Genomic DNA, 72,089 nt, shown 5'->3' on the forward strand with positions numbered 1-72,089 from the left:
TTTAATACTTCAAAAATTTCCTTTTGATTGGCATCCATTGCTAGGGATCTAGTGTGATCCTTTGGGGTTGTCTAAGGATCCTGTTTGCTATATTGCCAGTGTTCTTTTGCTGGCTTCTTCTAACCTGGAATCTCTTCTCTCAAATCAAACAGATAGCTTTGCTGGTCACACATTCTCCATTGCTGGGAACTCTGCTGCTGTAGAAATATATTCATTTGGGAGAAGGGTGGATACACTGTGAGCCTGGAACAGGCGGGGTGAGTTTCTCTTGATGATTATCAAAGGAAAGCAGTGGTCTCCCAAGGCTGCCGTGGTTCAATTAGGGGCGTGGGAGTTTCAACTGTGGACCCAGTGATGTATAGACTTAGGGGCTGATATTTCTGAGTTGGAGCCACCATGTCAAAGGCTTGTACTTGGGAGCAGAAGCAACTTTGTCTGCAGCATTGGGTGGCTGGATGGGGGGCACAAGATAACTTATGTTTCTGTCTCCACATCCCTTCCTTTGATCTGATGCTGCTTCTCCTCTGGGATGAGAATACTCTCCCAGCCTACAGTCTCCTTTCTGTACTTGTGTCTCCACTGAAAGGGGTGTAGACAACTTTGGATCATGAGCCAGGTTCTCTATGCTGTAGGAGAGTACTCTCTTTGCCCTCCTATACCTTCAAAAGCATTCATAGCACTTGCCAGTCCCCTCGGGGCAGCCAACACTATGGATCAGAACCCCAGGAATACTGCTACATTCCTGCATCTCCCCATTCTCCTGTGGTTGTCACAGTCCAGGCAGGTTCTAGGGGGTATTTCTAAGCCTGGCTGGTTCCCAAGCTGCTGATGGAAACTTGAGCAGGTTCAGAGTAGGCCCTCCCAGTGGGGGGCTGGGAGACTTTGCTCCTACCTGGGTCCCCAGCAGTAGCTGCAGCAGCAGGGCAGACCTCCTTAGCAGTGGGTGCACAGGTTGTGGGCTGTGGGGCTTTTTCCCAGTCGGGTCCTCCTGCAGTAGCAGCAGTGACAGCAGGGGTAGGTAGCTGTAGGAGCTCACTCTTTTCTGGGTCCTGTGGAAGCAGCAGCAGCAGTAACAACATCACTGTGTCAGTTGTCCCCAGGGTGTGTGAGAGCATCTGGGCTCTCCAATCCCTCTCTGGCCCAGCAATGAGAAAGAGATAGTGGCAGTGCTGGTCTGCTGGCTGATTTAGTGCTCTAGCTCTGGGTTTTGGAATGGCACTGGGCTCAGAAGCCCACAGGACCCTGTTTTTCCACCCCCCCTTCTGAGAAATGCCATTGCCAAATCTCTAGGCAGCCTCCTGTGTTAGTCTGGAGGCATGCAAAGATGGAGGGGCCCTCTTGTAGCAAGGACTACAAAACCCATGGTGGGAGTGCGGAGCCCTGGGGAACTCTATCTCTTCCCTACATGTGGGTACCTCTCCTGGCTACCGCTAATCTGGCTGAATGGACCTCATTACTTCCCTCTTTTTTGCCTTCAGGGCCTCCCATTGCTTCACCATTGAATCCTAGAACTCTCCTCCAAATGATGCATCCAAAAGTGAATCTTTACTCCCTACTTTCGATCCTCTCTGTGGAATCAGTGTACTCCAGCTTCTTCTAGTCCTCCATCTTGGTCCCTCCTCTATTGGAGTTGCATTTTTAATTTCCTTCAACAACTTTTCCTTTGCATTCAGAGCTTGGTTAACTGTTTGGTACCAGAAGCTTACATTTTGGTCTATTTTGGCTTTTCTCACTAAGATTAATCATTTCTAGCTTTTGATTCTAGCTTTGGAGATAACAGTACTTTTACTTTCACTTGAACAGTGAGAGGCCATTATAGGATTGCTACTTTGCCTAGTTTGAATATTGTTGTATCTCAGGGAATAGGGAGGCATAAGGAGAGGGTCAGAGATGAGGGAATAGCTGGTTGGTGGAGCCATCAGAACATACACTTTTATTGATTAAGTTCACCATCTTACATGGGCATGTTTTGTGATGTCTCAAAACAATTACAGCAATAACATCAAAGATCACTGATCACAGATCACTATAAAAGTTATAATAATAATGAAAAGCTTGAAATATTGTGAGAATTACTTAAATGTGACACAAAGACATGAAGTGAGTACATGCTGTTAGAAAAAATGATGTAATAGATTTGCTTGACACAGAGTGGCCACAAACCTTCAATTTTTAAAAAACACAGTATCTGAAATACACAATGTAGTGCAATAAAACAGGTTATCCATGTAGTAAAGCAAGTGTTTGAGTCTAAAAACTCTAATAAGTCATGTCAAGGAGTCTCTCTTTAATGCCCTTACATTTTCATATCATTTTGGCTGCACTGATTCATTTAAACAAAAACACATCAAATTCATAAAAACAATAAATATTGAAGATATAAAAGTTATTAAAATGGTATAACCCAATTATTTTAGACAAATGAACTGATATTAAGAGATTTATCTTTTTTCAGTCAGCTAATGTACTAGCAAAACTAGGACTAGATTATAGAACTCCTGATACCTGAGTTAGCACTTTTGGATGAGCATATATTAGCTAATTAATACTATCATGTTAGCAGTTTCTGGGGAGCTTGAATTTATGACAGAGGGATGAATTTTATTAGTGCATTATTTAAAATAGAGCATGCAATAAGATACCCAGACATTCTCTAAATCTCAATATTCTTTCTCTGGTGCATAGTGTTTCCATTTTTTATTTCCTCTTACACAATTTATTTCTTAGCCAGTATAGGTATCTGGTATATAGATGTAGCTCAAAATATTTATAAAAGGAATTTTAAAAAATTAAATAGTGATTTTCAGTCAGCTGTGGTGCAACATATTTTATGGAGGGGCTCCAAGAAGACATAGAAAGCACAGCACACTAATGAGGATCTATGACATCCATGTGATTTCTTTGCTGAGTATAGACATCACACAATCTATAACAGGAGGAGAATCCTTGAATAAAAAAAGAATAGGTTTAATGAATGTTGTCTATGTGTGTCTCTGTTTTTGAGCAAGCCTACAAACAAGCGTGTTTCCATCTGGGCTCTGCACTATCTAGGTCCTAATAGTCTCCACTTTTCCCCACATCTCCCCCAACTTATTGGAAAAAATGAAGCAGCTGGATGAGAGTGGTCTATAGTCCTTTCTAGCTGTTGTATTCCCTATAATTCTCATATGTTATACTTCTAATTAAACTCCTTGATGCTAATTAAAAATGAGAATAGAACAAATGCCACTGGCTGAATCCTGACTCCCTTCTGTTAAACTTAGTGAGCTCTTCAGAGTTGGGCTTTCGGATTTCTTTTCCCTAATTAGGATTTCTTTGGTACTCACACCCTGTCATGTGTACTTTAACATCAGTTTCATAAAAATAATTCCAGATAGTAGATCATAACATACCTATCTTCTCTAAAGTACTCATAATCATAAGTCTTTTTTTCTGCAGTGCTGCAGCATTCTTAGAAACTGTGGTTTGGCAGATGGTGAGATGCAGCGTGTAATTTGGCATGCTAGGTCTATCAGCCTGTGGTAACCCTCAGGCATTTTATTTTTGCAGGAAGCAATGATGATGGCAAGGATAACATGTGGTGACCCACAGGAACATAATCATGTTAACTCCTGACTCTGCAAAAAGTGAACACGTGGCATTGTTATTAGCATAGTCTCAGAAACCAGCATTTATTAAACAGACATTTGTTTGACTGTGTTAGATTGCTTCTGGTTGGTTTATTCTTTCTTCCATTAAATTTACCAGATAATTTACTGTAGCAGTGTGAAATTGGAGGTCTGTCAACTGATCAACATCACCTTTGCTTCATGCACTAATAACTTCAACTCATATTTGCTAGTTTTCCTACTTTCCCATGCAATTAAAGCACCTTCATTGTTAATATTTTCTGTCAATGCAATATGACATTATACTTTATTTCAAATAAGATAAGAAGTGTAAATATGGCAAAATGGCAAGGCTTACATTTGTGGCAAGAATGATGTATGCAATAGAAGTACAAATGTATATATCTGTATTTCTATTACATATATTATTTCCTGAATAAGGAAATATTTTTTTTTAATTTTTTGAGAAGAAAGAGAAGTTTATTAATTTGCTGGCAAATGAGGAGGTTGGTAGACGCTCATCTCAAAGTAGCAATGTCCTCCCTCTGAGCAGAATTACAGAGCTTTTAAAGGTTCTGATTATTCCCATAATATCATCTTTGGCTAAGACAATCTTGTGACCTCCACCTGGGCAAATTCCCTTGAGCCATCTCTTGCTGCATAAAGAACAAAGGACATAAATCTTCCCCTCATGACCACTAGCCTGAGGCAGAGATGTACGCTTTAGTTCTTACAAAGGGTGGAGGGGGGAGGGTTGAAGAGACAAAAACATTTTAACCCCTTTTCAGGCCATTTTCTATTTTCTCAGTTACGTATTTCCCACTTTCAATTTTACCTTTCCACATCTATGGGAAGAGGTGTGGTGTAGTCATCAAGCTACTTCTTGCTGAATTGGGCTGGTGTTTTAAATGGAAGGTACAGATTATTAGGTGAAAAGAGGCATAAATAGCAACTACAATAGTGAGGATTGACAAGGTAAAATGGACTGTCAACTTGCACACAGTGTCCAATACAGTGCTGGGATAGAAAAGAAACATGGGACCTCTGGGTGCAGAGCTATCAGTTGTACCCTGTAGGTGATCCAAGAGACCAGCTTCTGCAAATTCAGGAATCATGTACAGAAATACTTGTACCAAATGAGATTTAGAAAACACACCCAGCAGCAAGACAGATCAGATCAACAGAAGATGGGAAATCCTCACTAAGGAGTTGTCTCTCTGTCTTTGGTATGGCAGACCCAAAGTTTCATTTCTGACAATTTTAACAAGGTGTGAGTTGTTAGAAGCACTTCATAGAGTTCTTTCCACTTCTCTGCTTTCAACTGGGGCAGGGACCTGAAACAGACAAACTTATGTATAGTGGTTAGGGTCTGACCTGCTCATTTGACACATTCCTTTATCCTATTTTCTTTTACTTGTGGTTATATTACTATACTTACCTCAGGGTGTTAGGAAGGGTCTCTCATAAAGTATTTTTATGGGGGTGTAACTTAAGCCTGCTTCTAAAGGGCTACCCTTATCAAGAAAAGGGCAAGTGGTAATACCCTATCTCACTTTAGATGATTTTCATGTAATTTGTATTCTAGATGTAGGGTTTTGTTTACTTGCTAGATTACTTCTACTACAAAGGAGGGTCCATTATCACTCTATATAGAGAAAAGGAGCCTGTGAACATTTTGATGACCTGTGGGATCATTGAGTCTACCGTATCCAGATTTTTGGAGAAACAGTTCACCAGTTTCCCACTGGGGGTCCACTCAAAGAAGTTTATGAGTGACTACAGGGCATTGTGCAGTAGATCCAGGTATAGACAGAGGAAAGCAAAGATTTCCCCAATGGGCACTGCCATGGAGCAGCCAAACACAGTGATACATTGAACTGTTAAGCTGTCTCTGTAGCTGTCTGTCCATAGCTTCCATAACCAGCTTGTTACTCTCCATTTGCTTGGTCTCTTTCCCTTGACTGTTGATGTCCATCATCCAGTCATTCTCTGAGGCCTGTTCTTATTCTGTGCTGGCATGTGTGTGCAGGAACTTGGTGAAGGCCCTGTCTCAGGCCAGCAGATCCTGGTAGGAGCCCATCTCGGAACCTCAGACATTCTCTCCTTTTGGGTAGGACAAGCCTTTATCCAGCCTGAAAAGATTATCTACCAATACAAGCCTAGGCATCCGAGTGAAACTGTCAATCATCCAAACGGTGGACATGACCTATTGGGTTCCCAGTGTATTGGGTCACCTTTCTGTCCTTGGACTGCTCCAAACACACAAACAGTTAATTGTAAATGAGGTCTTCTCAAACGAGGTCCCACCAAATCCATTAAGGTATCATGCTCCCAATGTGTGTATTCATGTAGGTGCCTGATAATAGACCAAACCAAAGCTTTAGATAGAAGATGAGTCTATGCAATACTGCCTCCTTTTAGCTATACCATCCCAAATGTCAGGCCCCAGTCTTTAGTTACAAAAGGGAATATAAATCTAGCCAAGGTATCAAGGTCCAGAGGAACAGATCAGCTCCAGTGGCCTCCTTAGCATCCAGACTCACTGGTATGGGAAATTTAAATTTTCTGTGTATGTCCCAGGGTCCCATGAACCTTTATGGCCTTACTTTTGGTAGCTTACTTCATGTCAGTACTGTAATGATATGCAGGCTTGCTGAGGCCCAAACTCCAAAGTGCAATGGCAGTCTCCTGTATACTTCCCCAGGCCCTACTGTTCATCCAGCAGGAGCTTGGCAGCACACCCCCCAGAGGTGGGCTTCTGTCACTTCTTAAACAACCCCTGGTGCTCCTGCTGCTCACTCAGGTCTGCCTCCTGGGCATGCTGTGACTAGTTTCCCAGATACCATTTGACTGCCTCATTGTCATCTAACCCTTCCCTCACCACCTCTTGACTGGCTGGTAGGGCACCAGGCACGGCTAGTGCTGAGAATTGGGGTGGCAGCTGGGAGAGTGGACCCCAGACCACTTATTTTCACTCAGCTAGTGACAATCAAATCCCCACTGTCAAGTTTTCCCAGGGCTCCTGTGGGGATATTTGGAGGCAGGGTGCTCCAGCCCCCTTCCTTTGCCATCTGAATCATGGACTTAAATAACAACTACTTACTCTCTTGGAGGCTTCCTGCCACCTGCAGCCCATTATAATTTTGCATATTGTTCCTTTCAAGGTCCTTCTTCTTTACAAAAAGTCAGTCTGGGGTGGCTTTTTCACCCATTCTTTTTGATTGTCTCAAAGGACCCTTTGGCTGTTCTTGCACATTCAAAGTCCCCTATTTGGTATCTATGGGTTCACTCTGGCCTAAATTGAGTTTGTTGCTGGGAGAGACCATTCTGAACCCCATGTCATAATTTACTGGGTGTGGAACTGAAGAGTTAGTTCAGGTGGCACCTTCCCTGGCCCTTCCTATGGTGCCAAGATAGTGGTGGCAAATGTTCCTTGCTGTGTGCCACTTGGCAATGGGTGGCTTGTGCTGGTCCTCCCTTCTGCTGGGCCACCCCTGGGCTTTGGTCTCACCCTGTGTCTCACCCTGGCTGAATGCAAGGGTTCCCATGGGGACAGAAGGACCTCATTTCTCAAAATCTTATGAGCACAGACCATTTTGTATACCATAAACAATGAGTTTATCTCAAGGAGAGAGCTTGAGACTCAACGTTTTAACTCTATAGTGGCAGATCAACCATTTAAGTTCTGAATTTTCCTTGATATAATTTGCCCTTCAGTAAAAACCTGTGCACAAGAAGTGGCCATCCTAGAACATCTAGCCTGACTTTGAATCTTCCCATTTATACAAATAATTGTAAGTAGAGACAGCATAAACCAACTGGGGTTCCTGAAGGGAGTTGTTCTCCTTATCTTTATTTCTTTTTTTTTTAAGAATTTATTTCCCATATTTCTTTGAAAGCTCATTTATATATAAATGAGACAGTTTGGTTTTCTTGTTCCCAAAAGCACAGAAAGGACAATTGAGATTAATTCTGGGACAAAGAGGCAATGTAGAAGATCCTTTAGAGTGCACCTCCAAATCAAAATTAGGATCCAAACAACAAATTCCTGTGAACCAACAGCTCAGATATAGGTTACTAGTTGACCATTCAGAAATTTCTCCCATGGGACTTTCAGATGGAACAGAAATGGAGCCTCTCCTGTTAGGACAAAACTCACAAATAATCAAACACAAACAATACAGGGAATTCCCAACACAAGCAATCTAAAATGCAACAGCCTATCAATCAAATAGGAATTTTCATTTGACCGCCATTTCTCCTCACACTCCAGCATATACATTGGATTGTAATAAAACCATTCTCTTTAGACATAGGTTCACAGCTATAAATTGACCAGCCAAAATTTTTCCCAAGGTAATTTTAGATAGAATTTTCTTTGTTCCTTTGTAAGAGAACTTTATAAGCAAATAAACACAGATAATACATGGAATCTCCAACACAAAATGCCAAGGCTGACCAAGTTGGAATCACAAAATGAGAACTGAGATTCTTTTCTCATTTTGAGAATTGAGAAGCAGCATTTTCTAATAGAAAAGGGTACAAACTGAGGACCAAATTATCTTAGACAAAAGAACTAACGTCTCATAATCCCCCCTGGTTCCCTGGGAACTGCAAATGAGCTCAATTCAAATCAGGTTCTCTAGTTCACAGTCTCTTCACTTCCAACCCCAAATCAGCACCTCAAAACAAATCCAACAGGGAGTTTTGAGCCCTGCCCCCCAAATACTGGTGGAAATAGGGTCTTGAAATGTCAGGGAACTTTACTTAAAAATGGCCATGGCTGTCGAGATGCTTCCCAAATCAGTTTCCTTATCCTCAACTCAGTTTAGGTTGTGGGAAGTTGATCTAATTAGGGGAGACAAAGATGGGTGTTTCCCAGAGTTAAAACATGCTCCAGCAGCTGCTGGGACTGCCCCATACTCTCTCACCATGAAAGAAGCCTCTCCTCCCGTGAAGACACACAGCTTGTCCCAGGGCTGCTCCCTGCTTCCTCCGACAGTCGTAGGGTGCCATTCTACTGCGGTGCCAGTGAGCCCACTCAGATGCCAAATTCTTTTAATGAAAGTTCAGCACTTTTCCCTGAAACTGCATCAGAAGAATGAAAAAAGTGGTTTGATTAGAAAAGAGGAGTTTATTAATTTGCTGGCAAATGAGAAGGTCGATAGACTCATGTCTTGAAGTACCAAGATCTGCTTAATTATTTTCTATTTTGAAAAATGAGCAATAATTTAAGGCGATTCAAACTTAGATTTATAAAAAAAATGAGTCTTATATTTAATAAGATATAATTTAACATTGTTATTGCCTCTTTTTAAAACAGAAAATAACATATAATCACCCTTCTTTCACAGGAGAAAGATTTGTATAGTGAAAGATCAACTATTAATTTTAAGACTTTTAAATAAAAGACAGAAAAAGAACAGCACATAACAAACTTTGTGTGTTTTCTTGTCTTCCCGTGAGACCATTATTAATTTTTCTTTCTCACTATGGCAATATTTAGAGTAATGTCTTAGAAAGGAAGCAATTTCAAAGTGTTTTTCTTTGCATATGATTCTAGTGCAAAAATTAAAGTCTGAATAAATCAATTAAAACAATTTTTATTACTTGAGCTGATCTTTGTTCAATTCAAGAAACAGGTGAACTTGCTTTAATCTGCAGTAAAATTTCCTGCCCTTTTTAAGTCCGTAGGTGAAGGGAAGGATTCTAAATTTGAAGCTCTGGAGAGTGATGGTAAAGGCTTGCCATTGTCCTCACAGTGGGAGATTTTGTCCTTCAGTACAAACTAAGTATGATAGGTATAAGATGATATCTCATTATGGTTTCAATTTGTATTTCCCTGATGATTAGTGATGCTGAGCATTTTTGTTCTTACCTGTTGGCCACTCTTATGTCCTTCTGAGGAATGAATATTTAGTTCATTATATATATATAATTTCAGCATATTATGGGGGTACAAATGTTTAGATTATATATATTGCCTTTTTCCCACCCAGTCAGAGCTTCAAGCATTTCCATCCCCTAGACAGTGTGCACTGCACCTATTATATGTAAATATACCCATCCCCTCCTCCCCTCTCCCAAGTGCCCGACACCCGATGAATGTTACTATTATATGTGCACTTAAGTGCTGGTGAGTTAAGTCAGTTAATACCAATTTGATGGTGAGTACATGTGGGCTTGTTTTTCCATTCTTGTGATACTTCACTTATTAGAATGGGCTCCAGCTCTATCCAGGATAATACAAGAGGGGCTAGGTCACCACTGTTTTCTATGGCTGGGTAGAACTGCATAATATACATGTACCACATTTTATTAGTCCACTCATGTATTGATGGGCACTTGGGTTGTTTCTACATCTTTGAGATCATGTATTATGCTACTATAACATTCTAGTGCAGGTGTCTTTTTGTTCCTTTGCGTGGATGCCCAGTAATGGGATTGCTGGATCAAATGGTCAGAGACGGTTGCTATCAGTGAGCAGTGAGACTCTTGCAAACAGGGTACTACGCTCCCAGCTCCCTTGGGGCACCTCCCACCCCACAGAATTGAGCCCTACGGCAGGCGCCATATTGCTTCATTCCTTTATTTAGTTCTTTTGCCCATTTTTAAACTGGGTTATTTGTTTTCTTGCTGTTGAATTGAGTTACGTATACATTTTGAATATTAATCCCATTTCGTAGGTTGTTTCTTCATTCTGCTGATTGTTTTCTTTGCTGTTCAGAAGCTTTTAGTCTGGTGTAGTTCCACTTATCTAATTTGCTTTTGTTGCCTGTGCTTTTGAAGTTTTATTCAAAAACTATTTTCCCCTTGTTTTCTTTCAGTAGTTTTGTAGTTTTGAGTCTCACATACATTTAAGTCTTTAATTGATTTTGATTTTTTTTTTTTTTGGTATATGGTATGTGATGAAAGTCTAATTTTATTCCAATGCATATTGTTATCTAATTTCTCCAGAACCATTTATTGAAGAGAATGTCCAATCTCCATTGTGTGCTCTTGGTACCTTTGTCAAAAATCAGTGTACTGTAAATGCAAAAAGTGAACACATGGCATTGTTATTGGCATTTTCTAAGAAACCAGCATCTATTAAACAGACAGGGCCTTTTATTCTGTTCCACTGATCTATGTTTCTGCTTTTATGCCAGTACTATTCTTTTTTGATTACAATAGCTTTGTAGTATATTTTGAAGTCAGGTAGTATGATGCCTTTGCTTTTGTTCTTTTTGCTCAAGGTTGCTTTGTCCATTCAGTCTTTTGTGATTCCATAAGAATTTTAGGATTTTGTTTCCTTTTCTATAAAATATGTGATTGGAATTTGAGTAGGGATTGCATTGAATCTGTAGATCATGTTGGGTACTATGAAAATTTTCACTTAATTCTTCCAATTCATAAAAACAAATATGTTTAAATGTATTTGTGTCTTCTTCAATTTTTTCATTATTATATATAAATGGAAACCATTGCACACTGTCAGTGTGAATGTAAATTAGCATAGCCATTATGGAAAACAGCATGGAAGTTCCTCAAAAAATTAAAAATAGAGTAGGGGGAAGGGAAGGATACAGACTGGTTGGTTAACAGATATAAAGTTACAATAGATGAGAAGAATAAATTCTAGTATTCTATAGCACTATGGTTAACAATAATTTGGTGTATGTTTTCAAAAAGCTAGAAGAGAAGATTTTGAATGTTCACAACACAAACAAATGATAAATGTTCAATGTGATAAATATGCTAATTACCCAGATTAGTGCATTACAGATTATGCACATGTATTGAATTGTCACTCTGAATCCCATAAACATCTATAATTGTTAAATATTAACTGAAAATAAAAGGAAAAAATTAAAATAGAACTCTCACACATTTCAGTAACTCCATCTGCATCCCATAGGAAATGCAATCAGTACATCAGAAAGATATCTGCTCTCTCTTGCTCTTTGCAGCACTATCCAAAAAATGAAGTCATCTTGTGTCCATAAACACATTAATGAAGTAAATGTGGTATATATACACAATGGAGTACTATTTAGCCTCAAGAAAGAAAATCTGGTCATTAGTGACAACATGGAGATGTTGGTCAAAGGATACAAAACTTTATTTAGATAGGAGGAATAAGTTCAAAAGATTTACTTTATAATACGGCAACTATGGTTAATAACAATGTACTACATTTTTGGAAATCTCCAAAAGGGTACACTTTAAATGATATTACCACAAAAATGATAACTTTGTGAGGAAATGAATATGTTAATTAACTTAATTTAGCCATTTCACAATGGGTATATATATATATTTTTAAAACATCCTATTATACATGATAAATATATATAATTTTTGTTTGTCAATTAAAACTTTTTAAATTTAGAAAGTCAATAAGTCTAATAATCTGTATAATTTATATGGAAGTATAATGTATTTTCATAATAAAAAGCTCCTTAAAACTTGAAAATATTTATAAATAATATCAGCAAATAAATATATTGCTAAATAAAGCATAAAATAAATTTCATAAAAATGTTTGTTTTTAAATAACCAAGCTTTATGAAATGTAAGAATAGTTTTAAAAGGTAACATTTTTGAATATCTATTACCATTCTACTTTATTCTTACCAGTCTATGCCTTATTCTTCAAGATATAGAATTAGAATATATAGAATGCATGTGTATATAAATATAATACATTTTATATATTTAATATACAAAATATATAGGACAGGGAAAAATATCCTTTCACACTACCTCCTATCAGCTAGAGTTTGGGCACAATTACACTAGTAGTGGCTTTGGTTAAATATTTAAGTTATGAAAACTTGAAGTGTTTTTCAAAAGTCTAAGAAGTAAGACATGGGCCTCTTCTAACCTTTATTAATTTCATCATTGACTTTTATTTCTACACCATGATGGTCACTTGCTGTGGAAAACTGAAAAGTTTAATGTAGATTCTAGTCTTAATTAGTTTTTATTCTGAACTCGAGGTTAAAAAATGTGTGCTCCTCAGTCTTATTCACAAGACACCTAGTTGCACAAGAATCTCCTTCTGAGATGTCTTAGAAGGAGCTTTAGCTTGAGAGCCATATGTTTTTCAAAAAATTCCTATTTTGTTTCTTTGCTCTCTTGTATGTAATAATCCCTTCTTCACTTTGTATTATTTTCCTTACTGTATCTTGTCAGTAGAAGAATTTTGGGAGTGCAAACCATGAACAGAGAAGTTCAGAGTTACCTTCTGAGCATGTATGGAAAATTAAGAGTTGGCTTTTATATGAGGTCTCTCATGTGACATAAGCATAGCCAAGCATAGGCTCCCACTCAAGATATTATATTTTTGGAGACTACTGAAAAAGCAGAGAGCCTTTAAAAATTATTTGTGTTGACTGAAGTGATTTGGAGTCCCAAGGAATGGCAGAGAGAGTCTAATGATGACAATGAAAGGGGATGTAGAAGTTCCAGGGTCAGTGACAACATCTTGAGAAACCTATGGCTTTGCCTGGCTCCCCTGGGGCACTTCCCACCAAGGCCATCTTCTTTAATATTCTGTGATCTTCTTGATGTCCTTTCAATATATTCCTTTTTCTGGTTAAGTTAATCATAGAATCTTTCTTTGATTTGCAATCAGGAATCTCGATGAGTAGAGTTGATGTGAAACAACCTTAAATAGATCAATAGAAGCAAATCGTCAGAAATTTATTTATGAAATTTCCCAAAGTTGGTTTGTTGTAGCCAGAATGGGATAGTGAAAAGACATGTTCTGTAGCTCAGCAAAGAGGAGTAAGTAAAGTGTCAAAATAAGAGACTCATCATTGATATGTTTAGGAAAGGACTTTTTGTAACATCTATGAATCCACAAGATCTACAAAAGAGATCTTTAGTCAGTGTCTTCTCTATGTCAAGGAGAGAGCTTGATGGAAAAATGATGCTGTATATTTAATATCAGATTTTAGTTATATTTCTGTCAGATATTTTCTGAATAATTTGGGGAGCAAACTCTAACTAATAAAGTAGAAATGATTTTAAAACTGACCCACCAACCTCACAGGGATTAAATAGATTAAAAAATCTTTAACTTTTTCTTGCTGATTTTCATGAGTTCTAAGTAGATTCTAGTTATCATCCCCTTATCAGATGTGTAGGATGTAAAAATTTATTCCTATTCTGTAGGTTGTCTGTTTACTTTCATGACTATTTCTTTGTGCAGAACCTTTTTAGTTTGATCATGTCCCATTTATTTTTGTTGCTGCTGTGATTGCCTTTGGGGTCTTCTTCATAAATTCTTTGCCTCGGCTGATGTCTAGGAGAGTGTTTCCAAAATTTTCCTCTAGAATTCTAATAGTTTCATACTTTAGGTTTAAGTCTGTTATCCAGCATGAGTTGATTTTTGTGAGAGGTGAAAGGTGTGGGTCCTGCTTCAGCCTTCTACAAGTGGCTATCCAGTTTTCCCACAATCCCATTACTGGGCATCTACCCAAAAGATCAAATGACACTCTACAAAAAAGACACTGGCACTTGAATGTTTAAAGAATCACAATTCACAATTGCAAAGCTGTGGAAACAACCCAAGTGCCCATCAATTCATGAGTGGATTAATAAAAATGTGGTATATGTATACCATGGAATACTTTTCAGCTCTAAGAAACAATGGTGATATAGCACATCTTGTATTTTCCTGAATAGAGCTGGAACCCATAGTACTAAGTGAAGTATCTCAAGAATGGAAAAACAAGCACCACATATACTCACCAGCAAACTGGTATTAACTGAGCAGCACCTATGTGGACACATAGGAGCTACAGTAATAGGGTATTGGGCAGGTGGGAGAGGGGAGGAGGGGGCGGGTATATACATACATAATGAGTGAGTTGTGCACCGTCTGGGGGATGGTCACTCTTGAAGCTCAGACTTGTGGACAATGACATTATTTGAAACCTTAAAATTTGTACCCCCATAATATGCTGTAACAAAAAAAAAATCTTTAACTATAAAGCTTCCTGCTTGCATGAGACTTTTTTTCATTTTGCTGTTCTCGTATATTTGTTTTATTACATTAGGAGGACGAAAGCAGAGTGTCCACTCTTAAGAAGCTTAAGTAGCCAAAGCAAAACACTTTGGAAACCAGTATACGAGGCATAAAATGTAAAGTGACAGAAATTAAAACCAAACCATCATAGGAAAATGAATATTCATAGTCAGGAGATTCATAGAAGATCTGGAATAAGTCTTTAAAACTGACAGAATTTAAACTTTTTGCCCCCAGGAATAAGGATTGTTTGTGCTCTGCTTGTGGTTTCCACATCCATTTTAGGTAGCATTACACTATCATATTGCTCAAGAACAATCCAATAGGTCAGATACGTTGGATTAAAAAACTGCTAAAGATTTGTTTATTTCACATTTCTTTAATTTGCAATATATGAAAAAAAATGATATCCTGGATAACTGAACTGAAAACAGAGTTCGATACCATAAAATGTAGGATTCATGTAATATCAGATAATTCAAAATAATGAATTAGCAAATTCTCTCTTTTTTTTTATTCGGCATATGATGGGGGTACAGATTTTAAGGTTTCAATAAATGCCCTTTCCCCCCTCCCCCAACAAGTCTGAGTCTCCATCATGACCACCCCCCAGGCGGTGCACATCTCACCCACTATGTATGTATATACCCACCCCTTGCCCCCTGCCCAATACCCTATTACTTTAGTACCTATGTGTCCACTTAGGTGCTGCTCAGTTAATACCAGTTTGCTTGTGAGTACATGTGGTGCTTGTTTTTCCATTCTTGGGATACTTCACTTAGTAGTATGGGTTCCAGCTCTAACCAGGAAAATATAAGATGTGCTATATCACCATTGTTTCTTAGAGCTGAATAGTACTCCATGGTATACATATACCACATTTTATTAATCCATTCTTGGATTGATGGGCACTTGGGCTGCTTCCACAGCCTTGCAATTATGAATTGTGCTGCTATAAACATTCGAGTGCAGGTGTCTTTTTTGTAGAGTGCCATTGGATCTTTTGGATAGATGCCCAGTAATGGGATTACTGGATCAAATGGTAGATTCACTTGTATTGCTTTAAAATATCTCCAAATTGCTTTCCATAGAGGTTGAACTAGTTTGCAATCCCACCAGCAGTGTAGGAGTGTTCCTCTCTCTCCGCATCCATGCCAGCATTTGTTGTTCGGGGTCTTTTTGATAAAGGCCATTCTCACTGGAGTTAAGTGATATCTCATTGTGGTTTTGATTTGCATTTCCCTGATGATTAGAGATGTTGAGCATTTTTTCATATGTTTGTTGGCCATTCTTCTGTCTTCTTTAGAAAAGTTTCTGTTCAAGTCCTATGCCCATTTTTTATAGGGTTATTTGATTTTTTTCTTGCTGATTTTCGTGAGTTCTAAGTATATTCTAGTTATCAACCCCTTATTGGATGTGTAGGATGCAAAAATTTTCTCCCACTCTGTAGGTTGTCTGTTTACTCTCATGACTATTTCTTTGGCTGTGCAGAAGCTTTTTAGTTTGATCATGTCCCATTCATTTGTTTTTGTTGCTGCTGTGATTGCCTTTGGGGACTTCTTCATAAACTAGGCCGATGTCTAGGAGAGTGTTTCCAACTTTTTCCTCTAGAATTCTAATAGTTTCGTATATTAGGTTTAAGTCTGTTATCCAGTGTGAGTTGATTTTTGTGAGAGGGGAAAGATGTGGGTCCTGCTTTAGCCTTCTACAAGTGGCTATCCAGTTTTCCCAGCACCATTTATTGAAAAGGGATTCTTTTCCCCAGCATATGTTTTTGTCTGCTTTGTCAAAGATTAGATGGCTATATGAGGATGGTTTTATATCAGGATTCTCAGTTCTGTTCCATTGGTCAATATTCCTATTTTTATGCCAATACCAGATTGTTTTAATTACTACAGCTTTGTAGTATAGTTTGATATCTGGCATATTAATGCCTCCCATTTTGTTTTTGTTGCCTAGAATTGCTTTTGATATTCTGGGTCTTCCTTGGTTCCATACAAAGCATAAAATTATTTTTTCTATATCTGTGAAGAATGCTGATGGGATTTTAATAGGTATTGCATTGAATCTGTAGATCAGTTTGGGTAATATAGACATTTTAATGATGTTGAGTCTGCCGATCCACAAGCATGGAATGGATTTCCATCTGTTTACATCCTCTGCTATTTCCTTCCTTAGTGTTTCATAGTTCTTCCTGTAGAGGTCTTTTACCTCCTTGGTTAAGTATATTCTTTAGGTACTTTAATTTCTTTGTTGCTATTGTGAAGGGAATTGAGTCTTTGATTTGGTTCTCAATTTGATTGTTGTTGGCGTATATGAATGCCTCTGATTTCTGTGTATTGATTTGTAGCCTGAGACTTTACTAAATTCATTGATCAGTTCCAGGAGTTTCTTGGTTGAATCTTTAGGATTTTCTAAATATAATATCATATCATCAGCAAACAGTGAAAGTTTGATCTCTTCTGCCCCTATTTGGATACCTTTAATTCCACTTTCCTGTCTGATTGCTGTAGCCAGGACTTCCAACGCTATGTTGAATAGAAGTGGAGATAGTGGGCAGCCTTGTTTGGTTCCAGTTCTAAGTGGGAATGATTTCAATTTTTCCCCATTCAGTATGATGTTGGCTATGGGTCTGTCATATATGGCTTGTATCAGTTTTAGGTATGTTCCTTCTATGCCTTATTTTCTTAAGTGTTCGTATCATGAAAGGGTGTTGAATTTTGTCAAAAGCTTTTTCTGCATCTATTGAAAGAATCATGTGGTCTTTGTTTTTGCTTCTGTTTCTGTGGTGCATTGCATTTATAGATTTACGTATGCTGAACCATCCCTGCCTCCCTGGGATGAAGCCCACTTGGTCGTGATGGATTAATTTTTTGATAAGCGTCTGGATTCAGTTATGCAACAAAAAAAGAAAACTATAGACCAATATCCCTAATGAATATAGATGCAAAAATTTTCAGCAAATACTTTTATGCTTACTATAAGCAAGCATGGATTTCACCTTGCCCATTGTAAAATAAATGTCTAAACATTAAGTTAAAAACCAAATAAGTCATCAGTAGAAGAAAATCACTTATGTTGTTTTTATAATAATTCTTAAAGTCAATATCTTATTGAAATTCTCAGAAAGCTTAATTTTCAAATTTATCAAAATTCTGGCTTTGGTTTTTTGGTTTTTTAAAGTTTCATTTTGTCTATTTAACAATGCTTTGAGGCTCTAGTTCTGCAGCGACATCTTATGGAGTTGGTTAGCTTGCACATTCATTTAATAATGTCTGGCAGAAGTGATCATTTTTCTAACACATTTGATGCAAATAGGATCCCTGCTTGTGCTTTGAATGTGGAAGTAATTAAATTGATGCTACAAGGACTTTTATTTTCTTCTCTGTTGTTGCTTATCTAAAATTTCCTTATCATAGCAACTGTATAATTTTTAAGACATTCTAAAATATATACTGAGATCTGAAATTCTCACTACATATTTCCAAGCTAGAATAGAAAGGGAGAGGGAAGCTATTTAATAGTGAAATGAGACAGCAGTAAAAGATCACAGTACAGCTGTTGTTTGCTGGCAAGAGTTTCCACTTCAAAATCTGCAGAAGTGCAAATGCCTCTATTATTATTGGCACTTTTCACTGATCATGATCACCAGGAGTGAAAAAAAAAAAAAAAACAGAAAAAGAAAGAATGAAAATTGAAATCTTTAGAACTCAGAGAAATAAACTGTGAGAGTCCCTTTAGAGCATAAATTTAGCCATTTCTTCTTCTAAGTGTGTTCTTTTGACAGAACACATTGAATTACATTCTTTAAAGGGAAAATGATTCTGTTTTCATATTTTTATGATTGGAGTCACATTCTCAAGATCACCTTTTCACAATACTAGGAGAAATATACTTCATGATTCTTCAATGAGCTCTAAAATAATAATGCTCTAATTTACTTTGTTTTATATTTACTAGTATGGGACATGCTAATGAGAGAAAATTTACTTGGAGGTAAAAGCTTGGCACTTGTTAGGATTTCACTCAGCATTGTTTAATATATGTAAAAAAGTCAAATTCTTTAAGACATAAACTACTGCTATGTAATTGCTATGTGGAAACAGAAAGGCCATAGTAAAGAGGAAAAATTATCAAATATATGGCACTGACAATCCTATTAAATCTTGATCAGCCAGTGAATGAAGCACTAATTGTACCAAACATCATATTCTACCTGAACAAGAAGAGGAAATTGTGTTATGTTTTTCTGAGCACATGGCAGCTTTTCTATGTATGCCATTATGATCACTGGTGAGTAACGATCATGGTGAATCATTATGTAATAGCTTGTGATCTCACATATAAAAATTGCTAGGTGCACTTGATTATGATTACATCATAAAGACTCTAGGCATTTTCATGTGTACCATAAAGACAAGGACTCTTTGAAAATAATTGAACTTCTTAAGGACTATATGTTCGGTGACAACATAAATTTCAGATTGTACATTCCAGAGATCCTCTAGAGAATAAAGATTGCATGTCTTAATTTTTCAGTCCCATCAATTAAAAAAATCTGACCTTATGACATAAAATTACATACTGCATGATAAGAGAAATAGATTAAATAAAGTTTTTGAAAGAATAGTTTGTTCCTTAAACATGCACAATAAGGTTGAATGATTTTAATGGAATATTGGTAGACTTACTAGAAATGGAAAAGTTAGAAGTTGAATTGTGTTTCTTAGTGGTTGGGAATGTGCATATGATGACTTTGATTTAAGTTATGTGATCTGGAGGTAGCAACCATGCAAATAAACAATTATAAAAAGCAGTTAACAATGTGGAACTGGATTTGGGGGAAATGTAAGACAACAGTTATATAAATTTGAGAATACTCCAAAGAGGAGTATTAGATGAAATGTAGTTGGTAAATTCTTGAAGAATATATTATAGAAAAAGATGTCTACAACACCCATAGCCCAAATAGTGGACTATTCCAGACATGGTATATTTGTGTCCCAATGCCTCATGTATCTCCTTTGTAAAGATACCACATCACTAGTTCATTAGTTTGAGGATAAGCTTTTTCAAACTTGAGTAAGATTAAATACTTTGAGCTTTAAGAAACAACGGTGATATAGCACCTCTTGTATATTCCTGGATAAAGCTGGAACCCATTCTACTAAGTGAAGTGTCTCAAGAATGGAAAAACAAGCACCACATGTACACACCAGCAAATTGATATTAACAGCTCAACACCTAAGTGGACATATAGGAGTAACATTTATTGGGTGTTGGCAGGGTGGGAGGGGGGAGGAGAGGATGGGTGTATACAACCACAACGAGTAAGATGTGCAACGTTTGGGGGATGGACATGCTTGAAGCTCTTACTCAAGTGGGGAGGGGGGCATGGGCAATATAAGTAACCTTAGCACTTATACCCCCATAATATGCTAAAATAAAAAAAAATAAATTAAAAAAATGAAAATAAAAATAAATAAATATAAACATCCAAAAAAATACTTTGTTATGAGAAAAACTGACCCAATCCTGAAATATAAAGGTAACTAGTGACCTAGTGGTAGGAATAGAAGCTCATAAATACTTCACAAAGTAATTTCTCAGTATTCAGAAAAATGGAGCAACTCTACACATGGATGGTAACTGATAGCAGCATGATTGAATGATAGCAAATGGGCATATGTCACCAATATTATTTAATATGAGGATATAGATCTTAAAGTTCTGTAGGTGTTTAAATTTGGGATTTTAAGTTATAAAGCAATTTATTCAATTTACATATATAATTGTGGATGACTAGAATTTTATTACCTACCATTATAAAAATTGTAAGGAAAAATAAATTTGCTAAAGATAGTAGACAGGAAATACACCACTTGAAGAAAAGCAAGGCTTTACTGCTACCTTCCTTTTTAGGATATAAGTAGACCAGGATATTTAGCTTTAACTATATTTTGAGAATTAATATAAAATTGAATCAGCTGGAGGAAAATGACAGCATTTTCTATGCCAAGATATTTTTTAAAGCAAATAGGAAGACAACTGGAAGCAACACACATCAACTGATGGGTTCCAACATTCTGTTTCTAATTGGCTAATTTCATATTATCAGTTTTACATCTTTTCTTCTGATGTGAATCATCATGGGGGAAGAAAACAAGGCAAATGATTTCCTGGCTGAGAAAAACATCTTTGCTTCATTACATAATTTTAATTTGCTCTGGTTTCTATTCTGAACACTGAGAACTCAATAGAGAAAATGCTGCTTTTTAACACATAACTATGTGCATTTACATAACTATGTACACTCAAAATGTTAAAAAGCCAACTTCCACCCCATCCCATTTGTCAGATTCATCTTCTCCAAGCCTTTCAAAATTAAAGTCTGTGATGCTTGTCAAATGCAGATTCAGTCCTATCAATTATTGAGATAGTCTTTTCCAGCGATTCATAATTTACCAGTAAGCACAGCCTCACTTCAACAGGGCCTGGAGATCGTCTTGCAGCCAGCGTCAGAGTATTTATCTAATTAAGTTAGGGTAAGCCACAAGTACTTGTGGAGTATCTGATAATAATGTTAACACAAGCTCTAATAAAAGCTGTCATGTAATAAGTATTTACAATGCACATAAGCTCACTTACAGAACATTTTTCTTACTGACAGAGCTGGAAGAACAAAAATCAAAGTGCTGATCCAGTTATGGAGAAAATCATTTGGTAAAACTCAAATTTTACATTGGTCTTAGGATGCCTAGACACTGGGAATAAGGAAATACTAGAAACAGATCAGTCCTCCCAAGGACTAAATCTCCAGTTCCAATTATTTAATTCCATACGTGGTTATAGTGATTATTGCACTTACACTAACAACCTGGCAAAGCAAATATAATTAAACTCTTGAGAAAAATATCATACAAAATTTCATATTATCTCAAAATCTCACATGTCCAATGATTGTCACTCAATAAGCAAAAACAGAAAAACAATACTAAGCAAGCATATGAGGAGATAAAATCATATGACCACAAAGGCAAACCACAAATACAGAGTCCCATGAGGACCCAGGCAATGATGAGAGTCATGAACTTTAACTCAAGTAGTTTTCATGGCTTCAAAATATCAAAAGGCAAGAGTAAAAATTTTGATGGAGAACTGCAATCATTTAAAATAAAGAGGAAAATAAAAATTTTACAGTTAAAAATAATACATATAACTTTGAAAGAAGAGCTCAAAGGATGATGTAATATAGAGCTTCAAAAGGACTTAGCTAATTGTTCTATACTTCAGAAGAAAATAGATTGAATTTTAGAGGGGGAAAATTAGTGAAAAACTTCATAATACACAGCAAAAAAATATAATATTTAAGAATAAAATAAGTATGACTCTTGAAAGTACTCTGTCCATAATTTACTAGATTTTATAGCCAGTAGTATAAGGCAAAAAAAAAAAAAGATTGAGAAACAAGATATAAAACTGTCATTTTCATATATTATATAATTACTTTCATAGAAAATACAAAGATCTTATAAGAAAGATATTTAACTTAATAAATACATTTATAAAAGATGTAATCCTATCAGAAAAAAAGCAGTAATAAATTTAAAATGGAATTTAAAGTAGATTACTTTCACAATATCATAAAACATCAAATATCTAGGCATAAATTTAATCAAAAATATATAAGACTTCTACTTGAAAATTTTAAAACATTATTGAGAGAATTTTTTAAACAAATAATTTAAAGGATACAATAGAGTCATCAATTGAATAATTCAATTTTAATGACATCAATTTTTCACTACCTGATTTATGGATTTAGTATAATACTAAATCATTTCCAGACATTTTAATGTGTAAATCAATGTTGCCATAAATTTTACATGAAAATATTATGTATAACAGAAGCAGAATACTTACTCAAATAAAAATAAAGTATAAGGACTTAATCTGCCAGACTTCATAGGTATATATCCTAAAGGAAATTTCTCAACCATGTCTTGATTGACATTTTGGGTAGAATAATTTTTTGTTGTGGGAAGCTGTTCTATGACTGCAGGATGTTTTTCTGTTTCCCTTTCCTCTACGTACTATACAGCTACAGTAACCATTCCCTCCAGTTGTAACATACATAAATGTCAGCAGACATTGTCAAATATCCCCTGGTGGGAGTTGGGGAATCACTCCCAGTTGAGAACCACTAGAAAACTGCATGCACTTATGCAACAAAAACCATGTACGAGAATGTTCATAAATCAATGTTTGTATTAGCCAAAAAATGTAAACTATCCAAATATTTATAAACATTACAGGCATCAGATAACTTGAGTATATTATTGTAACTATACTCCATAAAACATGGATAATAAGCTGATTTCAAATGTATGCAAACGTGAATATATCTCACAAGCATAATATTGAGTAAAAGTAATCAAAAAGAATACATGCTATATGATTCCATTTATATAAATGTCAAACAGAGGCAAAGCTAATACGAAGTTTTAGAAGTTAGTGTAGTAGTTATCTTTATAAAGGAAAGAGGAAGAAAAGAAAAAGATTAGAAAAGGCACTACTGAGCTTTTGGTAATGTTCTATTTTATTACTTAGATTTGTTTTGTATTAGTACATAAAGCTCTACAATTATTATTGGTGAACTTTACTGTATGTATATATTAATTCATTAAAATTTAAAATTTCCAAGTTTTAAAAACAATCAGTTAAGAAAGTAAAAAAAAAGAAATATAGAACAAATGAGAAATTCAAAGAAAAATTATAGACACAAATTTAACTATAATAGTAAATGCATTAAATGTAAAGAAACTATATTAATCAGTTAAAACCAAGTTTGTTACACTTGATTAAGTGGTAAAACTTGGTGTTTTCCAAAAGAAATCAAAACAGCTAATTATATATATATATATATGTTACAGTAAAAGAATGAAAAAAATAACTCCAATAATATTAGAAAAGCCTGAAGCATGTTATATCTTAAGAAAAAAGAGCATCATTAGAATGATAGATACTACAAAAATCATAACATTTAAGTTCAAGAGAAAGTTATAAATGTACTAATAAATGTGGACTATATAAAGCAAACATTGTTGCAACAACAAGGAGAAATAAATCATCCCACAATTCTCTCAGCAACTGATAAAATATCAATAAAAACAGAGGATATAAACAATGCAAGTGATAACTACGAAGCAAAAAATATATAAAGTAAAGACATGGTAGCCAAGAACTGCAGGTTATATATTCATTTCGAATATACATGGTACCTTTATGAAAATAATCATTGTGATATTAGTCAGTAAAAAATTGGTAGCCCTGATGAATGATCACATAGGGCAATATACAATTTTTTTCTAAAAATAATGCTTTCTAGAAGCTGTTGTTATATGAATGAAATGAATATGTGTGTAAAAGTATTTCTAATTTACAGAATATTATAAGTATTCATTGTTCCAATTCTTATTTTGTTTTAAATTATTTTTTTATTTTTTAATTAATTAATTAATTAATTTAGACAGGGTCTCTCTCTGTTTCCTGGGTTAAAGCGCAGTGACATCATCATAGCTCACTGCAACCTCAATCTCCTGGGATCCAGAGATCCTCTACCTCAGCCTCCAGAGCAGCTAGGCTTACAGGCCCATGCCACCATATCCACCTAATTTTTCAGTTTTTTTATAGAAACTAGGTCTTGCTCATGATCAGGCTTGTGTCAAACTCCTGGCTTCAATAGATTCTCCCTCCTCAGCCTCCTAAAATGGTGAGATTACTGGCATGAGCTATCTCATCCAGCCTTCTATTTCTTTTAATACTACTTTTATAGTTGCCTATATTTGTCATTCTTCTGTCTTGGCAATAAGGAGCTTGATCTGGAATCAACAAATTTTTTATCTACACAACTTGAATTTTTAATGACTATCTTATGAACTTTGCAGGTTGAAGTAGGTTTTCTCTTCTAGACATTAAAAACTTTATGTGCTTTGCATCATAATTTCGCCTTCCTTTTTGTTCTATGGTCAATTGCACACAAATTTTGTCTCTTCTTCTAATTTAAACTGCTTGGAAGCGAGAATTCTATCTCATGAATCATCTAGAGTACCAGCCATGGCACCTTAAATATGATTTGTGTTCATCAAAGGCTTTTAAAAATCAAAATCTAATAAGTATTGTTTCTATTCATAAGAAGTTTATAATTCAATAGAAAGAAACTTAAAAGTATATAATAATAGTTATGAATGATGGAATAGTGAATGGGGTATCTGACTTTTTAAGAAACAGATAAGTCTACTAGTTGACAAACATTTTATTGTCTTCTTATGTACTTTGTACATATTTTATTGTCTTTCTTATGTATTTATATATATATATAGTATCTCCACATAACAATTATATATATATACAATTGTTCCATAACAATCATATATATATAATTGTTCCATAATATTGCATCCAATTTATACTGAAAGAGAAAAGAAATAATCTTTCCTTCAGATAATAAATGTATGCAGGTATAGGTACTTGTATAAATTTACAATTCCAATTCTACCACATTCAATGGATTAGAGACATTTTAATACATTTAGAAAAAATAATTACTCATTCCTTTGAGAAAGACCTGTATTTGTTTTCCATTGTTATCTGGTTAAAATTACAATAGCTTAAATTATTATGAATCATCATCATATGCTGTATGTTGCATGAAACACTTATATGTTGTACTTATTGTGCCAACCAAAAAGTCATTATGGAGTGCTACCATATATCACTTTCTTCAAGAGAAGAAACTCAGAAAATAATGATATTCATGAACACAGTGAGAAGCAGTTTACCCAGAATATGAAGCCAGGCTGTTTAGCACTAACGTGTTTGCTCATAACCATGACTGTGCTCTCTCTCCTACTGAGAAGACTTCTAATATCCCCTATGACTCTAAGTAGCATTTTCACAGACAAATGTTCATATATGATTAAGTTACATAATTTAAATGAAGAATAAGACTTTTGAATATGCCAGTAAAAGCTAATTTTATATTTAAAAAGTCAGAACTACCATTACTGAGTGACAATTGTATATCAAACATCAAACGCTGGAAACTTAATTTTTACAATCCTGTAAGATAAATGATGTCATACCCACATTATGGATGGTGAGACTGAGGCTCAGAAATACTGAGTAAATTGTCCAGGATCATATGGGTGCTAAATGACAAAGGCAAGTTTTGAAGCTAAACCCGTCAAGCCACAGCTGTGAAATTTTTCAATACATCACACTCCCTAGTAGGAATGAGCTCATCATGAGATGGAAAAATATTAAAAGCAAATTTCTGGGAGGGAATTATAATACATTTTATCTATCAGGATCAAAAATGATATCAATCAGTGATGTCATTGGATATCCAAAATGAATGAAAAAATCATGTAAAATTAAGATTATTAATTCATAATTTAAGATATGATCCAAGAATTATTTAAATAGTTTCCATTTCTGACATCTCACATAGTATTCTATATGTTATAAACTGATTTTTGTTATTTAACACTTTCTAGACTTCCACCATAGAAATCAGTCTTATTAAATCATAAATTTTAGCATTAATATCAATCTTATAAAATAATATCTTTAACATTAAGATGTAGAGCTTGAAAACTCATTGGTCCTTATAAATTTTGACTGTTATTCCACATATAATAATTTGTTTTTATTATTGGTTGGTCCACATATATTGTACTTCATGGTTAAAATTAGGATTGGCTTATTTAGATCTTCTTTCTATTTGTTCTCACAACTTTGTTTCTATTTCCTTCATCATGATGCAGTGAAAATAACACTGATCACATATTAAGAATACACAGCTATGCATCCTGGCTTTACAAATAGCTAATTCTGCTTTCTCATCACTAAACCATGGTGCTATTATAAGGATTAAAAGAGATTACATGTATTAAATTATGCCTTGTCAATTGCAAAACCATACAAAAGAATAGTCAGTAACTTTTACCATCGGGGCTATATCTTCCTGCAGGAGTATGGCTGCCAAAAGGAAACTTCTACTTCTATCTACTTCTACTTCTATGACTAGATTTGGCTTATGGATAAATAAAGGAATTTCATGGTATTAAAATATTATACTATCCCACTTGAGTTTGCATCATTATTCCTATTTCAGAAATCAATATTAAAATGTTGGGAGTCTTACTATGTTGCCAAATGTCTGAAAATGCCATTTTCCATTTCACCATGTTTACAACATTAATGTATGAATTTAGTATGTTATGCCATGTCAAGATGGTATATAAGCTTCTTTACTCTATTGGGGGATTGAGTCTTCATTCTGAAGACTTCTGTGTATACATTAAATAAATTTGTATGCCTATTCTATTAATCTGCCTTGTCAGTGATTTTCAGTGAACCTTCAGAGGGCAAAGCAGGAGCTTTCCCTTGGCTCCAACACTAGAGAGGCAACTGAAATTCAATTCACTTCTTTTGAATTTAAAACTATTGAGGTCTATCCAAAATTAATGCAAATATAGGTACCTATTTTATATCAAGATGAACAAATCTAAGAAATGTTGCATCGTTGAACACTCTACCACTTGCCAGTTATGGCTATATTCATGCAATGCTTATTCCTTACCCAAAATAAATGAATTACAAGGACTCTCCTTGTACAGGGAATGCACCTATAGTTTAGAAGAATATAGGCCAATAAGATGAAATACAATTGTTATAAAATGGCACAATGAAATTCTCTAGGAAAAAATATCCAGTTCTTTTTCGTAATGCACACTTAAATATTTCTTTTTATAACCCATTCTTTCAAAAACATGTCTCATATTTTATATAGAATGTTAAATAAATTAAAAGCCCTTTTCTGTGAATTAAGATAAATTGTATCTTAAACAAATCACTCATTCTCTAGTTGACCAACTCATTTCAAAAGCTTAGATGATTCATTTTGACCAGTGCTAGGGTACATGGCTAATAATTAGGAAAACTTATTATTTTGTATTCTTATCTCTATTCCCAATTTTGCTCCTTGCTGCATTTTTTGTATCAATGTGTAGATGGAGAGAGAAGAAAAGTGACTTGAAACTTATTTTTTGTATTTAATTTTATTTCATTTTTAATTTTTTTATTTCATAAGATTTAGGGATTAAAGTGTTTTTTGTTACATGGGTGAACTGTATCATGCTGAAATCAGGGATTTAAGTGTACCCATCACCAGAATAGTGTATATTGTACCTGATAGATAGATTTTTATCCCTCCCTCTTTTTAGTTTTCAATATCATTACACCACTTTGTGACCATATATATCCTTCATTTAGCTCCCACTTATAAGTGAGAACATATGGTATTTGTTTTTCCATTTCTGAGATGCTTCACTTAGGATAATGGTCTTCAGTCCAACTCCATTGTTTTATGTATTCATGGAACAAGATACAGGAGACCCACTTGCCCCAGGGATAGCATAAATAATGACAGTAATTATTAAAAGGCAGAACCTTAGGAAATTTTATGACTATGTGATCTTCCCCATATGATGTGAGTCAAACAAAATCCAAGGTAAAGCTAGAAAGAGATCTTCACAAAGATTTTACAAATCAATTTACTTTCCAAATTGTACCTCCATTTCAAGGTACCTGCACTAAGAATAAGCTGAAGCTGAAATAAATAGCTTTAACCAAATTACCCCATTATTAATTATTTGTCTTTGATCCTGGTGACTCTCCCACCTTATTACCTTGGAATTTTATATTATTTAGCATCTAAATGTAAAGCAATTTCACCACCCACTGATTGAATATTTGTCTGAATCCAGTTTAGACAGAACACATCTAAAAGCAACAAGTTACATGAAGTGGATTTATTACTTGCAGATAGGCAGCAAGGGACAACAGCAGCCTAGAAGTCATTGTGAACTTGTCCACCAACATTCAGAAAACTGCCTGGGTTTGACAGAATCTCAACTGTGCTTGCACTGCAAATGAGGGACCCCAAAAGGCAACCCACCCTGGGTTATATGCCTCAGGGACCATGTGACTTACCAGGAAAAGCTGTAAAGGACATCCTGCTTCTAGGGGAGACAGAAATGAAGCCCAGCTGTCCTGAGCAGTTCTTCCTGTCTCAAGATAGTACATTCCCTCGGAAGGGTCGGAATGAAGCCCAGCCTGTCTCAGGCAGTTCCTCCCAATCTCACTCAGTGCGTTCAACAGTTATTCTGAGAACTACAGGAGAGAAGAAAGAAACTGGGTTAGCCAAGGCTATCCAAAATCCATTCAACATCTGAATTTATAGACATTCTGGCACATGGATCCCTCTCTCATGTCCAGCCTTGGTAAAGCAGCAGGACACTGAGGATTAACTACATGAAAAGTCAAACACAAGAATATGAAAAGCTATATTTGTTCATTAGGCAAGGCAATGCTGAAGGGAGAGCTAACTTTGTTTACTACAAAATGACAGTGAGCTGAAATATTGTTTAATTTTGCAGTATCTGTGGTTGGGTTCTAGATTCTTATCTGATGGGACAAATATATGTTATCTATTATATCAAATGCCATAAGAATTATTATAATAGAAATAACAACTTTTGAGCAAAGCGCTATTTTAGGTTAGGCCTTTATAGTATTGTATAACAGAAATAGCCCTGCAATAAAATGGGAGAAGCAGATTCTACTGCCAACCCAACCTTAAATAGCCTATATGATCTAGGAAAGTTACTTAATCTTTACAGACTATACCTACACCATAAAATGAAGTCAGGAGAAGGACTGGGAAAATTAATTCTAGGACCTACAGAACAAAACACATATCTATTTCTCCTTCCCCTCACAAGTTGGCACTCTGTGTTGTACTTTCTTTGTTCCACTTCTTACCTGAGAATTTATCTGAGCATTATCACTGCATTCTCTTTGTTTATTTATTCCTCGTTCCACACAATTCCATTTATTCTACTCTACTGAGACTGTATTCTTGATAGCGTGCCATGAAACATACCCCAGTATCCTAAGATACTCTTTAATCTGGGTTTCAAAGGTATTTTTAAAACTCAATGATTAATTTTTTACATCCTATCCTTCAGTTTTCACATTTTCACCATTAGTAAATTCCTTTGACTACAGCTTTGATCACTTCTGTTTATCACTCCCATATCTCCGAAAATTGTCTCTGGGATGTGATCATAGCTTAGTAAGTATTTGTTGAAGTGTCATTGTAGGGCTCTGTGGGTCTTGCTTTTTGAACAATTGGGTTTGAGTGGTACATTCAGAGCCCTAATAATAAATAATAATATAAATGTCCTTTTGCTTATATAATAAATATATACTTTACATAGTAAATATGTCTTATAGTTTGTTCAAATTTACTAATATTCTGTTTATTTGGAAAAAATGTAAACTTGTTACTAAAAACTCAAATATTCTATTTTATTAAAATGTAAAGAATCAAGGAAATACCTAGCTGTATGAGTATCAGCAAATAAAATGGAAGCATTTGTCAAAATATAAAAGAACGGCATAGATTTAACATGTATTTGCATGGTAAGAAAAGTATGTCACTTAATTATCAGAAACAAGTGAAATATTTTAATCTTTAAAGGATGAAAGCTGTCTAGCTAATATAAACTCTTCTCTCTTTTACTCAAGACACCCATATTTAAGAGGACAAAAGCATAAGGGTTAGAATTAGGTACACTCATATTGGATTTACATCAAGTAAAAGGCTGATAGAATTAAATTTAGAAACATAATTATGTTATATGTACATGCAAAACTCCAGGGTAATATGGAAATACAGAAAAGGAGTGGAAGCAAAGGCTTTTAACCCACTCTTATTTTGAGTGTATAGTCCGGATATTCATTGTCTACACTGAAGAGTTAGCCAGCTTTGAATTCTTTAAGAAGAATAAGCTGAGAAGAAAGTACTTTGCACAACATTTTGAAATCTCAGTGAAGGAAAAAGAAAAGGGAGCAAGTGTAGGCAGGAAAAGCCTTCCAAAGTCAGGCCTGAAATGAAAGCAAGTAGAATTGGATAAGATGAGCCTCAGATTGTAGTGTATCTCTGAGAAAGTCTCATCCAGGCTGATGGGAGATATAGAGGCAAGACTGTGCCGCAGAGCAGTCCCAGGTTGGATAGGAATGGCCACTCTGTATTGGGCCCATAGTTCTCAGTCATTGGCTGGCAGCTGCCTGGGCATGCCAAGGCATTAATGCTACCAACAGATCCAAAGTTGCAGTAGTTGAAGACCTTTTGAAGAAAGTAGCAGATTCTCTCAAAGGGCATTGTGCTTGGTGCACCTCCATGATGGCCACCCCAGAAAATCACAAATCTACTATGCAGCAAACTAGTTCTGATCTGTTCAGCATCATGCCATCTCTGTTCACAGGAATTTTATCTGTACACGAATCCATAAAAGAAACTAATTCTCTAGGGAAGTGATTCAAATGGATAGAGGCTGGAAATGGCTGTTGGTAAATGACAGTCTGATGTGTCATTACTGGAGAAATTGCTATGTGGGCAGGAATAAAGCAAAGATTTCCTGCACAAATGCCTGTCATGTGATGAAATCTGAAAAGCACTGTACCTGTGAGAGAAGAACTAAACTGCTTGAGTCCTTAGCAAAGCCGGGGAGTTTTTCATTGCCAGGAAGAGACAATCATACATCAGAATCAACAGGAAGGCCAAGCTGAGGGAAGATCTTAGCTATACACAGCACTTAGAACACAGCCCAACCTCTTTATCTTGACCTACATTTGCTTTCATTTTTGCATATTTTTCTGAACTGATTATTTTACCCCTCACTGAGAAATTGAGAACCACTCCGCTTTGGTTTTTGTTTTTAGTTTCTCAAAAACTGGAAGCTCTTTTCTAGCCTAGAGACTGGGCTAGTGTCTCCTCTGGCTAGAAAATTTTCCCAAGACTTTTCATCATGGCGGGCTCCCTTTGTTACAGGTTTCAGGGACCTGCCTTGAATATTATTTGTGAGAGGACACCCCACCCTCCTTTTCTTCATCACAGCAACATGTGAGCATCCTTCAAAATGATTTGCATTATATAGTGAAATATATATATATATGTATATATATATATATTTTTTTTTTTTAAACATGACTTTAAATCTATTAGGGCAGTAACAGCATTGATTAGTACACTTATGTATACAAAGTCATAGCATATCAGTACATATCTGTTGAGGAATTATTTAATGAAATAATGAATGAATGTGTATATCTTAACATGTTTGATATGCATTACAAAATTTATAACATTCACCTCCAAAAAGGTTGTAAAAATTTACATTCCTAGAACTAGTTTATGAGAGTCCTTGTCTTCTTCTTATTCCTTAATAATAGATTTTATGGCCTAAAAAATAGCTATTCAAATAAATAAAAATGGTACTCATTGCTATTTTAAGTTGTGTTTTCTTGAATTTCAATAAGATTTAATATTATTTCATGTATGTAACAAATTTGTACTTCTATTATAAATTATCTGCTTATATTTCCCTTTTAACATATCTGGGTAATTCAAATAAAATACATATTATGTCCATAAAATAAAATTATATGAAATCATAAGAAAGGATGATCTAGATCATTCAGTGACCGGACACATATCTATGATATGTTAAAATAGGACTTTGTTATTATTCAGGAAGGAAGAGAGGAAAGAAATACAGCCCTTCTATAAAATCATATTTTTCTGAAATCCTTAAAATATCTGAGTGCATGGGATAGATTCTTAAATTTCAGTAGTATACAGTGGACAGCATTAAGTATTACTTAAATAGTTAAATGATTTTCTGTGTTGTGGAAAACAAAATGAAACAAACCAAAATAAATGAAGTAGGTTGCTTAAAGCAATAATGTGAAAAGTTTGTTAGATTTTTCTGGGCTGTAGTTTCTTTTTTACACCTTTAAATTCTGCAACTTTCTTTGATGATTCTCCTGGCTTCCTCCTTTCTTACCTGCTAAACTTCATCCAGAAATTTTCATTCACTTACCTTTTTAAATTCAGTAACTCTTTCTCATTTCTCAAATTCCAAAATGTGTTGCATCCTTCATAAATTGAAACTAAAAACAATCATTTCATAGATTCTGCCTTAAAGTGTTATTTTACCTTGAAGCAGGTTGTCATATTTATAAAGATGCCATCAATATGAAGTCTACAGCGAGGGTTTTCAAAATGTGGTCAATGGATCCATGGAGTTTATGGAAACTTTCATTAGGCACTGAGGTGAAGACTTCTTCCTTTTCTTTGTTCTCTGTGCAGAAAATTTTTTTTTTGTACTGCAATTTACACTGTTGTAAATTTGCAATTTACACTGTTGGGCCAAAACAATGAATCTTAGCATGAATCATGATATAGGCCATCAGCGATGCTTAGACATCATGTTCTTTACCACTCCACATTCACAAAAATAAAATGCCAGCTTTTTTTTAAGAACACTTTTGATCAGGGATCCTCAAACTTTTTAAACAGGGGCTAGTTCACTGTCCTTCAGATCGTTGGGGGCCGTTGGAGAGTGTGACACACATTCCACACATGCACACCGTGGGCCCAGGAGGAGTCAGCTGCTAAGCAGGACAGGCAGCAGGTGGCAAAAAACACCCAGCGGGCAGGTGGGCTGCATGTGGCCCGCGGGCCGTAGTTTGAGGACTCCTGCTTTTGATGAATTATTATAAAGTATTTATTTGATTAAATCTTGACCCTTGAGTACATATTGATGATCTGGGTGATAAAATGTGAGAGATGCACATAGCACACTGAAGTATGCTGACTGTCTCAAAGAAAATCACGGAGGCATTGTTTGAGTTGTGAGCTGAATAGCTGCTTCCTTCATAAAATATAATTTTTTCTTCAAAAAATTATTAACTGACAAACCATGGTTACTCAGGCTTGAGTACTGGACAATATTTTATTTCAAAAAAGTAAATGAAATCAACCTATAATTTCAAGCAAACAACCGATAACTTGTTGCCAATGATCAAATCCAAGCTTTGTATTAGCTATCATGAACTTGATATCTTTTCATATACAAAGCTTTTTCTTATTGTCAGTGTCAATATTAATTAAAGTGGGATATTTTGATATTATATAATGAAATATGTCAATATTTGGAAGATCTGTATAACTCACTAAACACATATTTCCAAATGATAAATGCATGGTATTATATCATGATGAACATAAGGTCCATCCAAAGATACACCAATAGATTTTATTATATTAGAGTATAGCAAGTTCCTTGATATGGTTCCTCACTCTATATTAATTCTAAGCTTTAAGAAACTACTAGTTATTGATATTTAGTGTAGTATTAAAATCTCTTATCTAAAAAGAAAATTACAAAACTACATTATTTTCCAACTGCATATCTCTGTGCATGCTTTTCTCCCTATACTTCAATCCAAATAGCATACTTCAGATTGACTACAGAACTAGATATGAGAATTAAGTTGTCTTCTATGTAACTAGCCAATTTACTTGCAAAATGTAAAATAATGCCATTCTTCTTGTTATCTCTTTTTGGTAAAATATGATTGTTTTGCATAAAAATATGTTAACATAATGGTTTTATTATTGCTATTGTAAAATAAATACATAATTTTAAATGTTCTTAGTTTTAGTTTTAAAGCAGTAAGTATCAATAGATATTGTCCACATAAATAGATATGTAAGAGTGTAAGTATTAAATATGTAAAGTTTTGTCCTGAAACAAAAAAGTTCAAGGATCAACACACAAAAAAATCATTACATTTCTATTCACTAACAATGAAAAATCCAAAATGGAAATTAAGAAAACAATTTCACTTGCAGTAACATCAAAAAGAATAAAACAATTATTAATTAACCACAAAATGAAATACTAATACAATGAAAATTACAAAATATCTCTGAAAGATATTAAGAAAGACATAAAGAAATGTGAAGACATTCCATGTCCATGGACTGGAAAATGATATTGTTAAAATGTCAGTTCTAACTAAAGCAATGAATTCAATGTAGTCCCTATCAAAATCCCAATAATGTTTTTGTAGAAATAGAAAAGCCCATTCTAAATGCCATATGGAATCTCAAGGGATCCTAAATAGACAAAACTCTCTTTAAAAAAAAAAAAAGCTGGAGGATTTACATTTTCTGATTTCAAAACTTACTACAAAGCAATAGTAATCAATTTATGCAACTGTGGTACTAGCATAAAGACAGACACATAGACCAATAGAATATTATAGTGAGCACAGAAATAAACACTCACATAGATCATCAAGTGCTTTTCAATAAGAGTGCTAAGATTATTTAATAGAGAAAGGTCAGTCTTTTCAATTCAAAAGTCTTCAAAGAAAACATAGTCCAAAAGCTTTAAAACATTGAGTTTGGCAATAATTTCCTAGATATGACACCAAAGGCACTGGCAACAAAAGAAAAAATAAATTGGACTTCATGAAAAGTTTTTTAAAATGTGCATTAAGATATACCATCAGCACAATGAAAAGGTAACTCACACAATGGGAAAATATATTTGTAAATAATATACCTGATAAGACATTCATATCCCAAATATATAGAAAACTTCTAAAATTCAACAAGAAAATAAAAGTAGCCACCCCAATTGTAAAATGGGCAAAGACAGACTTCACCACTATACAATATAGCCATATATCAAAACTGTACTTGTACCCCCAAAAATTTATGCAAAGAAATGAAAAGAAAAATGAAAATGGGCAAAGAACTTATATAAGCGTTTCTCCAAAGATGTATGAATGACCAGTAAGTGCATAAAAAGACATTCAACATCACTAATCATAAGAGAAATGCAAATCAAAATGATACACCATAACTATTAGGATGACTACTATAAAAACAAGCAAACTAACAGAAAACATAAAATAACAAGTGTTGGTGAGGATGAGGAGAAATTAGCACCATTCTACACTCTTGGTAGGAAAATAAAATGGGACAACTGCTGCAGAAAACAGTATTGTGGTTCCTCAAAAAATTAAACATGGACATTAAACATTAAACATAACCCAAGTATACATCAACAGATGAATGGATAAGGAAAATATAGTATATACATACAAGGGTATGTTATCCAGCTTTTAAAAAAAAAGAAATTATGACATATACTACAACATAGATGAACCTTGAAGACATTGTGCTAAGGTAAATAAGCCAATCACATTAAAAAAGACACATCACATTAGTCTATTTATGTGAGGTACTTAGTGTAGTCAAAATCATAAAGACAGAAAGTAAAATTATAGTTTCCAGGGATAATAGTTGAAGGGAATGGGGAGTTTCTGTTTAATAGGCATAGAGTTTCAGTTTTACAAGATGAAGAGAGTTCTGGAAATGGAGGTGGTGATGGTTGTACAGTAATATGAATGTACTTAATCCACTGAACTGTACTTTTAAAAATAATTAAGATGATAAAATTTATGTTGTTCATATTCTACCACAATAAAAAAAATATGTTTGAGGCTGCTGTGCCAAAGAATACCTCTAGTCACCACCCACATTCTAGCCAGCTTTAAGTATGGAGGTCTACTTTGGGCAAAATTAGATAATTATACTTTTTTCTTCTTCTAAGTCTAGATTGCATTTGTCTCACTTTTCCTTCTCTTCTATCTCCTGGCGTTGTCAAATACAGCCTGAGACTGAATAACTAAATCTGCATTTTCCTGGAGAAGCCTGTAAGAGTCTAACTTCTGTAGATATATAAATGTCTGTAGGTATATGAAGCTGATACTACATAACTTCCACCTCTCTGTCACATGGTTAAGAACTTAGGTAAGGAAACTGTAGTCTGGTAGTTGAATCAAGTCATGCCTTAATATCTGTCACAATAGTTGGGGATATTGATAAATATTTGAAGAATAAAATATGGATAGAAAGATTGGGATTTTCTTTTTGTGTAGCCAGGACAGGTAGTTTGGAAAGTATCAGTTCTGTAGCGAATGTGTTCCTTGAGGAATTTTGATCTGGGTAGTCTATGTTATACAATATGATTATTTTAATACTTTTAACTTCTCAGGTTTTTGACATGTAGATCTAAAATATATCATACAGAATTTAATTTTGTAAATTTGCTACTACTTACAAAAGCTTTATTCACACACCAATGTCTGTTTTAACATGGGCTATGTGGAATTGACACAAGTGCATTGGACTCAAAAAAATGCATAGACTACCTTAAAGTGTAGGGGGTTTATCAAAAGTGAGATTTGAGATCCCAGTTGTTATAGCAGGACTTCACCAAGAAAAATGTCAGCTGTGCTGGCTAAGCCCACCTTGGAGACAGACATACAGTCCTGGAGGGACTCACTAACGGCAGCACCCCAAGGATCTTTACCAAGACCCTCAGGCTGCAGGCTGCTGCAGTGGGACTTTGAACTTTACAGCTTCAGCTTTTCCTGGTTAGGGTAAGGACTCTTTTAGAGAGAAAACAATATTTCTTCATGTAAAGTCTTTGAGATATGAGAAAATCAAAACACAGTAAAAATATACCCCCTTTACTGTTCTTCAGCTAGTTTCCAGCCTCGACTTTAAACTAAACTCTATGCATATTTACAAAGCTCCTTCCTTCGAATGATCTGTGTCAGGCTTAGGAGGGCAGCTCTACATCAGCTCCTCAAATTGTTTCTTTTTCTTAAATGTCACCTTGAAGTGACTTATGGTTCAAGAGAATGAATTTAGGAGGATTAATGTGTTTTATCTTCCGGCTTAACAGGTACTATTCTGCTATACAGCACGTGATCTCAAGTTGACTGTGAATTAAATTATTTTTGACTTCACTCTGGATTGGTATTTTTGTGATTCACATTGGGTCCATGGATGCAAGGGCAGTATATGTAACTAATAAACAATTTTAAAGAATAGAGTTTTATTATAAAGAGTATATGCCATTTCTTATATAAATATATAGAAGAATGATAAATTTTATTTAAAACTCAAAGACCAGAAAGTATATTCTGAAGGCTTGTAGCAACATGAAGTTCTCTATACACAGGAAACAGGTTTAAAGGAAATGACTATGCTCATGACTGGGGGTGGGCGGAGTAGAGTAACATCAACTTAAGGGATATCCGTCTCAAGATGTCAGAGGTGACTTGGATGGAAGAGAACAGTAAGTTTGGGACATGCAGAGAGATATTCTTGATCAGAATGACTGCGTTGGAATTTGTGAAATAAGTTATCATTTTCTTGGGAATCTCAGAAATATTGTAACCAGAAAAATTAGTGAAGACTGAACTCCCTGTAATAAATTATTCATTATGTTCCATGTGCCACACATTTTGTAAACTCTCAGTGATACCACAATGAAGAGAACAAAAAGACCTTATCCTTAAGGATTTTATATTCTTATGTGTAAATTTCATAGCTAAATGGGATGATGTTTTGAAAAAATATAAATGTTACATTTATTGAAAATGTAACTGATCAAAGACTGGTGACACAAGAAAAATAAAAACAAATGGAAAAAGGAATATTAGAATATAGAATAAAAATCAGCTCCATCCTAAGCATACTATTAAAAGCATTTATCACAGCATACTAAACATTCATTGCTATGCTAAAAAACTTAACAGGCTGTTACCTCGCTACGGACACCTTCCCTTAATACTCTCAAATTTTATTCACAGAAAAATAAAAAAGAATAAAGAAAGATGGAGTACTATTTTTTTTTCTATTTTATGAGAATTTATTAACTAAAAAAGATTCAACAGCCAAATTGAAATGAACTATGGGGCTCAAAAACATTCTCTTTTTAAGTTGCAAAATCAATACATAATGGGAAGATCCAATGATGTTAAAAAATGTAAGATTAATTTTTTCCATTGAGTTGCTCTACTTGCATTCACAGATAGAATGATACACCTGTTTCAGGGATTCTTTAGCCTTAGCGAGGTCTTCTTTAAACTTGTACTATTCCACATCAAAATGCTGTAATTCACTCTGAAAATTCTGGCTTTTAGAAAAGACTAGATTATAGCGGGCTTAAATTTTATGGAGTTCAATGTCCAATTCAAGTTTCATAGCTATGGAACATGTACCACATGACAAACACTGTGTAAGTTCGTAAGAACCAAACCATTGATAAGGCATTTTATCTGTCCACAGAGATCTCAGATTATGATGGGGAGGGAAAAAGTGGATAAAAAAATCTGTAACAATATCTTAAGTATTATGATGGAGATTTACAGAGGGTGCTATCATAGAAAGTCTTAACTGTATGTATGGTATTTTTTAAATTATTGTACTTATAAGCAGAGTGTAAATATTCAATAGCAGGCAAGGTGTAGGCTTGACCAGTCAGAATGGGCCCTATTGACAACCACTGAGGACTTCCCAGAGCACCTGGTACATGCCACCCCTGCTTGTGAGCCATGGGCTACCATACTTGTATTTTTCCAGAAAGAATAAGGTTTTTGAATCTAATACTTGTGATCCCAGTAACTATATATTTTTAACTAAAATAAGTGCTAAGCACAAAGAAGCTGATAGGCAAATATGCATCAGCTTATGATAGATAGAGATAAATTGATGATGTTTACCTCACTATGTAGCAGTATCTTCAGTGTTATGTGAAGTTGAGGACTCCATTACATTTAAATTGCTATACGTCCTTACTCAAATGAAAAACACATAACTGATTGCTAAAACATACTGGCTCATCCTTTCCACCTCTTCTTTATGTGTTGTTAGCTGTCTATAGATAATACGTTACCAATACTAACAATAATCAAATTTGGAGTTATACTTCTGTTAGTACATAACTTTTTAAAATAAATATTGTGATCTCATTGTGCTTATCATTTGATTGAAATATTTTTCAGGGATTTTTTTTAAAGGAATAAGAAATAACTTTAGCCATAAGCTAATCACCTGAAACACATGCATTTTAAGTATCTAATCACTAATACATACCTCATAAAATTTCTCTCACATCTCTTCTCTCCTGGAAACATTGCTGGTTTGTTTACTTGTTTGCTTTGTTTTACAACATGAATTTGGGTTTTTAACTAATAGAGTCTGAATTCATACCCCAACTCCATGGCTATTGACTAACTTTAAATATGTTGCTTGAACACTATGTAGGTCAGTTTTTCTATCTATAGAATAAGGACAGTGGTATCAAAAATTAGAAATATTAGGCTAATAAAAAATATCACAGGTAAAGATCTCAGTGTATGCATGATCCATAGTATGTGCCAAATAAATAGTAGCTAACAACTGTACTAAAGCTGTTTTGAAAGGTCTTTTTGCAGGGATTTGAAGAATGGGGTTCACCAAAATTGTTTGTATTTGTTAACATTTAGTGTTTCTTAGGTTCAATTTATTTCTGCTTTCTAAACAATTGCTATAAGGAGGGGAAAAATCCCTCAGAGGTTACCTCTTGAAGCCTTGTTGTAAATGCAAAAAAATAACTCCGCTACCTTAGTAGAGCTTGTGAAGATTAATGAGTTGTTTCTTTGGGTTCAAAATTTCCACATGCACTTGGCCTACTATGGTGATATAATTAATTTCACAACACCAGGGTTTTGTCATCCAACATTCCTGTACCATGCAGCTATGATAAGTATTCTTTAATTAAACCTCAAAATTTGCCACTGTTGTTAGAGAGTACAGCTGGAACACAGATATACCTCGGTGGACCACAAAGGTTTTAATATGCAACGGGGAAAGCTTAATAATAGAATGTTTACAAGAAAATCATCTGGGTTGGTGTCCAGCATTCTTAAAACTTTTAGTAAATACTTACAGCTAAATGAAACAAGAAAAAGACAGCAAGAGGATGTAATGAACTTGAGTTTCTGGTTATAAGCTACAGAGGGCAACAAGGTGAGCTTCTGGGCCAAGGAGGGGAGAAGAACTTTCCTTCATGATTCTCCTCAGCTCCCAGCTGTGGAATTGGCAAGCTCCTACAGATTTACTTTCTTGTGAATACAGCTGAGAATATGTGTTCTCTTAGGAACTTGCGTACAAAGAAAAAGATTAGATGTGGTTGGTTTAATCTGATGCTCATTGTTTCAGTTTTATCAAGTTAGGAAGTATCTATTTTGCATCTAGCTGGAATTGTTTCAGGGGGTGTTTTAGCCATAGTTCAGTAACAGAATGAATGTGTATGGTCATTTAAAGCTTCTAAGTAATGAGAGTGGTTTTTCTTGTTCATGGATTCATGATTTAAGATTAATTTACAAATTTCTACTAGCAATTTGGTAATAATTAAGGCAAAGTAATGCAATATAGTATAATGACTAAGAGCACACACTCCCATTACCATCATTATTAGTTATCTAATCTTAGATGAGTTAATAAAAATCTCTTGTCCTCAGTTTTTTTATATTTATAGCAAGGATGATAGTCATATTTATCTCATAGAGTTGTTGTGAGGATAAAAAGAAATAAAAAGTGTTTAGTAAGGTAGGAGGTAAATCATAAGCATTCTATTAATACTAATGGTAGTGAGGAACAGTTAAAAGTTAATATGGTAAGAATGGTAAGTGGGGATAGAACTAAGGTGAGTGACAGCAATAATTCTTTAAGTAACCAAATATAATGAGAAAATTGTAAAATCTGTTAAAATATTCTATTTCTATCCCAGGTACTCTGGAGAAAGACAGAATATTGGCAACTTATTCTGTCCTCACACACCTCCGATCCCTTGCTTCAGAGCACTGTTGCTACATGGATTTAGTGAATTCTAGACCTTGACCAGAACTTATGCTGGAAGGAAAAGTGAGAGATATTCAGCTGGTTGCTTGTAAGGTGGAGGGGGTGAACTCAAATATCAGATTTGCAAAAATACCAGAAGGTAAATTTGGGTTGTTTCTGAGAGGCCAGAGTGAACATTAGGATTTTGGAGGACCTTGAAATAGTAGGAATCCATGGTGCCATCTCTGGAAGCTGAACTCTAGGTACTTCATCTTCTATCCAACACAAAAATACTGATGTCCAAACTTGATATATGTGTAGCAGAACTGCTGTCTACAAAGGTCACAAAGATTTGGACATGGAGCATGACAGTGGTGACCAGTATGAAGTGAAGACAAGTTTGTCTTAGACATTTTTGGAAGTGTATATTGCCATAACCCTACAGAGACCCCTAAAATAACTGACAGTGAGCTTCAGAAAATCATAGCAAAAAGAATTGGAGCCAAGCCTGGTCCAAAAGGAGATTAGGCTCTGGCTTTCTCTAGTCCATTTTAGCAACAAACATCCAGGATCCTAGAAAGGAAATATAAAGATTTCAGGTAGATGGTGACAACAAAAATGGTGAGTGCCTTCTGCTATCTGATCTGAGAGCTTTGTCTTGAGACCATAAAGTAGTGCAATGCCTTCAAGGTGAGGAAAATATACATGAAGTTTTGGGGCAGGAGATGAGTTTAGTACACTGAACACGAATGAGTATTTAGTTGATATTAAGCCAAAGACACTTATTCTTCCAATTATTTAATGCCAATTAAATTCTTCTCCAAACCCAAAACATGTTTCTTCCTAAGCTTAACATTGTTGGTTTAAAAAAATATTTTAATTAAGATGATTGTCCATCGAATATTCTTTTATAGAAAGGAGGCTTGTTTTTTGTTTTTTGTTTTTTTTTTTTTTAATGTATACCATCCTGAGATATTCTCGAGAAACAATCTTTCATATAACCCTATTGAAGTTCATATGAAAATTTTGTCCTGGAGAAAATACAACTCAGGATATGACCTATTAGGTTATTAAGTATGAAATGACCAATTTCCATAAGTACCAAGTTTGAGAGTTGATCTCTCAGACATTTCATCTTGACAGTTCTTGTTTTATTTGTATTGTGAAGGTACACTCTCAGTCTTTCAAATGCACATTTTGGCTTGTGATTATCTTTCACATTTTTAGAGTAATTTTTGTGAAACGAAGAATAAGTCAAAAATTCGGATTATTTTTGAATATGAGTTCCATCATGGAACCAATGCAGCATAGACAGCTCAAAATATCAATGAAGTGTTTGGGAAGAATGAATGCACAGTGTGGAAATGATTTGAGAAATTCCACTCTGGTGATTTTAGTCTTCAAAATGAGCCATGTGGGTGACTTGAGACCAAGGTGGATAAAGATGAACTGAAAGCTGTAGTGGAAGCAAACCCATCTCAACCTACCTGTGAATTAGTAGTAAGGTTTGATGTTACTATTCCAATAATATTGGACCATTCCAAAAAATCAGCAAGGCAAAGAAGCTGTGGAGATGGGTACTACATGAATTAATGAGCGTCAAAAGAGAAATCATCTTGAAACTTGCCTTTGTTTGCTGTCACAACATAAAGATGAACCATTTCTGGTAAATTGATACCTCCTATTTTGTTTTTATTGCCTAGGATTGATTTTGCTATATGGGGTCTTCTCTGGTTCCATACAAAGTGTAAAATTATTTTTTCTATATCTGTGAAAAATGATGATGGTACTTTAATAGGGATTGCATTGACTCTGTAGGTCACTTTGGGTAGTATAGACATTTTAACAATGTTGATTCTGACGACCCATGAGCATGGTATATTCTTCCACCTTTTTACATCCTCTGCTATTTCTTTCTTCGGTGTTTCATAGTTCTTCCTGTAGAGGTCTTTTATCTCCTTAGTTAAGTATATTCCTAGGTACTTTATTATTATTGTTGCTATTTTGAGGGAAATTGAGACTTTGATTTGATTCTCACTTGTACTATTGTTGGTGTATATGAATGCCTCTGATTTCTGTGTATTGATTTTGTATCCTGAGACTTTACCAAATTCACTTATCAGTTCAAGGAGCCTCTTGGTTGAATCCTTGGGGTTTACTAGGTATAATATCATGTTATCAGCAAAGAGTGAGAGTTTGATCTCTTCTGCTCCCATTTGGACGCCCTTAATTCCATTCTCTTGTCTGATTGCTGTAGCAAGGACTTCCAGCTATATGTTGAATAGAAGTGAAGATAGTGGGCAACCTTGTTTTGTTCTAGTTCTAAGTGGGAATGCTTTCAATTTTTCCCCATTCAGTATGATATTGGCTGTGGGTTTGTCATATATGGCTTGTATCATTTTTAGGTAAGCCCCGTCTATGCCTATTTTGTTGAGCGTTCTTATCATAAAAGGGTGTCGAATTTTGTCAAATGCTTTTTCTACATCTATTGAAAGGATCATATGGTCTTTGTTTTTGCTTCTGTTTATATGGTGAATTACATTTGTAGATTTTTGTATGTTGAACCATCCCTGCATCCCTGGGATGAACCCCACTTGGTTGTGATGGATTATTTTCTTGACAAGCACCTGGATTAGACTGGCTAGAATTTTTTTGAGAATTTTTGCATCTATATTCATAAGGGATATTGGTCTGTAGTTTTCTTTTTTTTTTTTTTTTTTTGCATCCTTTCCTGGTTTTGGTATCAGGGTTATGTTCGCTTCATAAAATGTGTTGGGGACAATTCCATCCTTCTCGATGTTGTGGAATAATTTTTGCAGACTTCAAACTACACTATAAGGCTATGGTAATTAAAACATCTTGGTACTGGCACAATAACAGGGACATTGACCAGTGGAGCAGAACAGAGAATCTAGATATAAAACCATCCTCATCTAGCCAACTAATCTTCGACAAACCAGACAAAAACATACACAGGGGAAAAGAACTCTTATTCAGTAAATGGTGCTGGGAAAACTAGATAGCCACATGCAGAAGACTAAAACAGGATACACATCTTTCACCTCTCACAAAAATCAAATCACACTGGGTAACAGAATTGAACATTAGGTGTGAAACTATTAGAATTCTAGAGGAAAATTGGAAATACTCTTCTAGACATTGGTCTAGGCAAAGAATATATGAAGAAGACTCCAAAGGCAATCACAACAGCAACAAAAATAAATAAATGAGACCTGATCAAATTATATTCTTCTGCATAGCCAAAGAAACTGTCAAGAGAGCAAACAGACAACCCACAGAATGGGAGAAAATTTTTGCAAGGTCCACATCCAATAGAGAGCTGATAACTAGAATTTATTGAGAACTCAGGAAAATCAGCAAGGAAAAATCAAACAACCCTGTCAAAAAATGGGCAAAGGACATAAACAGAAATTTCTCAAAAGAAGACAGAATAAAGGGCAACAAACATATGAAAAAATGCTCAACATCTCTAATCATCAGCGAAATGCAAATCAAAACTGCAATGAGATATCATTTATCTTCAGTAAGAATGGCCTTTATCAAAAGTACCCAAACAATAAATGTTGGCGTGGATGTGGAGAGATAGGAACACTCCTACACTGCTGGTGGGACTGCAAACTGGTTCAGCCTCTGTGGAAAGCAATATGGAGATACCTTTAAGAGATACAAGTAGATCTACCATTTGATCCACCAATTCGACTACTGGGCATGTACCCCAAAGATCAAATGACACTCTACAAAAAAGACACCTGTACTTAAAAGTTTATAGCAGCACAGTTCACAATCGCAAAGGTGTGGAAACAACCCAGGTGCCCATCAATACATAAGTAGATTAATAAAATGTGGTATATGTATACCATGGAGTACTATTCAGCTTTAAGAAACAATGGTGATATAGCACCTCTTGTATTTTCCTGGATAGAGCTGGAACCCATTCTACTAAGTGAAGTATTTCACTTCACTTTCTCACTATCTCACTTCACTGAAGAATGGAAAAACAATCATCACATGTACTCACCATCAAATTGGTATTGAAGGATCAATACCTAAGTGGACATATAGGAATAACATTTGTCAGGTATCGGGCGGGTGGTGGGGGAGGGGATGGGTATATACAAACACAATGAGTGAGATGTGCAAGGTCTGTGGGATGGTCATGCTTGAAGCTCTGACTGGATGGGGAAGGGGGGCATGGGCAATATACATAACCTTAATATTTGTACCCTTATAATATGCTGAAATAAATTAAATTAAATTAAAAAAATAAACTGCATATTAAATAAAAGATGAACCATTTCTACACTGTATTGTCACATGTGTTGAAAATGGATTAGTTTTGACAATTGCAAGCATCCAGCACAATGGTTGGATAAAGATGAAGTGCTGGAACACAATCCCAAACTGAATATTCAGTGAAAAAAAGGTAATGGTGTCTCTTTGGTGGTCCAGCGCTGGTATTATCCACTATAGTTTCAGGAAACCTAGTCAATCGATAATAGCAGATGTCTATTGCAACCAATTGGATGAAATGATGAGATGCTTACAATTAAGGAGATGAGATTGGCCAATAGAGACAGCGAATCCTCTTGCAAGACAATGCTGGACTGCATGTAGCATAAACAACATTGCTCACATTACAGAAGCTGGACTTGGAAACTCTCTGTCATCCATCATGTTACCAGACTTTGCACCAACTGACTACCACTTCTACCAGGCTTTGGACCACTTCTTGCAAGGAAAAATATTCAATTCTCAACAAGCTATGGAAAATGCCTTTCATGATTTCTTCACCACTTGTTCTCCAGGATTCTTAGCTGCTGGCAGAAACAAGCAATTGTTAAGATGGCAAAACTGTGTTGATAGTTTAAGCACAAACTTTGATTAATTTTACTGCTACTTTTTGAAATATAATAAACTACACTTTCAATGAAAATTGAACATTTCATATTTAATAACCTAATACATATTAGGCACATGTTTCAACCATGGTTGGGAGAGGGAATAGTGATAAAGTCCATTAAGATGAATGTGATTTTTTTTCAAGTCTTATTGTTCATAAATAAAAGAGTATGGCAGAATAATTTATTGAGATATTAAGTCATGCTGTGTTCCACATGACTCTAGGAGCCTGTGAAACATGAGAGATTCACTTCATAAAACATACTTAGCTTCTATTTTCTTCTGCCCCAACAGTAGTGCTGACTATAATTTTCAAAAACTCAGTTTACCGAGGAAAATAATTCTGCACCTTTATAGAGTGGAAGAGGATAGATAAGGAGTTCCCATAGTGGCCTATAAATGACAGGAGAAAGAATTTGGGGGATGTAATAGAAAAGGACATCCTTTGTTTAGAACTATTTTTCAAGGAATGACTTGCTCGCCAGGTATGGAGAGTGCAGATGTCCAACACCCTTCATCTGTCAGCTGCCTCATCATACTCTGCATCAGCTATGGGGAAATGCCCTCTGTCCCAAGGTAATTCTATGGACATAATAGTCTTTTCATCAAATGGTGCTAGAGCAATGGGTGCCTATATATGTGTATATATATATGAACATATACACATATATATGAACATTGACAGGTAACTCAAACATTATTAAAAAAATAAAAAATTGATATTAAAGGATCAACACCTAAGTGGACATATAGAAATAAAAAAATAACATTACTAAATTTATTTAAAAAATTTAGAAATAAATAAATTTAAAAATTTTATTTAAAAAGTTTATTTAAAAAAATAACATTACTAAGAATGAATCATAGATCTAAACATAATATATAAATCTATAAAAATATTAAAATTAAACATAGGTGAAAATCTTTATAAAATGGGCTCAGACATGGAGTTTTTAAAAGTTTACCAAAATCATAATTCATAAAAAAATTGAAAAATAGACTTCATCACACTAAGACTTAAAGAGAGTATTTCAGTCCCATATTTAACAAAGATTTGCATCAAGACTATATAAGGAAATCTCAAAATTAACAGTAAGAAAACAAGCAGCCAAATTTTTAAAAATGGGTAAAAGATGTTTTTCAATACTTTACTGAAGATGATATATGGATGATAAAGAAATATCAGGAAAAGGTTTTCAACATTATCAACTCTTAAATAAATGCATGTTAAATCTATGTGTATATTACAGTGGCTTTTTTTAAAAATGACAATATTTAACACTGGCTTTCATGCAGAGTAAATGGAAACACCATATATTACTGTTCAGAATGCAAAGTGGTACAGCCATTTTGTCAAATGGTCTCGATTTCTTTTAAATTGAAACATTCACTTATTGTCAAGAAATAATACTTGATACACCACCAGTGAATCTCATTCTTATTATTTACCACAGAGAAATGGAAATTTACACTCACACAAAAACTTTTACATGAATATAAGGCTAACAACAACCCAAATGTTCTTAATTAGGAGTTATGGACTCACTGTATCCCCCAAAATTAATATTTTGAAGTCAAATCCCCAGGGTGATAGCTTTAGGAGGCAGGATCCTTAGTAGTTGTCTTAGTCTGTTTTCTGTTGCTATAACAGACTACCACAGACTGGGTAATTTATAAAGAACAGACATTTATTTGGCTCATTGTTCTGGAGGCTGTGCAGTACAAATGCATGGCCCTACCATCTGGCAAGGGTCATCCCATGGTGGAAGGACACTATGCAAAAGCAAAAATGAGAGATAGAGAGAGACACCAGGGGCCATACTTGCATTATAGCCCACTTTCATAATAACTAATTCACTCCAGAGATAAAAACATTATTCCATTCATGAAGTCAGAGAGCTGATATACCTAATTACCTATGATTAGGCTCCACCTCCTTACAGTGTTCATTGGAGATTATGTTTCAAACCACAGCAGGAGATAATTAAGTCATAAGGGCAGAGACCCATGATTAGGATTAATGCCCTTCATACACCAGACAACTTAGAACTGGTTAGCCTCTTTCTGCCATATGAGGATACAGTGAAAAGACAGCTGTCTAGGGACCAAGAAGTGGGCTATCATCAGACACTGAATCTTCCAGTCCCTTGATTTTGGACTTTCTAGCCTCCAGAACTGTGAGGAATAAATGTTTGTTGTTTATCCTACCCAGTCTATGGTATTTTCTTATAACAGCATGAATTGATTAAGACAATAGGTGAATAAAAAAAATTACTGCTAAATATACATATAATGGAATATAACTCAGCAGTAAACATACTATTAATAAATAGAACTTGGATAAGGTCATACATTCATTATACTGAATAAAGGAAGGCCTTGTCAAAAGGTAATATAACTTATGATCCCATTTATATATATATATATATATTTTTTTTTTTTTTGAGAAAGTGCACTGGCATCATCATAGCTCACTATAATCACAAACTCCTGGACTCAAGCAGTCCTCCTGCCTCATCCTCCCAAATAGCTGGGACTACAGGTACATGCCACAACGCCGGCTAATTTTTCTATTTTTGGCAGATAAGGGTTCTTGCTCTTGCTCAGGCTGGTCTTGAACTCCTGAACTCAAGCAATCCTCTTCTCCGGCCCCCCAGAGTGCTGTGATTACAGGCATGTGCCACCATGCCTGACCTACATGATATCTTTGAAAAGACTGAGCTATAGTAATGGGAAACAGATCACAGGTTGCCAGGGGTTAGGTATAAGGACAGCATGTGACAAAAAGTTATGCCAAAACAAAGGGTTTTTTTTCTTTCTTTTTTTTTTTTTTATTTTGGCATATTATGGGGGTACAGATTTTAAGGTTTCAATAAATGCCCATTTCCCCCCCCTCCCCCCAAAAGTCTGAGTCTCCATCATGACCATCCCCCAGATGGTGCACATCTCACTCATTATGTATGTATATACCCGCTCCCTCCCCCCTCCCACCTCCCCAATACCCTATTACTGTAGCACCTGTGTGTCCACTTAGGTGCTACTCAGTTAATACCAGTTTGCTGGAGAATATAGCTGGTGCTTGTTTTTCCATTCTTGGGGTACTTCACTTAGTAGTATGGGTTCCAGCTCTAACCAGGAAAATATAAGATGTGCTATATCACCATTGTTTCTTAGAGCTGAATAGTACTCCATGGTATACATATACCACATTTTATTAATCCATTCTTGGATGGATGGGCACTTGGGCTGTTTCCACAGCCTTGCAATTATGAATTGTGCTGCTATAAACATTCGAGTGCAGGTGTCTTTTTTGTAGAGTGTCACTGGATCATTTGGGTAGATGCCCAGCAATGGGATTGCTGGATCAAATGGTAGATTCACTTGTATTGCTTTAAGGTATCTCCATATTGCTTTCCACAGAGGTTGCACTAGTTTGCAGTCCCACCAGCAGTGTAGGAGTGTTCCTCTCTCTCCGCAACCACGCCAGCATTTATTGTTTGGAGATTTTTTGATAAAGGCCATTCTCACTGGGGTTAAGTGATATCTCATTGTGGTTTTGATTTGCATTTCCCTGATGATTAGAGATGTTGAGCATTTCTTCATATGTTTGTTGGCCATTCTTCTGTCTTCTTTAGAAAAATTTCTGTTCAAGTCCTTTGCCCACTTTTTAATGGGGTTATTTGATTTTTTCTTCCTGATTTTCGTGAGTTCTAAGTATATTCTAGTTATCAGTCCCTTATCGGATGCATAGGATGCAAAAATTTTCTACCATTCTGTAGGTTGTCTGTTTACTTTCATGACTATTTCTTTGGCTGTGCAGAAGCTTTGTAGTTTGATCATGTCCTATTTATTTATTTTTGTTGCTGCTGTGATTGCCTTTGGGGACTTCTTCATAAACTCTTTGCCCAGGCCGATGTCTAGGAGAGTGTTTCCAACTTTTTCCTCTAGAGTTCTAATAGTTTCATATCTTAGGTTTAAGTCTGTTATCCAGCGTGAGTTGGTTTTTCTGAGAGGTGAAAGGTGTGGGTCCTGTTTTAGCCTTCTACAGGTGGCTATCCAGTTTTCCCAGCACCATTTATTGAAGAGAGATTCTTTTCCCCAGCGTATGTTTTTGTCTGCTTTGTCGAAGATGAGATGGCTATATGAGGATGGTTTTATATCAGGATTCTCAGTTCTGTTCCACTGGTCAATATTCCTGTTTTTGTGCCAATACCATATTGTTTTAATTACTACAGCTTTGTAGTATAGTTTGATATCTGGCATATTAATGCCTCCTATTTTGTTTTTGTTGCCTAGAATTGCTCTTGATATTCGGGGTCTTCTTTGGTTCCATATGAAGCGTAAAATTATTTTTTCTATATCTGTGAAGAATGCTGATGGGATTTTAATAGGTATTGCATTGAATCTGTAGATCAGTTTGGGTAGTATAGACATTTTGATGATATTGAGTCTGCCGATCCACGAGCATGGTATGGATTTCCATCTGTTTACATCCTCTGCTATTTCCTTCCTCAGTGTTTCATAGTTCTCCCTGTAGAGGTCTTTTACCTCTTTGGTTAAATATATTCCTAGGTACTTTAATTTCTTTGTTGCTATTGTGAAGGGAATAGAGTCTTTGATTTGGTTCTCAATTAGATTGTTGTTGGCGTATATGAATGCCTCTGATTTCTGTGTATTGATTTTGTATCCTGAGACTTTACTAAATTCATTGATCAGTTCCAGGAGTTTCTTGGTTGAATCCTTGGGGTTTTCTAGATACAATATCATATCATCAGCAAACAGTCAAAGTTTGATCTCTTCTGCCCCTATTTGGATACTTTTGATTCCATTTTCCTGTCTGATTGCTGTAGCCAAGACTTCCAGCACTATGTTGAACAGAAGTGGAGATAGTGGGCAGCCTTGTCTGGTTCCAGTTCTAAGTGGGAATGATTTCAATCTTTCCCCATTCAGTATGATGTTGGCTATGGGTCTGTCATAGATGGCTTGTATCATTTTTAGGTATGTCCCTTCTATGCCTATTTTCTTAAGTGTTCGTATCATGAAAGGGTGTTGAATTTTGTCAAAAGCTTTTTCTGCATCTATTGAAAGAATCATGTGGTCTTTGTTTTTGCTTCTGTTTATGTGGTGAATTGCATTGATAGATTTACGTATGTTGAACCATCCCTGCATCCCTGGGATGAAGCCCACTTGGTCGTGGTGGATTATTTTTTTGATAAGTGTCTGGATTCGGTTAGCTAAGATTTTGTTGAAAATTTTTGCATCTATATTCATTAGGGATATTGGTCTGTAGTTTTCTTTTTTGTTGCATCCTTTCCTGGTTTTGGTATCAGAGTAATATTCGCTTCATAAAAGGTGTCGGGGAGGTTTCCGTTCTTCTCGATGTTGTGGAATAGTTTCTGCAAGATAGGTACTAGTTCTTCTTTGTAAGTATGGTAAAATTCAGGTGTAAAGCCATCTGGACCGGGACTTTTCTTTTTAGGGAGATTTTTAATTGCTGTTTCTATTTCAGCTGTTGAGATTGGTCTGTTCAGGGAATCTATTTCTTCCTGGTTGAGCCTAGGGAGGCTGTGTGTTTCTAGAAATTTGTGCATTTCCTCCACATTTTCCAGTTTGTGTGCATAAAGATTTTTGTAGTATTCATAAATTGTATCTTGTATCTCTTTGGGATCAGTTGTGATATCTCCTTTTTTATTCCTGATGGAGCTTATTAGAGATTTCTCTTTTCTGCTTTTCGTTAGCTTAGCCAATGGTGTGTCAATTTTGTTTATTTTTTCAAAGATCCAACTTTTTGTTTTATTAATCTCCTGAATAGCTTTCCTGTTTTCAATTTCATTTAGTTCTGATTTGATCTTGTTGATTTCACTTCTTCTGCTGGGTTTGGGGTTGGTCTGTTCTTCTTTTTCCAGCTCTTTGAGTCGTTTCATTAGATTGTCTATTTGTGATCTTCTTGTCTTTTGGTTATAGGCATTTATGGAGATAAACTTTCCTCTCAGAACTGCTTTAACCGTGTCCCAGAGGAGTTGATAACTTGTCTCTCCATTGTCGTTTTCTTCATAGAACTTTTTTATTTCTGTCTTGATTTCTTCATTTATGAAGTAATCATTTAGTAGGAGGTTGTTTAATTTCCACGTTTTTGTGTAGAAATGCGAGTTTCTGTTAGGGTTGATTTCTAGTTTTATTCCACTGTGATCTGAGAAGGTACATGGTATGATTTCTATTTTTTTAAATTTCTTGAGATTTTCTTTGTGTCCTAGGATATGATCAATCTTAGAGAATGTCCCGTGAGCTGATGAGAAGAACGTATATTCAGTGGATTTTGGGTAGAATGTTCTGTAGATGTCTGTCAGACCCAATTGTTCTAGAGTTTTGTTTAAGTCCATTATTTCTTTATTGATTTTCTGTTTGGAGGATCTGTCTCGTGCCGTCAGTGGGGTGTTGAAATCTCCGGCGATTATGGAGTTGCTATTAATCCATTTGCTTAGCTCCAGTAAGGTTTGCTTTATGAATCTGGGTGCATCTAAGTTGGGTGCATATATATTTAAAATTGTTATCTCTTCTTGTTGGACTGTGCCCTTCACTATTATATAATGTCCCTCTTTGTCTTTTACTACTTTTGTTGGTTTAAAAACTAAATCGTCTGAAATTAGAACTGCCACACCAGCCTTCTTTTGGCTTCTATTTGCTTGGAATATTGATCTCCACCCTTTTATTTTTAGTCTATATGCATCCTTGCAGGTTAGATGTGTTTCCTGAAGACAGCATATACTTGGCCTGTATTTTCTTATCCATTCAGCCAGCCTATGTCTCTTGAGTGGAGAGTTTAAGCCATTCACATTTATTGAGAGAACTGATAGGTAAGGTAGATTACTGATCATTCTGTTGGGTTGGATGTTGTTGCTATGATTTCTGTCTTGAGCCATTGTAATATCTGGCCTTTAATATCTTTGGGTTTTGGTTGTTTTTATATTCGTGGGTTATTATTATGATGTTCCGTGCATAACGCTGTTTTAAGTACTTCTTGTAGGGCTGGTCTTGTCTTGGTGAATTCTCTGAGCCTTTGCTTGTCTGAGAATGTTTTTATTTCTCCTTCATATATGAAGCTTAGTTTTGCAGGGAATAATATTCTAGGCTGGGCATTGTTTTGTTTCAAAAGAGTGAGAATGGGGCCCCAGTCTCTCCCTGCTTGTAAAGTCTCATTAGAGAAGTCTGATGTTATTCGAATTGGCTTTCCCTTGTATGTTACTTGCTTTTTTTGTCTTACAGCTCTTAGAAGGGCCTCTTTAGTTGATACTTTGGTTAGTCTGATGACTGCATGTCGTGACGTCTTCCTGTTTGCGTTGAATCTCCCAGGGGTCCTCTGAGCTTCTTGAACTTGTATATCAAGATTTTGAGCAAGGCCTGGGAAATTTTCCTCTATTATATCTTCAAACAGCTTGTCCAACCCTTGAGTGTTGTCTTCTTCCCCTTCCTGCAACCCTATGACCCTCACATTAGGTTTCTTCACATAATCCCACAGCTCTTGTAGGCTTTGCTCTTCTCTCTTGTTTCTCTGCTCTATTTCTGTGACTGATTTATTTAATTGGAGGGTGTTATCTTCAAGCTCTGAGATTCTTTCTTCTGTTTCATCTACCCTGTTCTTGAGACTTTCCACTGTATTTTGTAGTTCCTTGAATTGATTCTTCATTTCCAGGAGTTCGGTTACACTTTTCTTCAATGTGTCTATTTCTTTTCTCATATCCTGGAGACTTTTTGTGGTTTCTTGGTGTTGGTTATTGAGTTGTTGTTGCAGCTGGGTGAGTGTTCTTATGTTCCACATACGAAATTCCTCTTCTGTCATATTGGTTGCCTGATTTTGGTCGGTGCCCGTTTTTAGGGGGCTGGTGCTCCTCTTTGGGGGTGTGTTTTCCGTTTGGTTTTTCATATTTCCTGAGTTCTTTCGCTGATTTCTTCCCATGTCGATCAGTTGTTGTTTCTTTCCTTAGGTTATTGTTTGGGTATTCACACACCTTGTTTAGTGTCTGAGGCGTTAGGTGGTGCCTGTGGGTGAAATTGGACCACTCCCTGTATATTGAGTCAGTGGGTGCCGTGGAAAGGCTGTGCAAGATGCCGTCCCTGTCAGTAGGTGGCATTTGCTTGGAGGAACAGGCTATGGTGTTGATTTTGAGTCCTGTTATCAGCTCTCGTTCTGGGCGGAGCTGGGTTGGGTAAGCCTGCCCTCAGGCCGTTAGCAGGGGTCAAAGTTCTGTTCTCTGCTTCCAGGGAGAGCTGTCAGGGCGGGGCTGGAATGATCCTGCTCAGCCAGAAAGTCTGGGGGTGGGGGTGGGGCTGTCTGAGACCTGCAGTCTGCAGCAGGCCTCGCTTCTTTCCACCCTCCCCAACTCCGCAGCTACTCCTGGGCCTCTGCCAGCAGGCCAGACCACAAGCCACCAGGCCTCCCCGGACTGTGATGCCGGCGGGGAGGTTCCCTGCACAGGAACGCCACCTGGGTTGGGCACACGGCCTCCTCCTGGGAGGAGGGTTGCCCTCTAGGACGCCGATCCGCCCCTGGAGGCACACAGACCTCAGTAGGCTGTTCACGTATAACCCTTCTGTGCCCCGGGCAATGCTAGCCCTCGGTGCAGGGGATCTGGTCTGCAGGTCCGACCTCTGAGTCCCAGAGTTCAAACTGTATTCCCACCAGGGAGAGGATTTCTGGTCCTAATTCACCCACAGGGAGCCCAAGCTGGGTCTATGTCTCTCAGCCTCTGAGTTGGCACCGATTTCCTGGGAACACGGTGCCAGCAGCACCTGGGAGGGCGGGCGGGGTTCCAAACGGGAAGGTCCTGTTCCCTGGAGGTGCCTCCGGCTGGTGGCTGTATTGTCTCTCTGGGCAGCCGCGGTAGGGTCGGTGGAGGGGAGGGGGAGGCAATATGGCGCCGCGCGTCTCGGGTCCGTGCACACGGAGGTGCCCGGAGGAAGTTGGGAACCTGGTGCCACGTCTGCTACAGGCTCACCGTTGGCAGGTGGCGGCAGTCTCTGGGCTGGTGTCCGCAGGTCTCTCCACCCGCTGGGGAGCCCACCAGCAGTCCCGAATGCAGGGGAGGGGAAACGGCAAATCCACCTACCCTTGCCGCTGGTCTCCGGGCTGCTCTGGTGGTCTCAGCCTCCAGTTCTCCTCCGCAGCCTCCTCCCGTGGAGTCTCCTGGGGTCTCAGGTACCCCTCCTTCCGGCCCTTGTCCGCTGTATGCTCATCTTCTTGCTTCTTTCCTCTAGTTTCTGCTAGAATCTGTCTTTTCTGCAGAGACCCTCTGTCTGGCGGTGTTATTCGTCCGCCATCTTGCTCCGCTCCCCCAAAACAGAGGTTTTTAGGAGGCAACAGAATTGTGCTCTGTATCATCATTGGGATGGTAGCTATATAAATTTGCACATTTATTAAAATGCATAGAACCAAACACTGGAAAAAGGTTATTTTGTTATATGGCAATGTAAACAATAATAAAAATTACAAATAGAAGGGATGACCTCTATTCTTCAAATGATACCTGAAACTGCCCCTGCAATTAAAAAAACAAGTTTGGTATATACTTTTGATTAAAATATAAATGTAGGAATATGTATGTTATCTATTTCATCTTATGTGATATCGATAGCAAGTATTCTTCAAGGAATTCCTCTATTTTATCTAAATTGTCAAATTTGGAGGCACAGAGTTGTTTTTAGAATGATCTTCCTTTGCTTTGAATGTCTATGGGGTCATGAGCAGTGTCCCCTCTTTTATTCCTGATATTGGGAATTTATATATTTCTTTCTTCTTGGCCAATTTGGCTAAGAATTTATCAATTTTATGGATATTTTCTAAATACCAAATTTTGATTTGATTGATTTTCTTTATTCTTTATCTTTTCTCTATTTTAATGATTTCTAGTTTCTTGTTTATTATTGCCTTCCTCCTGTTTGCTTTGAATTTCAACTGTTCTCCCCTTAGTGTTTTAAGGTGAATGCTTGGTTTACTTATTTCAAAACTATTTTTTAACTTTTAAAATGTAAATATTTAATCCTATATATATCCCTCTCAACATAATATAAGCTGCATTCCTTAAGTTCTGATTTCACCTTTATTCTTATCTAAATATTTTAAATTTCTCTTCATAGATTCTCTTTAACTCATGGGTTATTTATAATCATGCTCATATTTTAAATTGTTAGATATGTGGGGATTTTCTACATCTTTTATTATTGATATCTAGATTATTCCATTAGGGTTCAAGAAATACTTTAGTATAGCTACAATTTTAATATGAATGAAGTTTGTTTTATCACTCAGAATATAATCTATATTGTTTAATTTTCCATGGATACTTGATAGGAATGAGCATTATGCTATTCATGGATAGTTAGTTCAAGTTTGCTGATGATTTTATCAAGATTATCTACAACTTTACTGAATGTCAGTAGAATTGTTCTGTCATTGCTGAGAGAGCCCTGTTGAAATCTCCAACTATGTCTGGGTTTACCTATTACATTTTTTAGCTCTGCCATTTTTTGCTTCCTATATTTTGAAACCATTTTTAGAAACATGTACATTTAGGATTGCTATCAATCTGTTCATCAGGTAATGAATGTCTACCCCAGATAGTATTTCTATTAATAGTTCTGAAGTCTACCCCAAATAGTATGTCTAGTTCTGAAGTTAGCTTTGTCTCATATTACTGTAGCTACTTTACTTTTGCTTGGACTGGTGAATTCACTGCATAGATTTTTTTCCATGGATCAATAGATAATAATTGACTTTAATTAAATGTCTGCCAGTATAAAAAATATATTTATTGAAGTACATTTTAATTTTCCTCTGTGGTATAGCAGAAATTATTTTATTAATGATTATGTCTTTTAATTTTGGATTTTGTAAATAAAATATTAATATTAAATTTTGATTACTCAATACAGTATGTGGATTTTCAATAGATCTCAAAATTTTTTAAATGTGAAAATAATCTATTTCCAAATTACATTCTGTGTTCTGTTAAATCTTTTCCTGATGATTGGCAATCACACTGACACTAAGACTCTTTGATGTGCACTGAAACATATATGTGAAGGATGAATGATTTTTTAAAAAAAATTAAGTGAGAAAATAAAAACGTATTACTTTAAATCTTGTTGCTATAGTTAACTGTCCACTATTGAAGTTACATATAGTAGTAAAAAGGATAATAGGATAATAATGAATTACTAAGGTAACACAATTTTAAAAGAAATCAAGCTATTACACAAACATGCAGAAATTAGAAAATTAAGTAAATGGATAGTGCATGGTAGAAGCCAAGTTGCTCACAGTTTGGGATTTTACTGATAAACAAGGGAAGTAGACTGGAATGACCCATGTGCTAGTGGATTACAGTTAGAGACTTGAGGATGAACTCAAGTTTAGCTTAATATAGCTATAAATGGCTACATATAGATCAATTTGTAAATATATGCATGTACAAGGGTTAGCATAAATGCTTACATTCCCTTGTTCTGTCAGCTGAGAGGTCCCAGAAGGCAAGGACACTCAAAAGCAACAAGCACATCTAATGCCAGGATTTGGGCTTTTTAATATAATTCTCCAAATAAAGGAATCAGAATCCTCTCAGAAATGACTCACTGTGGGGTAGAGACAGACATACATGACATAAGGCTGGACATCTTGTGCCATGAATAAGGAAGTGCTCAAAAAGAACATTTACATTGATGGGGGATGTCAAAGGAACACAGGAAATGAATGAAAGTATTCCCCAAGTCGCAATCTGGAAGAACTTGAGCACAAAATAAAGAAGCATTAGACTATAACATAAAGTATAAAATATTCACACATGAATACTGACATAAACAAATTACCAGAATAAATAAATAGGCGAAGGAGAAGTAAAAAAATGCCCATGCAGAAGGATTCCAAATAATTTATATAGGTAATACTTTGACCTCAAGAATTTTGAGCTTATGTGTTCATTTTCTAAGTGTAAGCTATGTATAGTGATGTCATTCCAAAGGGCACAGTATGGAAAGGGGGGAAAGAATCAATTTACAATGGAAAAACCTGACTGCCTCAGCCATATGATCAAGGTCAAATAAACAGTGGTTTATTATGGTAATAATATATACCTTTGATGTGATAAGTTGAAATGGCACTTTATGTCTGTGGGCTTCCTCCTCATTTCCCATAGCTCAAGTTTACCTATGAGAAAAACACCAGATAAATTCCAATGTCTCCATTCTAAGAAAGACTTGACAAGTAATTCTCACAACTCTCAAGATAATAAAAAACAGTAAAAGTGTGAGAAACTATCATGAAATTCCAAGAGTTGTCCAAGCATATATGAGAACTAACTATAATGTGGTATAGGAACAGAAAAAGGACATTAGGTAAAAACCAAGGAAACCCAAATAAAATATGAATTGAGTTAATGATGATGTGGTAAGATTGATTTATTAATTATAACAAATCTATTATACTAATGCAAGATACAATAGGAGAAACCAGGTGTAGAGTACTTGGGAACTCTCTGTATTATCTCCTCAATTTTTCTGTAAATCTTAAACTGACCTAAAAATAAAAGTTATTTTTAAAACTTAAAAAATGTATAAATTGAGAGGTTAAGAGAGCTCCAGTAGGTACTTCAGTAGACAATTTGGAGCAGTTTTAACTGAAGAAAATTTAAAGAAGCAATAAAAAATATAAAAAGAAAATTTCAAGAAGCAGTAAAAACTGTGTGAATTATCTTCTTGAAAGCAGAGAACTGAGAAGATAGTGAAGAATTGCCGGGATATAACACAGATCTAGACAAAGGCACCGGGAGGTGAGCATGGTTTTGGGAACAGCTTTTCCCCTGGGGATATGTGTTGACTCTGGAGAAGCCTACTTAAAAAATGAGAGAAAGAGCTTTATTTTTGACAGCTAAATACTAAAAGGAATGCATCCCAGCTATAGCTTGAGACCCAAAAGGCAATAAGCTATAAAAAAAGTGATAATCAGAAGCAGATGGATCCTATGGGAATTATAGCTCAGCTTGTAATTATTTCATCTCTTGAAATTGGATTGTTGTGTTCTTGACTTCTTCAACTCCAAAGAGTAGCAGCAGAATTAAATATACATTTTTTTTAAAAGTAAATCACATTACCTAGTTCTTCAATCATTCCTATACTCAGCACATTTACACCCTCCTATACTCAAAACATACATTCATACACACACAACACAGAAGCGGAACACAGAGGGATATGAAATATTTTTGAAAAACCAATAAAAAAAATAGAAAAAGAATCCTGCAGCTATTGGAGTTTTAAGACATAGATTTTTTTATAACAATTATATTTATTGTGTTCAAAAAATAAGAAATAAGATTTGAGAATACATGCAAAAACTCAAAGTAATAAAAAATACAAAAGAGAAATGTTCTATCTATCTAACCAAGAATACAATAAAAATATAAAAGATCTCAGTGGTTGGGATTAGCTTCAATTTAAACACAACTGAAACATGAATTAGAATACTAAGGCTGAGGAGTGAGGTTGAAAGACATAGAAGACAGAATGAAGACAGAATGAAACATTGTAGCCTACATTAAATTGGGGTCCTAAACCAAGGCTTGTAAATAGTTGATATTCAAAAATTATATGCTAGGTGAATGAATGAACAAAGTAGAAAGATAATGAATTTCCATTCAACAAATATTTTTAATTTTTTTTTACTTTGCTTAATGAGTGATTCAAAGGCACATGATGCAATTTTTTCATCACACAAGAACTTACAATTTATAATGAAACAAAAGCAAATACTATCCTACTCTGAATGTTTGAGAATGATTAGGGATACAATAGGAAGTCAACTCAGTATCTGAGATAGGTTCATGAAAGCTCTTCCTTTATGGTCGCTTTAAAAGCAGTTGATCTGATCATCATAATTTCAGGTATTCTCCCATTTTATGCCAATACCTTGACCAATAACAGCATTTTTATGAAGTCTAAAAAGAAGCTATTGATGATTCCATTCAGTGGGTATAAGAAATATTATCTCAATAGGAGAGACTATCTCAATTTTATTGAGGAGAGCTTTTAAAGTAAATCATATTGTTATTTAAATAAAGTCATTGAAAACGGTTGAATTTATTATAAAAATGTTTATTCCCCCCATAAAGACAACCTCTAAAAATTAGCATTATTTGAAACTGAATTCCTGAGTGGTATTCATGGCTAAAGATTTCAATCCAAAATTTATTTTCCTATGAAGCATATCATCTTTCCCCACCTTTGAATCAATACAGCAGTGTGTCACTGTCAAACAGTATTTTATTTGTTGTTAGAGCTAATTTCATGTTGCAGTAAAACTCTCATTGAATTCTTGCATTTTACCTAGACCTATTCCTTCCAAGGTACTAAATATAGAAAAACACACTCATCTGGTTTCCTCAAACTCAATCCCTCAGGCAGAAAGAAAAGATAAGTTGGGCTGAATGATTTTTTTTTCCTGACTTACCCTTATAAACTGACTCTAGCTGCCTGGAAATAGATCAGACAACGTATTAAATTAACTTGTTCTAATTTATTTCTGGATGCTTCCGGAGATGAATTATCAAACTTGAAGTAAACTTATCTTCTTCCTCTTCTTCCTCTTCTTTCCTCTCTACCCTTAATGAAAAACTTTCTGCAATACTATGTCATAAGGAACGACTTTCAATTGGATCATTGGCATGAAACTACAGTCTGAGATGAGCATCAAACACCACTTGAATGTGCTTGACTCATTTGTCCAGTAGTGTTTCCAGTTAACTGCCATTTTTTGAAGATTCAAGATGCTTTAAGCACTCAACGCTATTTTTTTAGATAGACTTGTTTACATGCATGTCTTTTAATTTAATTACAATGGCATTACAATTACAATGGACCACAAATATTTTAGCGATCCTTAAAATACTTAACCACCAGAAGAGATGGAGAATCATAGCTTCCAGGTGGCAGAACAAAGAATTGGGAAAAGAAACAGAGCCCTAAAAGAGAACTTAGCTGTCGGTGCCAATTCCCTCAATTTCATAGAAGAGAAAAATAAAGCTCAGAAAGTGAAATGAAATTATCAAAAAACTTAAAGCATAACAAGTTCTTCATCGTCTGTCTTGTATACAAAATCCTTAGTGGTGTTAATTGCTCTTTAAAATCAGGACAGTGTGCATACTGGAAAGAAATGAGGAAGTTGTGATGGTTTCAGTACTAGATATTACATTTGTTTTTGCCGGTCTGTTAGATAAAACTATCATATATTTGCTTTATATGGCATTTCCAAGATTATTAGAAAGTGAGAATATGTTTTCATATAGTTACTGGCCATTTGAATATCTTCTGAGGATTGTATATTGATACCAATTTACTCAGTTTTTAAAAATGGAAATTTAATTTTTTTTTTAGTCAGAGTCCTCATTTATAATTATTATTAACCCTTTCTTCAGCAACTATTTAGAAATCCTTTTTTTATGTTGTTATATTTCTTTAAAAATTTTTTCATTATATATTTCTGATTGTGATTTATATTCATTTTATTTTCCTTTTGCCATAAATACTTTAAAATATATTATTTAATTACTCAAGGTATATATGGTTCCAAAGTTTCCATCATGCCTAGAGCGCTCTCCCAATTACAAGATGATAGAACTAAGCTTCTGAATTTTATTTAGTATGCATAAGTTTGGTTTTTTTTAACATCTAAACTTCTAATCTATCTGAATTAAAAACTGACCAATGAAACGTGTGTGTAAAAATACACACAAACAAATACACATACATATTTGCTTGGATATACACATATCATATGCATTAGCTAAAACACCCTAAGCATCACACATATTGTATTAGAATGAGAGTTAGCCTACATGTCACATGATAAGGATTCTAATCTGATTAAATTCATTACTTTGTTGTTAAACATCAAGCAAATCACTTTATATCTCTAGGTCCATTACTTCAACTGCAAAATAGATTGATTGAAAAATGTATCTAAGGTATCTAAAAATTTATTAGATAGAAACTAAAGTTTGTGCATGATGCATGTTACTCTGATCGCTGCAAGATCATCAAAATCCATAACCTTCTGCTGGTTAGAATTAATGCTGAGATCTGCAATTAGAGGTTAACTAATGTACACATTGCATATACTAGGTACATCTGTCATTGGTTGCTTAGCTCTTAAATTCTTTGTCTAGGTGGAAAATCTGACCTCATAGTCATAACCGTTGGTGATTTGACCAAGGATGCCATCAGATTCTTGAACAAATGCATTCAAGTTCTTAGGCTGTGTAGCTTCTTAACACTTGTAACTTTGATGCAGAGGATTAATTTGAGAAATTAATTTCATTTCTCTGGCAATTACAACAAGGAAACTGTATTCTTCATGGATTTTGTTTCTTGAAATTCATATGCAAACTGTCAGCAGAAAACAAAAGAAAATATTGAGTAAGAGGATGATGGAAGAGGGAGAATAAGAGAAATGAAGGTTCAAGGACAAGAGTCCCTGGGATATGAGAATTCCTTTTGTTTTTCATAGCTTTTGAGTCTAGATGAAGCATGTTTGCCTCACTTACTTTCTTTGCTTTTCATGAAAATATTCTGTAATCTTATGTTCTATAAACTTCCCTATATAAGTGCTATGGAATGTATTGTGTCCTCCCAATATTCACAAATTGAAGTCCTAACCCCATGTGATGGTACTTGGAGATGGAGCCTTAGGGAGGTAGCTAGGTTTACATGAAGTTGTGAGGCTGGAGCCCTCGTGATGGTCTTAGCGCTCTTCAGAAAGAGAGACCAGAGAGCTTACTCTCTCTTCTTCCTACCATGTGAGGGTGCAGTGAGAACGTCTATAAATCAGAAAGAAAACCTTCACCAGAAATTGAATCTATTGGCACCTTGACCTTGAATTTCTCAGCCTCCAAGACTGTGAGAAATAACTTTTTGTTGTTTCAGGCACCCAGTCTATGATATTTTTGTTATGGCAGTTCAAGTTGACTAAGGCCACTGTTATTCTACTTGTAGTACCAAAATCTGTATTACGCAAGGGTCTCCAGAGAAGTAGAGCCAATAGGACATGTGTATGTGTGTGTGTGTGTGTATGTGTGTGTGTGTGTGTGTGTGTGTATCTATATAATCTATAGTATGTGCATCTATACACAACATATTGATATGCCGGTATCTGCAATGTGCAAACTGCAGACCAAGGGGAGTTAGTGATATAATTCCAGTATGAGTTCAAAGGAGTTCAAAGGCCTGTTTGTTCTAGTATAAGTTCTAGTCTGAGTCTGAGTTTAAAGTCAGGAAAAGAGAGATGGATGTCCCAGCTCATAGACAATTAGGCAGAGAAAGTAAATTCTTCCTTATTTATTCTTTTCATTCTATTCAGGCCTTCAATGGATTGCATGAGGCACATCCATACGGGGGATGGCAAACTGCTTTACTCATTCTATCAATTTAAATGTTAATCTCATCCAGAAGCATCTTCATAGACATACCTAGCATAATGTTTAGTCAAATATCTGGGCACCCTATTACTCAGTCAACTTGACACATAAAATTAACCATCATCATGAACTATCTACATAGAGGTTTTGTCACTTTCAAAACAAACTTTCCTGAATAAATGTTTCTTCCAATTCCCAGTATCTAAAATCTTTTGAATAAAATGATTGTTTCAATTCCCTTGTTCTGAGTGACACAACCAATGAAGTATTTGATAAAGTAAAATTTTTAATATATTTGTCCTGTACTCTCTCACTGCTCACCTTATATTGTTACATGATTATCTCTCTAAGTATGCAACATGCCCTAATAGTTTTCTTTATTTTTCATAGCCTGCAATTTTCCTTTTTATGTGCAAATAATACTGGGACAAAGAAAGTTAAAAGCAAAACAAAACAAAAACTTAACTACTCTCTCCAGAAAATACCTGCTTCTAGAAGGTAAGAAAATGAAACAATTAAAATAATTTCTTCCCTGTACTAATAGCTTGATCATGATAGCTCACTTCAAGAACCTTGCCTCAGTGGTTGACCCATCCCAAACTATTATGTCATTAAATGCTCATTTTTTCATAATTTGCAATTCTTAAGATCCTCCCTGGCCCTAAACCCCAACAAATATCCTTTTCTTATTTCCCCAATTTGAGACATGGTTGAGACTGTCAAGATAGTTCTTCTTTCTTTCAATCCGTCTCATAAAGCTAGCTTTGCATTTTCAACAGATTTTTTATATTTGCCAGTAGTCCCATCAGGCATAGAGTATCAGAAGGAAAGGACTTGAAAGAAAATAGGAGGAAGGAAGAAAATTCTGTCCCCCTTGAAAGCATTATCATATAAGTGAAAGAAAGAATTGGATTTCTATGGAAAAGCTAGATAATGGGACCAGGGTAGAATATTATTATACAGTCTATAAAGTTCAGAGGAAATACTTTGATGAGGATGAATCAGTGCAAGCATGTCTGCCACGCACTTTATTTCCTGGCACATCTTCCTCCATTTGTACAAATTTAAAATTTCGTAAGAAATCTTTGACGAACTACACACTAGTCTTTTTAAAGAAAGATTTTCATGTTTCACTTCTTTATATTTTATGAATTACAAAATTCCTCTTTCACCACCTACTTTCTACCAATATTAAAATTTGGATATTAATATTCCTATATATTTATATTATATTTATTTTAAACCAACTATTTCCTAGGAAATTTATATTTGTTATCTTACTATTCAAATTAGGGATTAAAAAATAGTCATATACAATAGTAATAGTAATATTTAAATACAGAAAAAAAATTATAGGTTGACCAAAAGCATGAGTGTCTAGATAATACACAAGTAGTCTTCTTTTTGACCCTTAACCTACCATTTTGACTTAAATACAAAGAGAGAATCATATGATTCCCACTACTAAATCAAGAAGATAAAATTAAATAGTTAATCTAAAGTAAGGTGGAAGAAACAGGTCATTTTTAAAAGACAGTTCTGGGTCAGAAGAACAAATAAACAGATAAAAGAACCATAAGAATAGGTGTAGCTCAAAGATATTGGCTCTGTTTATGTAAAGATCCTATTCTAGCTTATTAATATAAATATTTACTGGTGGCTATTGTTTTGCTTTATTCTGTTCCTCTTTTTGTCACAAGTTGGTTTCCCAATTTATGTCTTTTCTCACTTTACTTTTTTTTTATCTTTTACCCAAACTTTGTGATCTCTTTGCACACCTTCCTTTCCAAAATGTAATTAACAGAACTGGGAGATTTCAAACTCAAACTTCCATTTTTGTACTAGGATTCAGAGAACTGGCTCTAAATCAATTTAGTTCTCAGTTCAAATGTATGAACCAAGATATTACCCAGTGCAGGGATCAGTGTCCACAAATAATGATTTCAAATTATATGTTCTTAGGAGTAAAAGAGCAGGCAACGGACAGTCCCATACATGAAGGGCAAAAAATTGCTTCACAGCATGTAGGATATACTGAGTTATACCAGACTCCCTTGAATTTTAAAATATCTATAAAAGGAAGCTTGCAATATGTTGAGCAACTACAATATGCTGAGTATTGTGTATGAGAGTATATGGTGAAAGTTTTACAAATATCTTAATAGTTAAAAATGCTCCAAATTATATAGTACATTTGTATTTTATGGGTAAGAAAAGTAAAAATACAAATAGTAGGTTTTTTTCAAGTTCACATACCATGTCAATGACAGAATTCAAACCCATGTCTGACTGATTTCATAGCTATAACATTTACTTTGGGTTAGATTGTCATAAGCTTTCCCAGAACACTATTAGAACATTTTCTGTTTCTGATTTTTGAAACATCTATATTAAGGGCTTGATTTTACTTGCTGAGAAGATTTTGACATAGATGCAAATGAATAAAGATGATTTACTGTGTTTTATTTTCTTTCCCGTAAAACCTAGATGAACATTATCCTCTATTTTAGGAGAAATTTCAAATATAGAGAATATTATCACACTGGAAACAGATTCTCTTTTGTAGCTTCCTCTAATTATCACTTGAAATTAAAGCCTTGGAAGGCACAGATCTATTAGCCCTCCTCCCCCCAAATGTTCTCACCGATAACCAATTCTGCATTCACCATTGCATAGACATATGGAGCTGCTCAGTCTTTTACTGAGACTCTTGATTGAGAAGCCTCATGGGTCTGTGAACAGCCAAGGAAAGAGGAAAGGATTAGTAGTAATAATACTAAGATTGGACTGGAAAGGCTGATTCAGCAGATATATGAGCCATAATTTCACATCCTACCACGCCAGCAGCAAGGGAACTAATTACATGGCAGACACTGTGGACTTCAGCTACATTTTTCATTTCACCTCAGGTGAAGTCAAATCTTCCAAAGACTGCTATATAAAAGAATGTGTTTGCTGCCAACATGCACTAAAATATGTATGACAAAAATGTAATATCAGGCTTCCCATGTAACGACAATTCCCAAAGTTATAAAAGTACTGCTTCCTTTCTCAGTAATAAGGGGAGTTGATCTCAGTCAATGAATTGCAATATCCTTGTTTATTGCAATGCTTCATAGCCTACACAACATGGAAGTGAGTGGGCTTTCCAAAAAACTTATTTATTGAATTTTGGGCTGTAGAAAAAATGTCAAGTTCATGTTGTATAATACAATTTCACATTTTTTAATGTTTAAAAATAAGCACTTTTTCCAAAATATGATAAAATGATATTATTAATGACTATAAAATGAATACTTTCTTGTTCTTTAAGATATGTTAATAAAATATGAGTTTACAGTATCCTTTATTTTTTACCTTTTCAGTTTTTAAAAAAATTCTCAGTCAATTAAAGTGTTCATTGTATAGGTAACATGTACATAGATCTAAAATAGCCATTAAAAATAGGTGATTTTTTAAAATGTCTGTTACTAAGTTCAAAAGATGTTAATAATGTATTAGAAAAAGTATGCAAACAATAAAAATAGAGAGTAAATGAACCATATATATGAAGAGTTATTAGTATGCACATAGACCTCTGTACAAGTAAAGAAAATGATTTTAGAATTAGACACTGATGCCTGCTCATTCTCTTCTTCTCCTCATGAACATATGTCCTCATTTAAGCAAATGCTTAATTCCATGTCAGTGATTCATTCATCATCAAACTCTTGCTGATACCTCTAATCCCAACATCATCTGTTTTTAAGTTTATTTTTATCTCCTCCCCTTTGCCTCTCAACTATTTCAAACGATAGCCACTTTAAAGAAAGTTTTTTACTAATGACTATTTAAAAAAATATCTATATACACCTACATACTAGATAATCATTTATTAAATAAATAATATTTGATCATGTTTTATAGCACATGATAAATGCTAGAATTATAGTTACACAAAAGTCAGGCATGATTTCTGCCTTCATTCTAGCTGATAAAGCCACCAGGATAAAACATATCTCAAATATATATCTAGAACTTATTAGCATTTTGTAGAAGAGATCAGCTGATGATTCCGTAAACACTTCTTATCTTTACCTTGCACAAATAACAAATCTATACATCTCAGCCTTTTTTGTCTTTAAATATGGCTGTGTTATTGAGTGACCATATTACTGGGTTCCAGGCAATGGAATGTGAGTGGAAATGATGTGTGCCCCATCACATCTAGCAAGGCACACTGGTACCTCCCACGTATTCTTCCTTCTCATTTGTTCTTCCACTGAACGCCACTGAATCTATGAAGATAGAACTTTTGTAGGAAAGTAACAAGAGATTCTTAATCACTGTTCAGAAGACATAACCTATTGACCACAAGCATCCTTTTGCTTTTCATGTAAATGGAATATATGCTTCTACTGACTTAAGCCACAGAGATTACAGGGCTTAGATTTTATGGCTCTGATGTTACTTTAATTAATGCAGCACTAGGTGAGATGGAACTATAAAAATCACTCCTAAAATATATGATATTAGCTTCGTCATAGGGTACAGGGCAGCAAGGAAACATACTGAAGGCTGAAGATATGGAAAGCCACCGTATATAGGACACAGCACTCATTAAAAATGTTGCCTGCCATGATTTATAAGACAGTACACATCGCCTATAGTTCTAAGAAAAATAGTTGAAGTGATAATGTATATTGGCATTTACTTTCACTTACAGACAAATTTTACAAGAAGTTCAAGAGCACTGACCAGAATTGGAGAATTTCTAAATATTAAAAAAAAAAGAAATAGAGATAATTCATTCACAAAACTGATCAAGAAGAATAAAGAGAATTCTTTACAAACCCATTATCAGGTGTACAATGAAACATATCATCTAAGATGTTTTAGAAGTAAACAAGAAAATAGGAGGAATAAGTTCAAAAGATACATTGTATAATATGGTTAAGAAAAATAAAAGAAAAGAAAAATACCCTTAAATCTGAAATATTTAAATGAAATGAACTTATTTGATTTGCCAAATCTACCGTAAATAATATGATGCAATTTCAACATATGTGGAACTAATAAAGCAATTCAGTCCTTAATTAAAAGCATCCTCTGAAGAAAAATCCAAGCCCAAATGGCTTCATTAATAAATGCTACCAAACATTCTATATATACTTTCAGAGAAAAGAAAAAGAAGGTACACCCAACATCTCATGTTGGAAGACTACCATAATATTTTTTCCCTTTTATTTCATCATATTATGGGGGTACAGGTAATGTTAGGGTTACATATATTGTCCCTACCACCCCTCCCTCCCCCCATGTGCCAGAGATTCAAGCCTGTCCAATCCTCTGGTGGTGTGCACCGCACACATTATGTAAGTACACACCCTTCTCCTCCCCCCTCCCGCCTACCCACCACCTGATCAAAGTTTTTTTTCTTTTGTTTTTTTTGACATTTTGGTTACATTGTATATCTTTGCCTCTCCCTAGGAAGGGTTAGAGGTATGCCCTTCCCCTCCAAAATGCTCGCCACATCCCTAAGATGTGGGTCTTCCCCCCACCCCCAACCCTTGTCCTGAATCCCTGGTGAGCGCTACCACCATTTGAGCACCATAGTTTTAATCAGTCAGTACCAATTTGATGGTGAGTACACGTGGAGCCCATTTTTCATATCTTGTGTCACCTGACTTTGGATAACGGGCTTAAGCTTAATCCAGGATAACATAAACGGTGCTAGCTCACTGTCGTTGCTTAGGATTGAGTAATATTCCATTGTGAGCATATACCACATTTTAGTTATCCACTCATGAATTGACAAGCACTTGGGTAGTTTCCATGACCATGCAATAGTGAATTGTGTTGCCATAAATATTCGGGTGCAGATGTCTTTATAATAGAATGTCTTATGCTCTTTTGGGTAGATACCCAACAATGCTATTGCTGGATCGAATTGTATTTCTATTTCTAGCTGTTTGAGGTATCTCCAAAATCTTTTCCACAAAGGTTGCACTAATTTGCAGTCCCAAGAACAGTGTAAGAGTGTTCCTATCTCTCCACATCCTTGCCAGCATTTGTTGTTTTGGGATTTCTTGATAAAGGCCATTCTTACTGGGGTTAGGTGGTATCTCATTGTGGTTTTGACTTGCATTTCTCTGATGATTAGAGATATTGAGCATTTTTTATATGTTTGCAGGCTGTTATTTTTTTGGAAAAATTAAAAAAAAACAATCTGACAATGTCATTAATAAAAAATAGATACAAAAATTCTCAGAATAATGCAGGTCAGGTCAGAAATCTATTCTCAGTTCTTGGTGTGCTCTGGCCAAAGAATGACCAGATACACCGAAAGTAAGGTAGGCAAGAGAAGAAGTTTATTAAGCAAAGTAAGATAGCTTCACCTTAGCAGGGCTCTGATTATACCTGGGGTCCTATTTTATATTGCCTGGGCTGGGCTTTCCTTGTGGTTCAAACGTGACCATTGAACCACTTTGACGAACAGTTGCTAATTACATAACCTCAGTCTTACCGTGCATGTGGATCTCCCATTAGCCTCTCGGAAAGTCCATGGAGGGGAGTAAACTGCAATGTGGATTTAAGCTAATAACATAATAATTAGCCTTACGTTGCTTTCAGACCTTATTGTGCCTGGTCAGGGAATCCTCTGCATTCTTTTACAGTTGGAGGGCTAAATTCTGATTGGCAGATTGGTAGGGCATTCCCTCCTTCCCCAGGTGTGGCAATTGGGCTGTTAGCCCACATTTGTCCCCATTTTTGACAGTCATTGAATACAACTACTTAAACTACTAATACTGCTGGTATTGATTACTTGCTATATGCTAAGTAATCTTCTAGGGGCTCTTATGGATGATCTCACTTAATTCTTAAAATACATTTATATTGCAACTATCAAAACTATTCCTTTTTTTCCCTCATAGATGAAAATGTATTAGAGATGCCAAGGCCAACATTTGAACCATTATCTTGCTAACTCTGAATTTTCAGTCATTGAGGCACCAGATATCATTTAAATAGCAGAGACCAAAGTAAGATGATTTGGTCTTACTTATAGAGAATATTCCACAAGAAAAAATAGAATTCCAACTGTATTTGTAAGCAAGAAAGAAACTAGACTAGACCGAAAAGACCCAGGCTTACAAATTCATTTTAAGTGATGGTAAAATCTACTCTTCTACTATTCAAAAAGGTAGAATTACAATTTTAGGAACATGTCCATTTGCAATGACTAAAGGGTTTTTGGTGCATTTTGCCCTGCTGCTCAGTAACAAATGTGGGATTTAATGATTAAGGTACAATAGAATTTCATTTTATCTTCTCTATCATTTTTCCTGGAAGACCTAGTACTTCTGAATAGGATTCAGCATCCTCAGCCAATATCTTCTTTGGCAAATACGGTTTTACTGCTACTAAAGTTGCTTTATGCTGCTTGTAGAATAAGAGCAAACGTATTAGAGTATCCTATCCATGGAATGAAAATGACACATAAAAGGTTTAAATATGAACTACAGTACCAATAAAGGCAAACAAAATACCTATAAGAAATGCCTTAGTAATAACATTTGTTTTGATAATGTTAATTTAGAGCTGAGGACAAGGACCTTTGTCCATTCCAGGAAATGGAGTTAGTAAGAGCAGTTCAATTAAATGTTGCTTCTCAGAAACAGGGGTAAATAATTTCCAGTCTCCAAAGACCAGTTTTCTATATTGGCATGGCACTAAGGTTTTCTGACATTCTGGGGAAGAGTATTTTTCTTATTTTGAATTCTATGATGCTTTCTTTTTATCACACTGTGAATATTTCTGAAAACTTTTTCATATAAAAGTAAATCTATTTTTAAAGGGAAAATAGCAATATTCAGGAAGATTACTTATTTGAAGAAGACATTGGGATTTTTCAAAAGATAAAATCTCTGTATCTGTAAATGCTCATGCTTTGAAAGCATATGATGTTTATTAACAATGAAATATAAATTAATTTGTTTTGTTCTTGGAGTTTGCAGGATGTACTATGTATTAGAGGAGGATAAAATGTGCAAGCATTGTGTGTGTTAGTCAATAAGGGTGACAATAGTAACTAGATTTAGGTTCTAGTATTGGCTTGCTGCTAATTATATTTTCATTTTTAACCAGATCCTTCATCTATGAGGACTTCAAATTGATAGGTTCAATCTATTCACTCAGTCAATGAAAATGTATGTGATCCTGTCAGTCAAGTCAAGTCACCCTGCCCAAATCCCTCCCAGGTTTTCCCACTGATACAGGAAAGTGGACCCCCAAATGGGTCTGGCCTAAAGGCCAGCTGAGTTTTTGGCTTTGGTCAGGAAAGAATTCAATAGTAAGCCAAAAGAGTAAAGCAAAAGCAAATTATTAAAATCACAACAACAACAACAACAACAACAACAAAAAACCCAGAAGGAAGT

The sequence above is a fragment of the Microcebus murinus genome, chromosome 3 (genome assembly GCF_040939455.1).
Source record: "Microcebus murinus isolate Inina chromosome 3, M.murinus_Inina_mat1.0, whole genome shotgun sequence".
NCBI lineage: Eukaryota > Metazoa > Chordata > Mammalia > Primates > Cheirogaleidae > Microcebus > Microcebus murinus.